The sequence below is a fragment of the Arvicanthis niloticus genome, chromosome 21, assembly GCF_011762505.2.
Source record: "Arvicanthis niloticus isolate mArvNil1 chromosome 21, mArvNil1.pat.X, whole genome shotgun sequence".
Classification (NCBI taxonomy): Eukaryota; Metazoa; Chordata; class Mammalia; order Rodentia; family Muridae; genus Arvicanthis; species Arvicanthis niloticus.
Window position 1 is genome coordinate 11,340,359 of NC_047678.1, and position 72,089 is coordinate 11,412,447.

General features: G+C 39.1%; 1 long non-coding RNA gene across 2 annotated transcripts; it reads left to right on the plus strand.

Moving 5' to 3' along the window:
- Window positions 1–12,500: 12,500 nt before the first annotated feature.
- On the plus strand, window positions 12,501–56,372 carry LOC143435359 (uncharacterized). Of its 2 annotated transcripts, XR_013105596.1 has the most exons (4): window positions 12,501–12,621; window positions 54,418–54,499; window positions 55,878–56,032; window positions 56,166–56,372. It is a non-coding gene; the product is annotated as an uncharacterized LOC143435359 (long non-coding RNA). The 2 variants fall into 2 exon arrangements; XR_013105595.1 differs by having other exon boundaries at window positions 55,878–56,372.
- Window positions 56,373–72,089: the final 15,717 nt, after the last annotated feature.

The following is a 72,089-nucleotide window of genomic DNA, read 5'->3' on the forward strand; positions in this document are numbered from 1 at the left end:
TAGTTAACGTGGAGAGTTCTAGGTCATCTGTGGCTATATAATGGTACCCAAACTCAACACAATAGCAACAGATAAATAAATAGATAGATGGTGGTACTTCAGAATCTCCGGTCAGGCAAAAGGGGTCAAGGTCATGAGAGGTTATAGGAGAGGGGCTGGGATTCTTCTATGTCTTGAGCAGATGATTTATGTCCTGAGCCCCAGTTTACCTGCTTTATAATGAGAACTAATGAACAGTGATAGTAAATACACGCCTGTTATAAAAACAATGGAAATCTTATGTGTTGCTATTTCACATTCTCAGCATTTGATAGGAGCCCAAAACTCTGTAGTGCCAGCTCATTACAAAGCTGCAAGTCTAAGAGAAGCCTGGGCTACATAGTGAAACTCCCATCTCTAAAAAAAAAAAAAAAAAAAAACAAAACAAAACAAAACAAAACAAAACCAGACAAATAAAACTAATCAGAGGACTTCAATTTTCCCAGCAGTAAGGTGAAGGGAGGAATGTCAAAGCCAACTTGAGATGAGAGGCAACTCCCAGGGCCCCAGCCCTACAATCTACCAGATGGATCAGCCTACCTACCTGGGCCCCTTGGCAACTACCTGGCCTCCAAGAAGCTGTAGAACAGGTTTCTTCAAGGTCTGATCCTTGGGCCTGATTTTCCTAATGGGCTCTAAATGGATCCTAACTACGCATCCTTTCTTTAGGTGTGAGGAGCAGGCAGCTCTGTAGAAGCTCACTGTTTCCTTCTTACATGTGACCTAGGGAAGCTGGGGTCTCTATAGAGACACTCATTTGTGTGCATTGACAGAGGCATTGGGGAATCTCTCTCTGAGGGAGGGTTCCCTTCCTCTAGGTTGTCAGGAACCCTAAGACCCAGAGCATATAGAAGATAGTTTCATGGGTCAAATGGGGGCTGGCTGTTGTAGTGTGTAATTTTGGCTACACAGCTTTGAGCTCCTGGCAAGTCACAGGGATGCAGGTGCCCAGGAGCTATCTCAGATCTGCAGATAAAACACACACACACACACACACACACACACACACACACACATTCATTTTTAACCTGTCTTATTGGCTTAGTGGCTGGAATCTTCTAAGCCTTCTGTGGCTAGCACGTCCTTATCTTTACTCCTAGCTCAACACCTCTAAATCTGCCCTCAGCTTAGTTGCCTGGTTACCTTCTGTGAGCCCATTGGTCTTGCTGCCCAAGACACTTCTGCCCTTCTGTGGGCTGCTTTCTTTTTCAGCCTACACTTTGGAAGGTCTCCCCTATGGCTCTAAGTCTGTTGTATCTCTCTCGCTGAAATATCTCAAATGGCAGCTCATAACCATCTGTAAATCTAGTGACAGGGGATCTGATGCTCGCTTCTGGCCTCCTTGTGAACCAGGTATGCACATGGTGCTGGTGCACAGACATGCATGCAAACACTCATACATAGAAATTTACACCAAATGTAAATAAATATTTAAAAGTATGTGGGAGCTACATTTTTGCAGAGCTGGCTCAGTCCTGGGAGCATGAAGACCTGAACTTGAACTTAGAGAATACATGCAAAAATCAGGTATGATGACACACATAGATGTAATTTCAGCTTTGACGGAGATGGTGTTGGCAGAGACTTGCAGAAGCCCGCAGGTTAATGGCAGAGTCGAAACAATGACCTTCAAGTTCAGTGAGAGACTCTGTCTTGGAAAAAAAAAAAAGGGACAATAATAAAGAAAAAAGACACCTGTGGACCTGTGGCCTCTACAGGCACAAAGAAGGGCGAGCAAACTGTTACAAACATATGTTTGTTCACACATGCACCCACACACAAGGGTGGTTCTTTTAATTATTTTAAATTTTTTGAAGGGGCTATTTTTATGATTTTGCTTGTGGAATGACTTGACTTTGAGGTATTCATAGAATTTGCAATTTACAAGGATTTTCTTCCTCCACATTTGAGAATTTCTTTGAGGCAAGACACTCCGGTTTTCAAACCATTTCACGTGTGAGCAAGCTCTTACGACTAACGAATGAAGCTTATGCAACCGTTCTGTCTTGATGTTGACTTGCTCTTGACGTTGATTTACTCTTGCGATTCCACAGTTCTCTCTTTTTGGATTTTAGAGACAGGGCTCTTTTTGGTTAGTTTCCCAAGGTTTCAGACCTTTATAGAGGTTCTCAAAAAAGCGATGTAAATTATAACAGCAGAGCTCAAGAAATTTTGAAGGAGAAGGATATCAGTAAGCGGCCTAGAGACTGGTGTGATTTTGGTGAAGAATGTGACCGCATTCTGTCCTCGTCCAAAATACCTGCCTGAGGCTAAATTGAAGATTCAGTTTGGATTCAGGACACTGGCAGCAGAGGTTTCAAGACAGCCGTGTATTGACTCTGTTGTTGGCCCTTAGTTACTCCTATACAGATGTACAATGAAAAGGAACACGTGGAGCAAGGAATACTACAAAATGTACAGTCGGAGGAGAAATCAGGAAGCACGATGGAGAGAAGTCCTTTGCTCAAGGAGGTGAACATTTAAAGAAAAGCCTAATGCTAAATGGAATAAAGGGAGTGGTGACCTCAGGGCAAGGCTCTGCCAGGCTAAGCTTCCAATCTGTGGAAAGGAATCAAAGAAAAATGGAAGCGGTGACAGCAACTATCAACAACAGAAAGCTGGTGAATATTTATTTGAATGAGGGGGCCAAGTTCCAGCCCCAGTTTGGCAATAGATTTTTTTTTTTCTAATATAAACAGATCCTGGGCTATTTGGCATCCTAGGGTTTTGAAGTTAATGTTAGCCATTAGTATACCAGTGGCCTCAAGACTGGTTCCTGCTGTTACTAACCCTAAGCTTATTATGAAGGGCATAAGGATGGAAATGTTACATTTCTCCCCTGAACATAGAGTCTGGAAGAGCCTGTGTCCATGCATACAAGTTTTTTCTCCCTATTGGATCATCATTGGATCATCATAAATAGACATCCAGGGGAACAAGGATGCCAAGAAACAGAATTTCAGCGTTTGATACAACTGCTAAATAGACAAGCAAGGGTACTTACTACCTGTCAGCGCTTGCAAACCAATCAGTTCCTTCCAAGAAGTGATGGAAGAAATGTCCACCTGACCAAGTGGTGGTTGGGAGCTGTGAGACAATTATGGCAAGTTTGCATTTGCTCTTAAAGAGGAAATCTAGCTGGGTAGTGGTGGCACATGCCTTTAATCCCAGCACTTCGGAGGCAGAGGCAGGCAGATTTCTGAGTTCGAGGCCAGCCTGGTCTACAGAGTGAGTTCCAGGACAGCCAGGGCTACACAAAGAAACCCTGTCTCGGAAAAAAAAAAAAAAAAAAAAAAAAAAGGAAATCTAGCCAAATCTAGAAACAGGAAAGAACATAGTCAGACAAAATAAAATTATGAGTCTACCACTCACATTAGTCTTTAGTGGATCTTTTCAGGTCTTGGTGATGGTCCATTTTCTACAGCTAGCTTGTTTTCCCATGAAGTGCTTGACTTGGGAGTAATGTATCTAGGTGTGAATACAGTTCACCTTGATAGCAGTCTGGGTAATCAGGATGACAAGGTGTGGTCCCTTTTGGGGAGGGGTCCAAGTTTCCTTTAGACCTACTATTTCAGCCTTTTGTCAAGGATAAGTTGTGATATACTTTGTTCTGTAGCTGCTTCTGAGCTGATATTAGGGACTACAAAGGCTGGATGCTAACAAAAGGCCAAGGGTTCAGGCAGTGGGGGCACTCATCAGAAGCATCTTGTTTGCTGGCCCAGCTGAAGAGATAGGGAACAATCATTGGCTGGTCTGGTTTACATCAGCTTTCAGCAAGTCCATGGCTTGCAGCTGTCTGGAGCGCTTTGTCATTTGCAGCTGATTCATGGATGGTGTGTACAAGGCAAGTGGAAATCTCTTGGAGCAAATATAGACTAGGGACAGACGTTAAAACTCAAGAACTTAAAGGAAAATGTTACATTTAGATCTTCTCCCTCTGGAATAAGCAGTAGGTGAGGAAGCTTTTGCTGTTGATGGACAGAAGTATTTATGAAAAGTGAATTCAAGCCACAACTTCCTGAAGCTTACATGAATTTAAAGTTTACAAAAAGAGACAGAAGTTCTAGATACATTAGCATTACCACTGTTTGTAATCTGTACGGAAATCCACACTGTAGAAAAGCAGTAGACCCATACCTTTGAGTCATAGTAAAAGCTTTGGCTCCCAAAATGATTAACACATTTTCATTTATATATGATATTTTTAGAACGATGAGAATCACTTTTTAGTCTATGTTTTGGAAAAAAACAAAGAAAATGTAAAAAGCAAAGGGAATTAATAGCATATCAGAACTTGTTGAGAACTGCACCGCCCCACACTTTGGGACTACTATGTTGCTGTCCACACTGCCCCACACTTTGGGGCTAAGTGCTCTGGTCAAGAGAGAGAGTGGGGATGGAGGGGCAAGAGACTCGAAGAATGGAGACAAGACAGGGTGTGTGGTCAAGTCTCCTTTACTGTCTCCACCATACTATATTCACACCTCCTACTGACCACCACCACCTATACAAGGAAATCCTGGGTATTTATAAGCACAAGCGGGAGAACACAGGTGAAAACATTTTACCACATGCACCATGCAGCTGGGGTCACTAAACAGCAAAACAAGCTAAGTGGAATAAACAAGATGTTTATCAGAGTGTGCTTCAGCTGTTGTAGGCTGTTGAAAAACAAGTCTCTATCAGGGTATATGGTTCCAGATGGCTGCAAAGTTGATAGTTGCTTTCTAGCCGCTTTCTGATTAAAGTTGGCTCCCAACAAGAACTCTATTCATTAACATGATAAAACTCTTAACCTTTGGAATCTTAATATCATATATTGTCTTTAAGTTTTATTTTTATTTTTCTCAGACCCTTATAACTTGCATAAACCTCAAACCTTTCTCCTTTTCCTATTCAGTCATTTACTATGAGATACCATGATACTATGATACTATGAGATACCAGAGCATAGAAAAGGAAGTTCTTTAAAATAAAGGAATAGTAAAAAGTTACATTGAAGCCTGTTTTGTGAGTTTGTCTTTTGTACCAGGAGACCTAATAGCTGTATAAAAAGAAAGGCCTGATTTTCATGCATGAGAATGCATTGACAAGCCAGCTGATGCTAAACTGATAAAGCTATAGTATATACATAATTTTTGTTTTCCTGATGTAATCATTGTCTCTGATGCTTACAACCCCTGTCTGCTAACCTAGGCCTAATCCTTCTATCCTCCATATAATTTAATCCAGGCCTAGAATGTTTCAGCTTCTGAGACTTACTGCTGAATAAACTCACCTTTTGTAGTGCTTTCTGAAATCTGGTTGGCTGGTCAACACAGCTTTTCTGGCTTAAACTCCTCTCCAAGCTGACTGATTCAATCTGACTTCTCTTGGCCTCTCTGACTGAATTGCTCTGCTTGGCCTCATACTAACTTTGGCAATATATTCTACCTTTCTGGCTCCTCATTCTCTGGCTCATTCTGTTTTCACCTGTGTCTAGTTTGTTCTTTCTTTAACTTATTTCTGTAAAATGCTTCCAGTAAAACTGCCCCATCTCTCCATGTTGCTCTCTTTTAAGTGGCCTCTCTTTTCTCTCTGCTCTTGAGAGGGCTAGGCATATCCTATTCTGCCAAATCCTTCTCTGATTTGTCATTTTGTCTGCCATTCAATTAGATATTACTTTCAAACATGAATGCTTCCTTCTACAAACTACATTTACTGTCGTTGTTTTGGATTAAAGTACCTTAGTACCTTTGTGTACCAAGGTCACATCTGTATTCCAGCCAGAGGGATTAAAAGTGTGTGCTAAGGCTGAGCCACACCACAAACAGAAACAGGTATTTCCAGTAAACAACACAGTCTGGGTTCACACTGTGATCAAATATCCTGTAACATTTCCCCCTTTTAGCCATCAACACTATCAAACATCTGAGAAGGATAAATTTGAGCAGGAAGTATAAACCAAATAGCTTTTATCAATAAAACAAAAAAAGATTTACCAGCTACCTGGACAATTACCACAGGATCCTCTTCAGCAATCTCCATGGGGGTAGAGTGACTTCAGTCCCCAGGAGTCACACATGACCCATGGCCCTGCAGTATCCCACCAAGACTGTGGAGAAGCAGAACACTGAAGAATTGACTGCTTCTCATTTTCTCACCAAAATAGGCCAATGTTTCAAGTTCCTTACCCAGAGGAAATTCTCTCAGATCTTTTGTGACTGGCTGCCAAAGGCTGATGCTGCCCTATGTAGTAGTAATCAGAGAGTTAATGCTGTCATGTGTACGGAGAGACATTCCATGGGCTCTAGCCAAATTTCTTAGGTCATTGTCTTACCATATCACAAGATAGAAATATCTCAGTTTTGATTGCTTATCTCTGTGGCCCCAACTCCTTAGCTTCTCATCTCTTTACATATATTTAAATTTTCCTTTATCCCTTTTCATCCTAGCTTACACTGTCTCTTGAGCCTCTGTTAGTCTTTATCTAGAATAGTATAGTTCTCTGCCATCTTAGACTGTCTCAAATCCTGGTAAGATCTTATCTCATAGCATCAAACCTCTGTTTTTTTTAAGGTCATATTTTTTTCCTTTTTTATTGAATATTTTATTTATTTACATTTCAGTTGTCATCCTCTTTTCCCATTTCCCCTCCCTAGAACCCCCTATCCCATCTCCCCTCTTCTTTTTTGCTTTTATACTGTTTTAATCACATGCATGTATTAAGGTCAGTTATAGGTTGAGGAACTAGTAATACAATAGATGCAAATAGTCAAGAAACAAGCAAGACAATAAACACAAATAGTCAAAGAACAAGCAAGGCATTAAACACAATTCCATGAACACTCCCATGATCACTGTTTTTAAGGGCTTATCAGGATGACCAAAGTATCTGACAGGTAACTGTCCTAGCCCAAAGTCATTTTCATGTCTGAAGCCCACTTCCTTGTTCTAGCCTAAAATTTAGATTCCTGTCTGAATTTACTTCTTTGTTCCAGCCTAATGTCAGATTCCTGCCTGAAGCCCACTTCCTTGTCCTTGGCCAATGTCATATTTCTGTCAAGCAGCCCATTTCCTTGTCCTTGGCCCATGTCAGATTCTTGCTAAGCAGCCTCAAAGGTTCTCCACCTCTCCCCATTTTTTTATTTCATTAACAAGACTGAGCCTGTCTTAGGTTGTTCTGACAAGAATGCCTTCCTTACCCATCATGGAATATGCATTATCCAAAGCAATGCACTTCTGTCTCAGGTTGGTAAGGCTCTGTGCAGAATCTTACTCATCCTTGGCTTGCTAGCCTGTTAGTTTAATCACTCTGTCCATTTTCAGGTTCAAGCCATGTACTTTAGCTGCCAATATGCTGATGTTGTTAATGACAAGCTTTAACACAATGGGCAGGAATAAAAGTATTCCCAGGACAAAAAGGGCTAATATGATCATGCTATATATGCCATTTTTGAAGCTTGACCAAAAAAGGTCATATTTTTAATCAGAAAATCCAACTAGGGATATTAGCATCAAAACCTGGCCACAGGCAAATAGCCCTTTACCAGGAGGTGTTTTGAGCAGATTATCTTTGGGATAGCTTCCTTTCTGGAGCTTTTCTACATGGTTCTGCTTCTGGCAGTGTTTTCTGTCTTGAATGTTTTAATTGGATTTCTCGGGCCTAGTTCTCTGGGTCCTGAGCTGGTGTTTTCTATTAGTTCAGGTATCTGTTTGGCTGTAGCCCTGTATTTCAAGTGAAACGAGAATGGGCAAAATTACTAGAAGATTCTTTGCATATTATCAAACCACTGACAATTACAGGTTCAATGAATTTTGAGAAAATCAAGGACAAACATTTTCGTTAAATCCATGACATTCTGAAATACAGCTGACATTCAGAAGACCTGTTACTTAGTCATTTCTAAAAAAGAGCAAGGAATTATTGAACATGGGAAATGAAATCTCATGTGTGTTGCCTTTATTGAGGAATTAAAAACTATTATATTTTTAATGATCATAGCCTTTAGTGTTATTTCTCAATTAATATTCTTAAACCTTGTTTTTTTTTTTAAATTATTTTGTCTTCATCTGTTAGTCTTATTATCAGGACATGAATCACCATACAATAATTCATCCCAGTCCAAAATATCTAGGAGTGACACTGCTACTTAAAAGTATCTATTTCTTTAAAACATGAATTGAGTCCAAGTAACACATACAAAGCTCTATAGGAACTAAGACCACCTATGTGTAGACTTTCAACTATCAATTCTCTTACTATAAGTTTTAAGTTAACTTTTATTATAGATTTTACAGATCTTAAACCATACCCAGTAAACTTACAAACCCTGAGGTACAGGAAGTTTACACTGTTGTGGCCCGAGCTGCCCCATGTTTGGGGGCCACAATGTCTCGGATCACTCTGTCAATATTGGAACCCACACTGCCAAAGCCTTGTGGGCTAAGTTGTTAGAGCCTGCACTGCCCCAAGCTGCTCCAGTCTGTGGGTTGGGGTTCAGCAAGAGAGAGAGTGAGGACTCTAGAAATGGAGACCAGACAGAGTGTGATTCAATCCCGTTTATTCTTCATTCTCTCTTCTTCTCTCCAAGTCCCAAGTTTTGAGTTTCTAGTCCCTAGTTCCTAGTCCCTAGTGCCTCCAAGTTCCAAGTTCTTTCTTCCAAGTGCTAAGTGCCTATTGTCTACTAACTAGTTCTTCCTCCAAGTGCCAAGTGCCTAATACCTAATAATCCTTCTTTCAAGTTCTCTAGTTCAAGTGTCTTCTTCCTCAATGCCTAATTCCTACTCCAAGTTGTACTCCAAGTTGTACTCTCTAACCTAATTCCTAGTTCCAAGTTGTACTTCCAAGTGCCTAATAATCTGTTGCTTTCTTCTGTCTGCCTCTCGCCTTTTATATGTTTCACTTCTAAGCCACGCCTTTAAGTCATGCCCTTAGGCCTTGTCTCTAAATCTGATCTCTAAATCATGCCCTTAAGTCACACACCTTTAAGTCTCACACACCCAAGGGAAAATCCTGGGTATCTAAAACAAGATGCTATCAGAGTGTGCTCAGCTGTTGCAGGCTGATGTAATGAAGTCTCTTGTCAGGGTATATGGCTCAAGATTGGCTGCAAGGATGCTAGCTGCCTTCTGTCAGCTCCCCACAGGTCCCCCTTTTAAAATTTTTTTCAAAAGGGAAGGCTGGGAAAACTTACGGAAACTGTGACTGTCTTAGGTTGGAACAAATGTCCCCAGCCTCCCTTTCCCGTCTTTGGATACTCAACAGCCATTGGTTGAGCTCCTGTCTTAGGATGGTGAGGCCTCCCTTTTTAGGGGCAAGGGTCTTGAAGTGTTCTCTTACCCGTCTTTGACTACCCAGCTTAGCATGTAAGTTAGGGGATATACCTCATTAGTCTTGATGACAGAGGTTTTACAATCCCCTACTTCCAGCCTGTAATAACGGACCTGAATGGGTTTCATTTGAATAGCGTCTATCTGTTGTCATACAAAAGTCAGCAGTTTGTTGAACAGCATGGACCTGAGAGACAAGAGACTTAAGAATGCCTGAATAGTTAGTATAACAGCAACACTCTTTTAAAAGGGCAACACATAGCTCTCTCTGTCTGAGGAGTAAAAAGTATAAGTCTCTTCTATTTGCTTACAAATGTGTTATAGCAGAATCTAAATCTATAGAAATACAGAACTGATCATAGCTTTGATCTTAACAAAACAAGTAAGGAAATCCCTGTTCCTGCTCTAGTCAATCTCAAACCCAAAACCAACTATAGTAACTGTGGTAGTGGACTTTCTCCTGAGTCTAAACAATGTTCCCTTCTGAATCATAAGTTGGGGAACCAAGAGTCCAATAGAGCCACCCTGGAGGTATGGGTGGTGATGTCTCCTTCCACATTGGGGACTTCCCAAGTCAGGTTTGCTGGTTCATCTGTTCCAGTTTGATGTTTCCTGCAAAAAAATATGCTTCTCAGGGCGTTTCTCCTCCCTGGATTTGTTATTGTTGTCTATTTGTTTAATCAGTCTCTCTGGCAGCCAGCGTGCAGCATCTGCAGTTTGGGAATATATGCAGACAGAACCTCTTCCCCAGATAAGCACTGGATCTGGCCCATTCCAGGTTCCAGTTAATGGGTTTTTCCAGAGGACTGTTGCAAAAATTCTTTTTGGTATCAGGATGCCAGAATCTATCTGCAGCGGATTTTCCTTCACAATCTAAAGTTAAAAAATTTAAAATAAAGAGCATGTGATGAAGGATATTTCTGGGGGATCCCTTGGTAGCGTACCATTCCCCCTTTTTAAGTTTTTCCAATTGACATTTAATGGTTTGATGTGCCCTTTCTACCATACCTTGGCCCTGTGGACTATATGTAATACCCGTTTTATGTAGTATTCCCAAATTTTCACAGAATTGACAGAAACTGGAGTTTGTATAACCTGGGCCATTGTCAGTCTTTATCTGTTTAGGCACACCCAATACAGCAATTGCAGCAAGCATATGAGTGATCACATGCTTGCTTGTTTCTCCAGATTGTAATGTTGCATAAATGAAATCACTGTATGTATCTACACATACATGTATATATTTTTGATTGCCAAACTTATTATAATGAGTAACATCCATTTGCCAGAGACTGTTTGGTATCAGTCCCTTTGGATTTACGCCCAAATGAGGAACTGGTAAAAGTTTAACACATGATTGACATTGTTTAACAATTTGTCTAGCTTGTTCTCTGGTAATTTTAAACATAATTTTTAAAGTTTTAGAATTAAGGTGATGGAACTCATGAGCCTTTATGGCTTGATCCAAGTTAGATAATCCCTTTTTCAATTTTTCCTAATCCTTTCCCTGGGGGAAAATCCAGAGTTTATCATTTGAGTCGTGATTACTTCATTAGGGCTGCACATAATCAATCCCAAATGGGATAACAGATCTCTGCCCCATAGATTAATAGGAAGGCCTTGGATGACATAGGGTTGTATATTTCCTGTATTTCCTTCTTTATCTTTCCACATCAACACCTTGGAGCTTTGTTGTGGATTTTGACTTTGGCCAATACCCCTTAGATTGGTTAAGGTTGGGGTCAGAGGCCAGGTGACAGGCCAATCGCTTTGTTTTAGGATAGTCACATCAGCTCCTGTGTCAACTAAGCCTTGGAATGCCTTTCCATCTAGCCATAGTGTCATCATAGGTTTTTGTTTAATTATAGGTTGTACCCACTATTCATCAGAGGAACCAAAGCCTTGATCTCCTCTTTTTGGATTCTTATATTTGTGATTAGTAGGGTACAATGGAAGTAACAATAGTTGAGCTATCCTCTTTCCTGTAGGAATGGTGACTATATTCTGAATTGCCTGTGCCATTACCTTAATCTCACCTTCATAATCATTGTCTATTACTCTAGGAAAAATTTGTAGTCCCTGCATAGTAGTACTGCTTCTTCCCACTATCAGACCAAACACATTTCGATAGAGTCTTACAAATCTTGGGATAAGGTTCATACTTGATCTCATAGCAAAGGTTCATAGCAAAAGCTTTAGAGAATTAAATGAAACCAAAAGAGTACAAAATGACCAGCAATAATTCTAATTAGGAATGGTCTTTTCTCTCTGCCTCTCTGTGTCTGTCTCTGTCTCTCTTCTCTCTGTCACATAGTCAGGTGGCCTAACCAACACAGAACAGAGATTTTGGAGAAAACTTTTAAATAGGCATGTTAGGGTCTAGAGGAGAGACAGTCATAACCCAACCCCAGGACCAGTTTTTTATTCAAGTAGAACAGCATAAAACAACATTTTAATATTATCCATACCTAACAGAATCCCGAATTCCTGTAAAACTGACCAGAGTAAACTGAGAACAAATAAAGCTTACAGATAAGATTTTTTTGAGCCCTCACTATCCACAGAGGAAAAGGGCAAGCAGCATCCCTGTTTTTGGTCCCTCCCACTTGAGAATTAATGATGTGTCTAGCTTTTCCATGAGTCCTACAAATGTAGACAAAGAAAAGGACCCTTACCTATACTTCTAGAGGTTTTCTGATGCTTCTTTTCTCACAATTGAGATATTGAGAACCTGCCAATGGCTCCCTTCAAATGCTGGATCTCTATGATTTCTCTGCTCCCAGTACTCCAGGAGCAAGGGTCTTGAGGTCAACCAGAAAAAGAAGGTGGATCTGGATGAGCACCCAAATGTTATCTGTTGGGGTTTAGTTAGTTAGGATTTTTTTTTTTCTATGAAGAGACACCATGACCATGACAATTCTTATAAAGGAAAATATTTAATTGGGGCTGTCTTACAGTTCAGAAGTTTAGTACATTATTGTTATGGTGGGTGTGGTGGTTTGAATAGTTTTGGCCGTCATAAACTCGGGTGTTCGAATGCTTGGCCCACAGGCAGTGCCACTATTAGGAGGAATATCCTTGTTGGAGGAAGTGTGTCATTGTGGGGGCAGGCTTTGAGGTTTCCTTTGCTCAAGCTGCCCCCAGTGTTAGCCAGTCCCCTTCTGCTGCCTTCAGTTCAAAATGTAGAACTCTCTGCTTCTCCAGCACCAAGTTTGCCTGCATTCTGCCATACTTCCTGCAAAGATCATAGTGGATTGAACCTCTGAAACTGTAAGTCAGCCCTAATTAAATGTTCTCTTTTATATGCGTGGCAAGATTTTCCCTGTCCAATCTATTTAAATATTAGTGCAGCAGAAGGCCTGTGATTGTACAGGGAAAAGGGAGGAGGAGTTAAGAGTTTCAAAGAGAGGGATGCAGGGAGAGAGGGAGGAGAATCAAGTTGAAAGACAAACAGGATGAATCAGGAACAGCATGGGTTTAAGTAGCCACAGGTAGTTATGAATATCTTACAGGGTTAGAATAATTGGGGAAACTTGACTAAATTGTGTGGGCATCTTGTGTATTGAGAATTTATTGATATATAAATCTGACTGATTAACTATAAGCTTAAGAGTTTTGATTTTACCAGGTTACTGGGTATTGTGATATCTAACTGTAAGGTTGGTGGTAATTGCATGGGGTTAGGCCTAGCACCACCATGGAGGCAGCAGAGTTGGTCTTGGGGCTAGGCTTAGGGCTGTAGAGGCAACGAACATGCCAACATCTGGTGGGGTAGGGCTGGCCAGGCCAGAGGGCCTGTGATTTGGGAACATCTGGCTGGGGCCATGTGGCCTGCCAGTGCTAGGCATAGTGCGGGAACAAGCCGATCATTTTTTAACTTTTCCTGTGAGTTGCCTTGGTCATGGTGTCTCTTCATAGCAATGAAACCCTAACTAAGACAGTGGGTAACATGTCAGCGTGACAGCAGACATGGTACTGGTGAAGGAGCTGAGAGTTCTATAACTGAATCAGCATGCAGCAAGAAAGGAATTGGTTTAAGCTTCGGAGACCTCAAAGTCCATCCCTGTGGTGACATACTTCCTCCAATAAAGCTATACCTCCTCCAAAAGGCCACACCTCTTAATAGTATCACTCCTTATGAACCAAGCATTCAAACCCATGAGTCTATGGGGGCCATTCCTATTTAAATTACCAAAGGTTTTCCCAAGATTTGTCAGTCTATTGATAAATTTTAACAAAGAAGAGGCTTTTATTCATAAGCTGATGTGAATCCCTGGGACTTGGGATTCCAGAATGCAGCACACAGGCACCTTGTCATGAGCTTTTAAAGGCAGAGAATACTGTTATATTCTGCCTACATGCAAGTAGAAAGGTTACCTTGTGCAAAGCAAGCTTTTGTTTACAGAAGCAGAAGCAGCAGTTTTGTTAAAGTTGCACAAGAACCAGGCAATTACAATATTAACTCTTAACAGCCCTAAACATTTGGAAGTTCATTTTTGCTTTATAGTTTTCCTAAGGAAAGTAATTTTAAACAGAAAGTTAGCCATCACGGATATTTTAAGACAACACAAATTAAGGCCATTGTTGAGAATCAAGTCAACACTACAGAAAGTCCTTAGTAGAATACATTACAGAGAGGAAGATGAATACATGATAGGGCATATTTTATCAAAGCTACAGATAAACAAACCACATTTGGAAAATAAAGAACCATGTTCAGCACAGCAACTTAGCAAAATCTTAAAATTAATATGAGACAAGAAAAAGGAATACTAATAATCTATTAGAACATTACCTAAAGAATTTGTAGAAAATAACCAATCCTCTCCTATAATAACTTTAAACATAAATAGTGTCAACTCACCCACTACAATGATACAAAGTAATAGACTCTTGAAAAATAAAAACCAACTCTATGCTGTTTCCAAGAAACACATTTAGCCTCCAAAGATAACCCGAAAGTTAATGTCTAAAAATTGAGAGCAAGCTACCAGGCAAATGGAAAATGAACAGAATCAGGGATAGCTATCCTTATATCAACAAACTAAACATTATGTTGAAACTAAGTAGAAGAGATAAAAATGGAAATTATGCATTCATAAAAAATAAATTCATTAAGAAGATTTAATGGTTGTAAACCTTTATGCATCAAAATTCAATTTCATAAAACTAACACCAAAAGACAGAAAACCACATAGGTCTTGACACATAACAATGGGAAAATTTAAAACTCCACTCTCATATTTAAATAGGCTTCCTAAACTAAAACCAAATAATAAAAATTCTTCAGAGATAAAATATAGTATGGATGAACTAGACTTGAGAGATGTACACAGAAAATTCCACCAAAGAAGTACAAGACCTCCATAATCAAAACTTCAACATAATGAAAAGGAAGATTACAGAGGATATGAGATAGAAAGACACCATACATTCCTGGATTGTCAGAATTAATATTGTGAGATGGCTATAGTACCCAAAACAATCTACAGAGTTAATGAGGTACCCATCAGATTCCAGTGTCATATTTCATAGGCTTAGAATGTGACAGTACAAAATTTTACATGGAACCACAAGAGATCAGGAATAGCTAAGACAATTCTATGGAGTAAGAACACTGCTTAGGTATTACTACACATGACCTCAAATTATACTATAGAGCTATAGTGACAAAGCCTGCTTGGTACTGGCATAAAAATAGACAGGAAGTTCCATGGAATATAATAGGGACCTAGAAATAAAATGACAAAGCTTTGGCTACTTAAGTTTTAACAAAGAAGGGCAAAAACATATTGGAAAAAAGGCTACATAACAAATGTTTATCAAAAACGTTTTCTACATAAAAAAATATGAAATTAGATTTATATATTTCACTTTGTACAAAAATATATTCAAAATCAAAGACTTCAGACCTAAAACAAACTTCTAAAAGGAAAGACAGAGGCTACCCTTCAAGACAATGAAAGCTTGTAAAAAGAATTAACCCCAAGTATCAATATATGAGACTACATGGAAAAAAAAAATCCTGTTCATCAAAGAAAGCAATCAGCAGAACAGACAGCTCAGAGCACAGGAGACTATAAACTCTTTACTCAGAGTGCTCATATCCAGAATTAAAAAAAAAATGTCAAAAATTAAACACAAAGAAAATAAAACTCTTAGTCAACAAATGGGCAACTGAATTTCAATAGTATCTATAAGGAAAACAACTCATATAAAGAATCAGTGATCACGTTAAGAGATTAAGGATAATCTAACAATACCATAAAGACTGCATGTAATCTGACTTTTGAACTGAGGTATGTGGACTTTAGAGCATTTTGCTTATTTGGCCTCATTTATAACCATCCCCATCTTGTGTGCATCAGTATAGAATGTTGGTTGCATAGTATAGAACTCTGAAATTGGTGTTCTCTTTAGGATATATGGAAGAACCCAATTAGTTCATTTTATAAACTGTATACGTTTGCCTTTTTGGATATTTGTTATTAATTTTGCCCAAGTAATTACTATGAGCTCTTTGCCAGTTTTCATTGATCACCCACAGTGACATAATATCAGCATATGTAAGATGTACTACAATTTCAGCCAGATCTGTTCCTGACAGTTGACATAATCTTATTCTACCTTTTATAATTAACTCAGAAATCTTTTCTATATGTGTCTTCAATATTTTACTTTATGAGCTAAGAAAATCCATCCCATAATATTATCTTCTCTTTGCATAATGAGCCCAGTAGAAGAATGAATTGAAGGCAAAATGACCAAATTATAAGCACATTTAGGATCAATTTGATCCACATATGCATCTTGTAGTCTTTGTTCTACAAGAATTAACTCTTTTTCTGCTTCAGCTGTTAGACATCTTAGACTGTTCAAATTTGAATCTCCATGCAATGTTTGAAACAAATTACTTAACTCTTTGTGCTAATCTAATTGTAGACCTCAGCCTGTTAATATCTCTGATTAATTTTTGAAAATCATTAAGTGTTTGCAAAAGATCTGTACCTTTTGTGCTTGAATTTTTTGTTGATTGGTTTTTATAACCCAAATAACTAAGTGAATCTCCTCTTTGCATTTTTTTTCTGAAGCAATCTGTAACCCCTAGATTGGCAGAATTCTTTGTGTTACTTTAAACATATTCTTTAAAACATCATTGTCAGAATCAGCCAACAGAATGTCATCCATATAATGATAAATGATAGATTGAAGGAATTGCTTATGAATTATTTCTAATGGTTGTTGCATAGAATACTGACTATTTAACATTCCCTGTGGAAAGCATCTTCCAGTGGTATCTCTTTAGTGGATAATTATTATTTAAAGCAGGTACTGGGAAAACAAACTTTTCCCTATCCTGCTTATGCAATGGTATTGTGAAAAGCAATCTTTCAAGTCAATTATTATTATAATCTTGGTTATAATCTTGGCAACAAAGATGGTAAAGGAAGTCCAGGCTGTAAAGGACCCATTGGTTGAATTACCTTATTAACTGCTCTTAAATGTGTCATCATCCTTTATTTTCTTGATTTCTTTTTTACAACAAACATGGGCTGGTAGACACTTCTGTATGTTGAGCCTCTAGTTGCTTCTGTACCAGTTGTTCAAGTCTGAAATTTTTCTTTTGTAATGGACCACTGCTCTTGCCATACAGGTCGGTTTGATAACCATTTCTGGGGCAAGGCTGTTGGTATGTCAGCAATGGCTCCTTTTATAAATTTGGAAATTTGTTCTCTGTGATGCCCTGATTTTGGATCATGGGCACAGCTTGTGATTTTTCTCGATCACCCATATCAATACCTTCCCCCAGGAGTATTTACCATATCATACTTCATTGCCTTATTTGTTGTCCTCAGAATTGCAAGAATATTAATTTGTGTACCACATTGTTGTAAAATATCTTTTTCCCATCATAAGTTTATGGATATTTCAACCACATAAGGTTTCAATTTCCCTGTTTGCCCTTCTGGTCCCACACAGGTAATACATCTGACACTTTGTCTTATTCCTGATAATTTACCAATTTCTATAAACTGTGTGTCAATCTTCTGAAGTGGCCAATCTGGATCCATGACTTTTAGGAAAGTATACTAACATCAGCTCCTGTATCAACCAAACTTTCTATATCAATACCATTCATTTGCACCATTTTTGCTTCCTAAGCACTTCACCTCTCTTTGCAAACTCTCCAAGGGGCTTAGCCAATTCTGCAATCTTCTCTAACATAAGAGAATTGTCAGCTTCCCCTCTATCCCCCAAATTTCCCAAAGAGTATACATGAAAACCATGAAACAAAGAAAACAAACAAACAAACAAAGATAAACCTCCAGGAACAAGGTAGGAGACTATCCAGTGGCTGTAGCTCGTATTTTGCCAATCTCCTTAAAGAACATTGCTCATAACCTGACCTTTCTTCTACCACATGATGCCTATGCTACATTAGGCACTACTTTTTTGGAAAAACATAGATGAAAGTACATATTATTCATGACTTTTGAAAAATCAAATGTATATTGTACTTAAACTACACTTCTTCAACTATTTCCCCATCTCTACTTTCTCTTATTAGTTCCCTTCCCTCCCTTTGACAGTTTCACTTATAATTTTATTATATATATATATATATGTGTGTGTGTGTGTGTGTGTGTGTGTGTGTGTGTGTGTGTGTGTGTGTACATGTATTTTTTTTATCTATCTGTGGGGCAAGTGGAACTGTGTCACCAGACAGAAAAACTGATAAGGTCAAGCAGATTAAGGAACCCCAGCAATTCTCATAATTGGGAATGATAGGCATTTGAATCTGCTCCTATCCAGTTCCTGTCCTGAAGCACTTGAGCATTACACCTCACTAAGAGGACCATGGAAACTGGTCCCATAGCATAGAACCCAGAGTTCTCCATGCTAATGAGGTATCAACATGGGTCCCGAGGTTTTAGCAAATAAGCGTCCCTTCCTGGAAATTCCCTCCTGCAAAAGATATTTAGCTTCTGGCCCACTCTGAGTAAGTTGTATGTGTCCATTTTTCCACCATGAATCATAAGTTTGGACAGGCAAGGACTGTCTCCTTCCTCTTTCAGGCAGGGAAAGGGGAGGTTCAGGGGTAGGGGAATGTGTTTTCAACTCCTGGAAGTTCCCTGGTGTCCAGGAGTTTGAGAACTAGCCTTGGCCCCAGACTGCACTGTTTCTCACCCAGACTGGGGCTCCTCAACTTAGGCTGTGTTTCACTTCCCGTGAGAGGGTGTACCATAAGCCTGGTGCCCCGAATGTGGCAAGGAAGGAACGTAGCAAAGCACCCGTGCATTTTGCCTCCCCAAGTGGCATCCCTGCACCCCAGTGGCAAGACGGAATGTGGACCCACATCTGTGAATCTCAGATTTGTAGATGAAAGAAATGTGATTTTTGACTTTCTAAATCTGACATAATTTACTTAAATGATAATCTTCAGTTGGTTCAATTTACTTAAATGATAACGTTCAGTTGCATCTGTTTTCCTACACACAAAATAATTTCATTCTGTGACTGAATAAAATTCCATTTGTATATTTACACTACATTTTTATTAGCCATTGGTCTATTAATGAATGCCAATGTTGTTTCCATAATTTGCCTATTGTGACTAGGACCACAGTGAATAATGTTATGCAAATATCTCTGAGACATGTTGACTTAAGGTCCTTTGGGTAAATCGCTAGGTATGGTGTGGTCCTGTGCCCTGCCTCTCCTCTGGCTGTGTCCAGGCTGCCAATACACTGGTAGGGAGGATAGAGCAAAGTCTGGGATGGAGGTCTACAGGCCAAGCCTCCCTTCAGGCATCAGAGCACCACTGTATGCCAAGCCAGAAGGGGATTGTGGGGCCTGGGATGAGCAGGATCCCAGTCTTTCTGGGAGAAAGTGCTGAATGCCAGATGGGCTAGAGAAAAGAGGCCTTCCCCAGAAATCTTAGTGGTATGGCTCATTTAGGCGAAGGCCTTCCCTGTAAAGCAACTCTCTGAGCCTATCTTAGCTTGTTCATGTTCCTTTATTGGGGTAGATATGAATGCATACACTTTACTTGGGGTGAATCAGAGATTATATAATTTTGGGGAAGGGCATGAGAATCTCCAGGAATGAAAAGTCATTGGCTGAAGGCTAAGCTATTGAGATGTCTCAATGTAAAGAGGTGTTCTAGGTGCTGTGCTTTGTGACTGACTGCCTATGGTCATCTTAGCTGAGGGTCGTGGTTACATGATCCAGAGCAGGCATGTGCGCAGGGAGGGAGCAGCTCCACTCTTGTCTCAAGTCTCTGAGATTCCTGGGGTTTGAGCATGCTCTACCTCACCAGTCCCATGCCCATCTGGTGGCATGGTCCATGTGCCTTACAGTGTGGTGTAGCTTAAAATGCTTTATTCATGTTTTTCTCTAGCAGTTTTGGACTTACATGAAGACCTTTGATCCATCCGTGTTGAATTTATTTTTGTAGAGGGTGAGAGGCCAGGGATCTAGTTTCATTCTGTACAGAGATTTCCTAGAGTCATCAGTTGAAGAGGGCCTTGTCTCCAATGCTTATTTTTGGCTTATTTATTTAAAAATAGAAACCAGGAAGAACATAAGGATGCCTCCTCTCTCTGTACCTATTCAATATAGTACTGGAAGTTTTAGCCAGAACAGTAAGAAGCTGAAAGGGAATCAAGGAGATACAAATAGGAAAGGAAAATGTTCAAGCATCCTTATTTGCACATGTTATGTTTTCATACATAAAAGACTCAAAAGCTTCTATCAGAAAACTTCTGCAGCTGATAAATCTTTCAGCAAAGTAGCAGGGTGCAAAATTAATACACAAAATCAGTAACTTTCCTACATGCAAATGAAAAACATACTGAAAAAGAAATCAGGGAAATGATGCATTTCATAGTTGTCTATAAAAATATCTTGATATAACTCCAAGCAAGTGAAAGTCATGTGTAATGAAAACTTTAAGACACCAGAAGATGGAAATTTCTCATATACTTATGAATTGGTAGGATTAATATTGCAAAAGTAGTCATTCTACTAAAAATGATCTATAGATTTAATGCATTCCCAATCAAAATTCCTATACAATTCTCAGAAGTTGAAAAAAAAAACCCTTAAAATTATATGAAAATATGAAAGACCCAGAATAGCTAAAACAATCCCAAATAATAAAAGAAGTGCTGGAAATATCACCATTGCAGATTTCAACTTGATTTATAGAGATGTAGTAATAAAACCAGCATGGGGTTAGCATAAAAGCAGACACAACAGTCAGTGGAATAATTGGCACATAACCTCACATACCTACAGACACCTGATATTTGACCCAAAGAAGCCAAAATACACACTGAAGAAAAGACAGCATCTTCAACAAACATTTCTGTCAAACTGGATACCTGCATGTAAAAGAATGAAAGTAGATATATATCTATTATCTTACATACAACTCTAAACAGATAAAGCATATTAACGGAAGTCTAGATCCCAAACTATACAAAAGAGCTTAAGCTTATTGATACAGAAAAGGATGTTCTAAACAAGAATCATAGTTAGGGTTAGGGTTATGATCGGGGTCGGGGTCGGGGTCGGGGTTGGGGTCGGGGTTGGTGTCGGGGTCGGGGTCCGGGTTGGGGTCAAGGTTAGGGTTAGTAGCACAGAAATTATGACCAGCAATTATTAATGGGACTCCATGTAGTTAAGAAACTTCTGCATAAACAAGGACATCACCATTTGAGAAAAGTGGTAGCAGGCTAGAGAGATGGCTCAGCCGTTAAAGGCTAGGCTCACAACTAAAAATATAAGAGAAAAGTGGTAGCATACAGAATAGAAAAATATCTACTAATTATGCATTTGATGGAGGGTTAGTATCTTGGATACATAAAAACTAAAAAAAAAAAAAAAAAAAACCCTCTGAACTTCAAGAAAACAAATAAGCCAATTAAAAACTTGAGTCACCGTGCTAAATAGTTTCCCAAAGATGAACCGCAAATGGCTTAGAAACATTTAAAATGTTAAAGATCTTAAGATATCAGTGAAGTGAAAACTAAAACTCCTTTGGGATTTTATTTTACACCAGTCAGCATGGCCAAGATCAATAAAACAAATGACAGTACATGCTGGTAAGGGCATGGTGATATGCAGACATTTATTCATTGCTGGTTGGAGTGCAAACTGGTACAGCTACCACAGAAATCAATGTGGATGTCCCTGAGAAACTTAAAAGTTGATCTACCACAAAGTCTAGCAAAACTGTTCTTGAGCAAACACCCCAAGGATCTACATCTTATCACAGAGATCCTTGCTCATCCCAGTTCATTGCTGCTCCATTCACAATAGCCAGAAGCTGGAAACAGCCTACATGTTCATTAACTCTTGAGCCATTGATAATGAAAATGAACCCTATTGCACACAGTGGGATATTATTCAACTTATAAAAAATAAAATTAGGAAATTTACAGGCAAATGGATGGAACTAGAAACAAGTGTCCTTAGAAAGGCAACCCAGATATCAAAAGAAAAATATTGAAAGGTTTTTTTTTTTTTTAATATGTGGGTATTAGTTTTTAGACTGTAGATAGGTGTGTTTCAATCAGAATAACCACAGAGGTTAGGTAGCTAGTAAAGGACCAGGATGCAGGAGGGAATCTTTCAAAGAAGAAGAAATAGAGAATAGTGTTATGTAAGACAAATAGGAAACTAGAATAGCAAGAAATTAAACAGAAAGGAAATAAAACTGCTAGTCAGTAAATGTACAAATGAATTGTATAGACACTTAAAAAAAAAACAACTTCCCAAATAGCCAGTAACTATTTTTAAAAAGTCCTCAATATCCCTAGCCACCAGAGAAATGCAAGTGAACTACTGTATATTATTCTCTCACCTCAGTCTGAGTATCTATCTGCCTGCTTTTCACTATATAGTTCAAATACTGTGTGCATATACAATCATAAGACAGTTGTGTTCTCTTGTACCAAGTCCATGGAGAAAAATGTTAGGAATTTCACAGTGGATAACACTTGCTCTCCCCTTATCTCCAATGCACAACCCATCTCTTCTGGCTCAGGCTGACAGGGATCTGTGTGAAAGCTTGAACAAACAGCATATGAAGTAAACATGCTAATAAAACTGAATTCAAAGACTATATGCCTTTCTTTATTGTTGTTGTGTTTTTGATTATTTCAAACACAAAGTAATGCTTGCATAGAGAAATGCATCAAATAATCCAAAGGTAATTAATTCTAATCTACTTCTCTCAAAATTGTACCCCTCATATGCAGTTAACACTACTGAAAATCTTTCCATAATTAAAAAAGAACTCATACAAATCTTATCAATATCTTTTCATTTATCATTTCCTTTTGCTAACTGGAAACAGGATTATAATTGAGAATGTAATGTGGCACTGGCTTGAATTTATTATGAGCCCCCCCATTGCCAGTCTTGGCTCTGACTTTTCTTCAAGTAACTACGCACTAGTCCATTGTACAGATATTATGGTTCTTCAGACAATTCTCCTACAAAGGGTTCAACAGCCTTTGTTACTATTGCTCAAAATAATGCATGTGACATGTAAGTAAAACTGTGACAGGCATCTGTTTTCATTGGTCATTTACTTTGTCCAGACAAGTGATGTTGTTATGTCAATGATATGTATGTTTCTTTTGGAATTTCTGATGATAAATCAGTTCATAAAATGATTTTGTAAAGCCATATTCCACCAGTAACACTAATACTAAAGTAATCGTCTTTTTCTTTAAAAAATTTATTTATTTTTTACTTATTCACTTCACATCTTGCTCACTGACCCCTTCCTGGTCATCCCCTCCCTCAATCCTTCACCCATCCCCTACCCTCTTCTCTGAGCGGGTGGGGACTGGTATCTTTCTATTTATCATCTATTATTGATCCATCTTCTAACCAATACTATCTATATATTCGTGTCTGTATATAAATATATATAATCTGTCTTTTAAATTATAAAATCTTATTAAGAATGGCAGTCAGATTCTTTAACAAACTTTTATAGCATTTCATTTGTTTTCATACATCCTAATTCTTGCCTTCATAAAAGTTTTGCTCAAGTTTTCATTTGTTTATATAAACAAATAAAACATATAATTATATAAACATTTGTTTGTTCATTTGTTTGTTTTTTGCTTCCATTTTCAAGATCTGAATGTTCCATTTGGTGTTGGATGCATGCATTCATTAGATTTCATTGTAAGTGTCGATACATAAAAGTATACTGTTTTTCTAAAAAAACAAGAATGCTTCACATTTAAGTTTAAGGAAAATTAAAAAAAGAGATAGAAACACTAGAAGGATCATACGTGTCCACAGCCTGATGTAAGAATTGTTGCTTTTGGCCTGGGTAGAATAGCTCATTAGTTAACTGACACGAGGTGAAGATATGAAAAAAAAAGTGTGGATAAAAAACAGGAGAAAATCTTACTTATTGGTCTAAGTTTTGGAAGTCAACAGGGATACACATGTCACCCTCAGAAATCCCCAGTTACATTACAATAATAAGTAAAAGATCTTATGTAAAGGTGTTCATTAGTGAAAGTAACTAAAAAACTTGTTTCAAATTCCCTGTGTAAGAAGTGACCAATGTTCAGTGTTCATTCCGTGTGCCTGCCTATAATGGTATTTGATTAGCTATTAACTACTAAGTCATACTAGGTTTAGTTTGTAAATAATAAAACCCAAAGCAAATTAAGCTATTTTTAAAAATTAAGACAATCAACTTAGTTATCTTATATCTTCTAGTGAAAGCCAATTTTTACAGTGATTTTGATATAACTTACAGTAATAGAATGACTATGTTATTGTTTTTGAAACTATAATGTCTTTGTTCCCAATCATAGAAATCTCAGTACCATAAGGTTTTGAGAAATATAACTAAAGCTTTTAATCTTTAACTGTAACTAGGTTAAAAAATCTGTTTTGTATTTTTATTGTTTTAGCATCATTTATGATAGAACCAATTTATTGGGTTAGGTACTATCACCAACAGTTCTTAGATCCTTTCAAAAATCATTGCTCCAGCATAGATATTTCTTATTATTTGAGACTTGTTTAAAAATTTCTCTTCTAGAGACTCTAAGGCCTAACACTGTGTCTAAAGCTATGGTGTGTTTACAGACAGGAACCTAACATGGTTGTCCTCTGAGCGGCCCAACAAGAAGCTGACTGAGACAAAAGCAGATACTTACACCCAACCATTATACTGAAGTCAGGGGTCCCTGTGGTTGAATTAGGGAAAGGTTGGAAGAAGTTGAGGAGGAAGATGACCCCATAGAAGACCAGCAGTCTCAACTAACCTGATCTGTCAGACACTGAGCCACCAACCAGGCAGCATACACTAGCTGGTCTGAGGCTTGTGACACATATACAGCAAAAAACTGCCTGGTCTGGCTTCGGTGGAGGAAGATGAGCCCACTCCTCCAGAGACTTGAGGCCTCAGGGAGTGGCTCCATTGTGGGGAAGAGCATCCTCTTGGAGACAGGATGGAGGAGGAATTGGATGAGAAACTGTGGAACAGTGGAACAGGAGGGGGGCACTGGATTGTAAAAAAGTAATAATAAAAAATGAAAAAAATTTCCTTTTTTTATAAACCAATTGACCATATGATCCTCATACTTTCCAGTTCTTACTCTAGAAAATAATTCACATAAGTTACAGTTTTCAATAGTTTTGCTTATCTATGACTCACCAATTGGATTTTCAGTCTTTTCAAGCTGTAACTTTTCTGAAAAAAAAAAAGTCGTGGAGGGGGTGGGGTGGCGGGGTGCTGCTTGAGTAGACTCTAACTGCAAACTTCCAAAGAGAACAGGTGATCTTACACTCAGGATCTAGAGAAGTTGCGTATGAACTGAAAGCTAGAAGTCAAACACTGAGAAACATTTCACTGGCGAATATCAGTTTTAAATGTAGCACTTAAATGCTTTTGTAGTCTGTTAATTGAGATATGATGTCCATGTCCTGTGCCTCTTTGAAATTTGAGCATTGATATTGCTTGCTCAGGAGTGCATACTACGAATTATTATTGAGCCAAGTTCTAGAAATTAAGAAGGAACATCTGTACCTCTGGTTTTGTGGGTTTGAAAATTCACCTTTGTAGCTTGAGCTACAATCTAAGAAATCTACACCTGCCTTTTGTGAAGAAGTAACCACAAAGGTTGGTGTTCCCTATAGCATTGGTGAACCTAGGCTAAGTACTGAGTGATGGCTAACATAGTCTCACACGCTGTACCTATCTATGATAAAGGAACCTTTGAGCTGAGGCCAGCCTCCCACCCTCCAGTCCTTCCAACTGATGACCTGGGTTCGGGAAAAAATATACTCCACTGTGATCTGTTCTCACATGTCTGAAATCTGCCTGAATTCAGTAAATCTAATGAGATGGTTAAACATGTAGGAAGATCCTGATCTCCATGTAATTCAGGAGAGCCTCAGAGAGAGAGGATGGTTGGAATCCACACTGGACCACTTTGATCCTTTGCTGAGAACAGCTTTGGGCTATAATGCATGTCTTTATTTTAGAACAGATGCCTTAAATAAAGGAATATATTTTTAAGTATAAGCATTTAAAGGAATATATTGTGATTAACTCCAATGGATCTTCTTCCTGTCTTTTCAGTCTTCTCTAGGCTTGGTAGTTTGATCTATAAAATGGTAATAAATTGACAGGAAGGAAAGGTGTACCACTATTTTTAACTTGCATACAAAGATATGAGAGAAAAAAGCTAATACTTTCAAAAGTCGTGACAGTTGAGAATTGTACTTAATTGAAGAACGCTGAGAAGACCAAATAATTTCAATGGAAGTTATATGGGCCCATAGGAGAGACTAGATATAATAATAGTTTGTCATAGTCTGTTGGCCACTTACACTGTCTGCTCTGGAATTAGAATCTGTCTTCCCTGTTGAAGAAATTCCTTCAGAAAGAGTTTATGACAACTGAGTTGGGTTTCTAGCATGTATCTTTAGATTTTGTACTGACTTGACACAGTCGCCTCGGGCGGTGGTGACGCACGCCTTTAATCCCAGCACTTGGGAGGCAGAGGCAGGCGGATTTTTGAGTTCGAGGCCAGCCTGGTCTACAGAGTGAGTTCCAGGACAGCCAGGACTACACAGAGAAACCCTGTCTCGAAAAACCAAAAAAAAAAAAAAAAAAAAAAAAAAAAGATGAGACACAGTCGCATACCTATCTCACCTCTCTCTCTCTCTCTCTCTCTCTCTCTCTCTCTCTCTCTCACCTTTATTTTTCTGATTTTCTTTCAATGATGTGCTCACTATGGTTTCTTTGCTTTCAGTCATAGTGGTTACTGGTTTTACCCATTTTTGCACAATTGCAAAAGGAACATGAGCAACAACAATTTTGAAATGCATTACAATGCCAAGGTTTATACGCTCTCATTAAGCATTAATTGGTAGTTGATGGGTATTGCTATTTTTATCACCATTAGTACATAGCAGTGTAATTAGTAATGCAAAGTACAGGAACTGCATTGATAGCGTTACTAATTGTAAGTCTGGAGATAGAAACACAACATGACTGGTTAATTTCTAGGCAATATCTCATGATAATTAGCTAAAAGAATTTGTGTGGAGCTAGAAAAGTAAACATTTTAAACTTTTCCTACAGTTTTCCTGTGTGTGTATGTATGTTTTGTAACACCATTCTTTAATGTATAAATTATATCATCTGATATTAACATTTTTTCTTTTACGTCTCATAAAAGTGTACGGTGAATAATGGTTCATTTATCTTTCAGGGAAACTGCAAAGTTACTTTAAAATAAATTTTGTCATTCTATTTCCAAATTTCTGAAAGAAAAGATCTGAACTTTTGTACTGCTTTTATTATATTGTAATTGGTTCTCAATGTTTTATATGCAACCTCTCGGGCATCTTTTAGAAGCCTACTGTCATTTTAAATTTATTTGCAATGATCTGGCTAGTTTTGAAAAATATCTGTTTGATTAAAGTATCATCATAATAAATAAAGGATAAAATGTTCTCAAACTAATAATATGGGCACTCTGTATATGCTATTCTTGTTTGTTGAGGTAATTGCTTTTGCAGGTGTATTATATGACTGTTAACAGTCTATAGCAAAAAATAAAAGCATAGAAGAATTGTTCTATTGTTTCATGGATCTACTAAACGACAGACTTTAAATTCTAACTTGCTGACGATACTCAAACTGTAGCACTTCACCTATGTTTTTACATTTGCTTTTGAGTTTTTAATGAACTAGATTACATTTGAAAAATATTAATTTTTCTCTCTTGACTTGGGTTTACTTACTTTTTCACACCTGATAGTCACCACATGTGTTTTCTTCCCTTGTCTATAAGGAAGCATCAAGATTGGTGATTTTACCATGGAGAAACCTGGAAAGCATATATATATATATATATATATATATATATATATATATATATATATATATATTTGGTTTTTTGAGACAGGGTTTCTCTGTGTAGCCCTGGCTGTCCTGGAACTCACTCTGTAGACCAGGCTGGCCTCGAACTCAGAAATCTGCCTGCCTCTGCCTCCCAAGTGCTGGGATTAAAGGTGTGCGCCACGGAAAGCCAATATATTTTATGACTTAACAATTTGGCCAATTCAGTAAAATGAGTTGAACTTGTTTAGAACGTCAATACACACTTCATGGTTCTTGTATGCTGGTGCAACAGTTAAGAAGAAGAAGGACGGCAAGCTGACAATCCTGTCTGAGTGTATTTTCCTGATTTGCATGCAGATCTTGTGAGTACCAGCTTTCTCATTCTCCCTTGAGCTTTCTTAACAAGATACACGTTAACCTGTCAAAACGTGCTCTGCTATTATTTAGTTGTACTTAGTTAATGATTACATCATGTTTATGGGCAGGTGATGCCTTAGCTGATGGAAGTCTTCTATTATCTTTAAAAGTTACATGTATAAATAATAAGAGACAAAAGCACATGATTATTCTTGATAATATTCACCTGCTAATGTATGGTATGCTTAAGAAAGTGGCATGAGCAAGCTGTTGCATTGTGGGTAACATTAGCTTTGATGGACAGTTTAATTCTAAGATGATAGCATCTGACTTAATCTAGCACTGTTTCTCAAAAAACAGAATATGAGGGCGACTCTTGTTTAATCAAACAAGAAAAGAGAATCAATTATTTTATCCTTTTTCGATGGTTAATATTAGCAGAAAAAGTGCTACCGGTTTCTGTATTTTTATTAAGTATTCACTTTTAATGTGAGAGTTAATAATTAGCGACACCTAATTATCATTGATCCAAGAAACACTGGACCATAAAATGATACAATATTTAGAATTTTGGCAGCCATGAGCAGATACATGTGGGGCTGCAGAATTCTGCCCAGGCTGAGGCCCACATCCTGTTCTCTCAGACCTTTCAGTTACCTGCCACCAGGTGTCCCTATAAGGCAAGAGTAGCTTACAGTTAGGCCAGATGAGTATGAAAATTAGAATCTGAACCACTCATTGTATTTCCAAACATTAACAGGGTTAAATCCACCATGCACTGGAAAACGTTTCCTGAGGTTGATAAAATGCAGTGTACTAGAATATCGTATTTAGTTTACTTCCGAAAATGAAATAGAACATTCTTTTTCAACTTAAGTTTTCTGTACTCACCAGCAATAAGCCCTTTAAAATAAAGCTATTAGGTGGGTGTGCATTATCAGTTTTCTCTCTCATTTTTTTTAGCTTCTTAAGACTTTCACATAATGCATTTTGACTATATTAGCTCCCTCCCCCAGCTCCTGTCAGATCCAACCTCATTTGTCTACACGTCCAATTTTGTGTCCTCTTTTTTTTTTTATCCCATTTTCTTTTATTTATTCACCTTTTACAGTATTAGAAATTAAACTCCAGGACTTTATTATGCTAAGCCAGCCTTCTGCCACTGAGACAAATCCTACCTACACCCCTCTTAAAAATCACGAAGTACAGTTTGTACTGTTCATAAATTCTTGGATGCGTGACCCTTAGCGGAGCCCCACTTAAGGGCTGCCCATTTAAAGAAAAAAGTACTTTCCATCTTCCAGAAGCTATCAACAGCTAATAGCCATTTAGCTAGAGGTGGGACTTTGTGTCCTTCCCCTCCATGCTGGAGTTATGTCTGGACTGAGCCTGCACAGTTCTTGTGCATACTGTCTCAGTCACTATGAATTCATAATGAAATTAATTTATTTATTTTTCGCTTGGCTTACAAGCATTTCTGATATCCTGCATTTACTTCTGGTATGCTGCTCACCTATCATTTCCTTTTTGTCTTTCTTTTCTTCCCTCCCCTCCCCTCCCTCCCTCCCTCCTTCCCTCCCTCCCTCCCTCCTTTCCTCCCTACCTCCCTTCCTTCCATGTCTCTGGAAGGATTATACCTATCATTTCCTTTTTGTCTTTCTCCCCTCCCCTCCCCTCCCCTCCCCTCCCCTCCCCTCCCCTCCCCTCCCCTCCCCTCCCCTCCCCTCCTCTCCCTCCTCCCCACCCTTCTCCCTCCCTCCCTTCTCCCTCCCTCCCTTCCTCCCTTCCTCCCTTCCTTCCTTCCTTCCTTCCTTCCTTCCTTCCTTCCTTCCTTCCTTCCTTCCTTCCTTCCTTCCTTCCATGTCCCTGGAAGGATTACAGGTGAAGATACAAAGATTCCTAAATAGTGAGGTTCCAGCCTGTTCCAGGCTTCGCACTTTTGTAGCAAGAAACTGGTATGTGTAATCACAGATGGTTTATGTTAAACGGTCCGTCTTTGAAAATAAAGATTGTATTATTCCTTATCAAGGAGCTGTTTAGTATTGTTCATCTCACCTGCTTTAATGAATGCATAAGAACCAAAGTATTCTGCTCTTTAATTTATTTTAAGCAAACGCAAAGTGTTTCTACTTAAAATAATCTGTAGTCTCTTGGTAGGTTAAACGGGGCTTTTTTTTCCTTTTTAATTAAAATGGCAAAGCTTTCCACATTCTTATTTAATTTAATCCCCAGAATAACCTGTTAAGTAGGTAGCTTCCAATTCTGCAAATGAGATGTAGGTACAGTGAGGTAGCTAGTGGAGGATAAAGTCATATAGATAGTGATTAAGGGCCAGGTTTGCATCCTGGGATACTGACATCCAGGGACCAATCTCAGATGCTCATCTCCTGTATCAAGACATATTAGATTAAATATTATAGCAGTGAAATAGAGTTTTTTTTTACACTTGTTGGATCTGTACTATATTCAACTTTACAATGGCAAATTGGTGTGTACCATATACAACATTTAACTTAGATGTAGTATACAATACACTTATCTTTTTAAATTTTAATTGGATATTTTATTTATTTACATTTCAAATGTTACCCCCTTTCTCATTTTACCCTCTGCAAACCTCCTATCCCATCCCCTCCTTACCCTGCTTCTATGACAGTGCTCCCCCACGCACCCACCTACTCCCACCTCCCTACCCTAGCATTCCTCTACACTGGAGCATCTACCCAGGGCCTCTCCTCCCACTGATGCCAGATAAGGCCCTTTTAGCTCCTTCAGTCCTTGCCCTAACTCCTTCATTGGGGTTACAATATACTTTTCAATAACCAATGTTAACCTCAATAAAAAATGTTAAACAAATAATAATGTATGTGTGTGTGTGTATGTGTGATTTTTTTCCCTTCTCTGGGTTTACACTTGAATTGTATTCTGAGAAATTTTCAATGTGTAAAGATTTGATACCTTAGAAAGTATACTTCAAATGTCAGAGCAGGCACATGGTTAGGGGAAACACTGTCTTCTTTTTTTTTAAATTAAAAGTACACTTTCCATTTAAAGTGTCAGAGTTTAGTTAGGGATATATCATAGTGTTATAATAACAAAAATTTCCAATCCCAGCCCTCTATAAAACTATGTAAAGAACTGTCATTCCATTATAAAACAATTATTTTCATTATACTATGTTCTCAGGGAAATACACAGAACACAACTAGATCAAACAAGCCTATGCTAGCAATTCCTGAAAACCTCCTGTCTGTTACTATGAGAAGGCCTCCTGCTTAGAAATACTTAGGGCTGAGAAGGTTCCACTTGTCAGCTCAGTTTATAGCTGATAGATGCAATAATGTATTTGCCACCCTAGAGAAATATTTTGATTAAGGAGTCTTAAACCCAAGTATAAACATCCTCCCAAACCTTAAGTTCCTGTTTAAAGATGGTTGCATATTTTGGGGGGACCTAACAAATTTTCTCTCCAGCTATTGAAAGCTTTCTGGCAAGGCCTTGCTCAATATCCCCAGCTGTGAATCCCTTTTCCAGCCAGCTACGTGATAATACCAGGATGGAGCACCTGTGTTACCAACTGGCAACAGTTCCCTTGCTTTACAAGAGAAAGGAACTCAAACAGAAGAAAATATAAATATTCAGTTTTTCTATCATATGTATTATAGGTATTTTGCATTAATAACTGAGTAAATCAGATGTATCTTGCCACAGAGATGGTTACACTCCCATTGGTTGTTTGAAAATATTATAAAATGAAATAGGAGGCACTATCATAATTTAAAAAGTATGGCCAACTTTTTTAATAGTCAGGATGTAAAGACATGTTGTATTATTAAATGATATGAAAGTCTATACTAGAAGAGGGAAAGTTTCTAGAAAATTCTGCCAGTGGAGGGAGGAGATTTCTTTCAACACTCATGGCTAGAATCATGTTGAGAACCCTGTAATAAAATATACATTAACAAGAAAAAGAAGACAAATGCATTAATGTAAATTTTATATAGCACCAAAGTCCTGAAATTAAATACCCAAAGGGGGAAAGATATAATTTTTTTGTGTGTCTTAAACTTTTTTTTGACACTATAATTACAAGATTTCTCCTTCCCTTTCCTCTTTCTAAACCTCCTTAATACCTCTCCTTGCTCTTTTGAACATATGCCCTCTTTTTTTTTTTCATTAATTTTGTTTAGGTTTTATGAAGAATATTTGAACAAAGGGAGAATATGTGTGTTTCCTTATAGGGTAATAGACAGGGAGCGACTTCGAAGGACATCACTGGATTGCTGTCAGTATTTCTGAGTGACACAGATATAGTGTCATTATGGTATAGGGTAGGACACTTGTCACATGAAGAGCTTAGCAGAAGAAATGGAAAGAACATTCTCCCTAGTCCTATGGCCTGCTTCAGAGAGGAGGATGGGAGAAAAATGAGAGTGTTTTTCTTTTTATTCCTCATCAATTAATTTATTTGTTCACTTTACATTCTGATCACAGCCCTATCCCTTCTCTCCTCCCAGTACCACACTTACAGCCCCTGCCCCAATTATACCCCACCCTCTTCTCACCCCACCCTGGGACTTCCAGTCCCAACAGGACTAAGCACATCCTTTCCTTTTGAGGCCCAGCCTGGCAGTCCAGTTAGGGGAAGAGATGCAAAGACAGGCAACAGGGTCAGAGACTACCCTGCTCAGATTGTTAGGGGACCCACATGAAGACCAAGCTGAACATTTGCTACCTATGTGTAGGAGGCCTAGGTCCTGCCCCTGCATGAGCTTTAGTTGGTGGTTCAGTATCTGGGCCCCCACAGGCCCAGGTTAATTGATTCTGTAGGTCTTTTTTCTTATGTTTGAGGTTTGCTCAGTTCCTAGGATATCATATTTTAGAGGAAAACATCTTCCTACATTATATCACCAGTATGTTTAAGAATTGTATGCATAAGAAAGTTAATATTTGAATTTGCCAAAAGGGAGTTGATTTAACAAATGATGCCAATAAATTACCATCTGTCTAGAAAGACAAAAATTCTGTGTCTTACACAGTTTTTACACATCTGAGATAAAGAGTCAAGTAACAAAAATGAGCAGAACATTCTTTTTTCTTTTTTTATGTTAATCAAAGGCTTTATAAGTTTGGTAATACTCAAAAACAAGATGCCCATACAATCAGAAGTATAACCCAATACCCAACCTAGATATATCAACTATCTTTGACTGGTGGAGGCGTGCAAACATTCGCCCATGTTCCCCCACCCCTCTCTTGTCACCTAGCTCCTCCTCTCCTTCTCCTCCTCTCCTTATTCCTCCCACCTTAGCTCCTCCTACATATCACCCTTCCTGTTAAAATAAAACTTTTCTCTCAAAATACAATTAGAGCATAACTATACCAATTTGTGTCAGTAAGGTACAAGATAGACCTAATACCCAGACCATCATTTTGTTGACTAACCAGAACCTCTGTCATCTCTCCTAACTAAAAGACTTAGTTCTGAACCTGGCTTTTTTTCTTGGCTTTAGAATGAATGTCAGCTGAAAACCATCCTCTCAAATCTTTTCTTTCAAAGTAAGTAGCCGGGATTGGCTATGAGACTATAAGTCTTCAACCTCGTCAGAAATCCAGAATGACTGAGTTAACTGAAATTATGGGAAGCACAAAGCATAGCTTCTAAAACTTAGCCAATTTATAGAGATTGCTGAACACTTAGACAATCCCTATACTACAAAACGTTAGAGCATCTGATTTTCAGCTTTCTGGCCCAGGATCTGACAGACCTAGTGATGCAGAATTATTAAGGGCTGATTACTCTGTCTTGGCAGATATAATCAGTTGACTATTCCACAAGTGTGTACTTTTCTGGACAGTAATTTGTCTGTAGATGAAAAGAGGCAATTCTTGCCTAGTGGCTGTCTCACCACAACTGGAGTAACTACAAAGATGCTCAATTTCTTCTTAGAATCCAAGACAGGAAGCTGTCAGGAGCAGACAGGTCTCTAATCAAAATGAACATTAAGACAGAAATGTTTGTAATGTCAATTCTGTGGACTTCTGATGTTTTGAAAATCAACTATTCATGTAAGGCGATCTGGACTGTTGTCTGTTAACTCCTCTCAGCTATTCCTAAATAAAATATAGAAAACACCCTAACAATAAACTCAGAGCCATGAATTTGCTATAGTCTCTTAACTGACAGGCTAACCATCTCAAATCAGTTAGAAAAGTTAAAAAAGGACTGGGTCTATGCCTTGTATTCCTAAATGTGTTATATAGGCACAATGCCAATGAGAGTAACAATATTAATTTTACTTTTATATTAATAAGAAGCTCATACCAATGAAAACCTTAAATTTGAAATCAAAGTAAATTTTGTACCATTTAAGAAATTATAACTTCATCTTAATAACAATTATACTTATTTCTACCAATAGGTTGTAGCTATGCAATAAATCCTAGCTAATCCTCCCTGTTCCAACAAAACCACTAATTTCCCCTAGAAAGACAGCCCAGTATTAACCACCTCAGTCCTCAAGCCCAGGGAATAGGGGTGCTGACTCTTCATTAACTTCTTCAAGCTGATTATGGGTGTTGAGATATTAGAAGAGGGGTTGGGGGAAGAGTAACTTGATAAGCCTCTGACAATATGTCTTCAATGCATCCAGCTGGAATTCCAGGACATCAGAGGTTCGAGCAGGTCTGCTCAGCTTGCTTGATGAATGGATATACCGAGGCTGTGTATTCTGCAATATACAATTCTCAAAACAAATTTTAGTATCAAGATAATTTTTTGTTTGAATTCTGGAATGTAGTCTTCTGGCGGCCTGCCTCTGTCATGTCTAATCCATATACTTCTGGGAGTTTCTATGAGGGTGTGCTCCCACCATTCTCCCATTCCTTCCTCCTTGCTCTTGAAATTCCCAACACTAGGGAATCCAAACTTTCAGGCACTAAGGCCCTCCACTTCCACTGATGCCTGGCAAGACCACCCTCAACTACTTATACAGGTAGAGCCATGAGTCACTCCCTTTGTGTTCTCAAGCTGGAGATTTTCGAATGGCTACTCCAGCTTGTTTCTTAGGACCATTTGATTGAAAAATTGTTTTCCAGACTTTTACTCTAAGGTAAAGTCTGTCACTGAGGTGAGTTTCCTGTATGCAGCAAAATGCTGGGTTCTGTTTACGTATCCAGTCAATTAACCTATGTTTTTAAAATGGGGAATTGAGTCCATTGATGTTAAGAGATATTAAGGAACAGTGATTGTTGCTTCCTGTTATTTTTGTTATTAGAGGTGGATTATCTTTGTGTGGCTATCTCCTTTTAGATTTGTTGGAAGAGGATTACTTTCTTGCTCTTTCTAGGGTATAATTTCCCTCCTTGTATTGGAGCTTTCCCGCTATTATCCTTTGTAATGTTGGGTTTGTGGAAAGATAGTGTGTAAATTTGGTTTTGTCGTGGAATGACACGACAAATTTTGTTTCTCCATCTATGATAATTGAGAGTTTTGCTGGGTATAGTAGCCTGAGCTGGCATTTGTGTTCTCTTAAGGTCTGTATGACATCTATCCAGCATCTTCTAGCTTTTATAGTATCTGGTGAGAAGTCGGGTGTAATTCTGATAGGTCTGCCTTTATATGTTACTTAGCCTTTTTCCCTTACTGCATTTAATATTCTTTCTTTGTTATGTGCACTTGGTGTTTTGATTATTATGTGACGGGAGGTATTTCTTTTCTGGTCTAGTCTATTTGGCGTTCTATGGGCTTCTTGTGTGTGTATGGGCATCTCATTCTTTAGATTAGGGAAGTTTTCTTCTATAATTTTGTTGAAGATATTTATTGGCCCTTTAAGTTGAAAATCTTCATTCTCATCTATACCTATTATCCTTAGGTTTGGTCTTCTCATTGTGTCCTGGATTTCCTGAATACTTTGTGTTAAGAACTTTTTGCATTTTGCGTTTACTTTGACAGTTGTGCCAATATTTTCTATGGTATCTTTTACACCTAAGATTCTCTCTTCTATCTCTTGTATTCTGTTGGTGATGCTTGTGTCTATGTCTCCTGATTTCTTTCCTAGCTTTTCTATCTCCAGGGTAGTCTTCCCTTGTGATTTCTTTATTGTTTCTTTTTCTTTCTTTCTTTCTTTCTTTCTTTCTTTCTTTCTTTCTTTCTTTCTTTCTTTCTTTCTTTTCTTCTTCTTCTTCTTCTTCTTCTTCTTCTTCTTCTTCTTCTTCTTCTTCTTCTTCTTCTTCTTCTTCTTCTTCTTCTTCTTCTTCTTCTTCTTCTTCTTCTTTTTGGTTTTTCAAGACAGGGTTTCTCTGTATAGCCCTGGCTGTCCTGGAACTCACTCTGTAGACCAGGCTGGCCTCGAACTCAGAAATCTGCCTGCCTCTGCCTCCCAAGTGCTGGGATTAAAGGCGTGTACCACCACTGCCCGGCTTTCTTTATTGTTTCTACTTCCATTTTTATGTCCTGGATGATTTTGTTTAATTCCTTCACTTGTTTGGTTGTGTTCTCTTGGAATTCTTTAAGGGATTTTTGTGCTTCCTCTTTAAGGGCTGCTACCTGTTTACCTGTGTTCTTCTCAAATTCTTTGAGAGTGTTATTTATGTCCTTCTTAAAGTCCTCTATCATCATCATTAGAAGTGATTTTAAATCTGAATCTTGCTTTCTTAGTGATATGGGGAATTCAGGACTTTCTTGTGTGGGAGACCTAGTTCTAATGATGCCAAGTACCCTGGGTTGCTGATGCTTATGTTCTTGTGCTTGCCTTTTGCCATCTGGATCTCCTTAGTGCTACCTTCCCTGTCTCTGAGTGGAGCCTGTCTTTCCTATTATTTTGGTTGTATCAGAACTGTGTGGGGTGGGTGTTACTACTAGGGTTAGAGCTGGTGCCCAAGATCTGCTCAGTGCTCAGGCACAGACAGGAAGGAATCAGTGCTCCAGGCCAGGAGTAACTTCCTGGGTCCTAGTGGGTCACAGTTGCTCTTTGTTTGGGGCCGGCATTGCTTTTTCCTTACCTAAGATACTACCCGAGTTACAGCTCCGGAGAAGCCTGCTTCCTCTGGGTTCTGTGAGATTGTGGGCAGAGCTGCTGCCTGGGATCTGCTCAGTGCTCAGGCCCAGACCAGAAGGATGAGCACAACATTCTTAAAACTATCTTGTTACAAATATGCAGAGTGTGGAAAAAATGTTGTTGTTTTTCAAGGCAGAGTTTCTTTGTGTAACAACCCTGGCTATCCTTGACCTTACTATGTACACCAGGCTAGCTTTGAACTCACAGAGATCCACCTTTCTTTGCTGGGATTAAAAGTGTGTGTTACCATGCCCAGTTAAAAGAAACCTTTTAATCAAGACAGATGATACAGAAGTGTGTATAAGATAAATCTATTTTATTAAAATAAACTTTCCACCAGGTATCTTTGCCAAGAAGTAAATCAATAATTTTGTTAGAAAAGATAAAAGTTGAACAAATTAATTCCATCCATAATAATATAGATATGGATATAACATACTTATAAGAAAAACAATTTGATAGTGAATGAACAATAGCTAAGTCAATGTGACCCCAAAGCTTGTTACTTTGCCTAGACTCCCTATTATCAAGGGCATATGCACTAAAGTAGCAATAACATAGAAATTTACTGCCACCAACATGGTAATGATTAAAAGAGCTGTTGATGCCAGGAGTACAGAGAGGAGAGCATCTTAGTGACCTATAGTTGATGACATGAATAGTTTCATACTTCTTGGATAACAATATGAAATACATCTTAAACTTAATGCCATGTATATTTCCAGTGATTTCAAATGGTCTCTCTCAGAGAAATAGACATTTCCTGCAAAGAAATAAAAACATTAGCAAGGAAAACTATGTCTTCTACATGGGTAATTATTACTGCACAAGAAAATGTTGTGCAATAACATTAAACACTAACAGTTAAACTGATATAGTAAATAGTATTTTAATTATCTTGGAGGTTTTTGCCCCGATAACATTGTGTAAGAAAAGTAGTATGAAGAAATGCCAGCACCATATGATGCACTATTTGTACAAGAAGGACATACCATCCTATGTTGGTCAATGAATTATGGCAGACATATTTATGGTTCTTTAAGTTACATCTAATAATAAGAACAAGGAAAATATAGACAATACCTACTAAATTATTAACAAGAAAGATTGTTCACTGGGGAGAAAATAAAAAAGGAGCTTGCAAAGAACTTTGGGTCTCAAAAACCAATAATATACTCCGAAAGGTAGGAATGGTAGATTGCAAGTTCAAGGTCAGCCTGGGCTATATAGGAAGACTGGGGAAGAGACAATGAAGTGAAGTATTTTCATGTATTAATTCATCTTCACTAGAAGAAAGAAAACTAAGAATTCAGTCTATTTTTTCTGCTTATTTATTTTATCTTCATATGATAGTAAACTTCATATATTGCTGGTGGGGAATATGTTCTATTTTTCCATATTTCCTGTCTTATACTACTCTTTAAGACATTTTTTCCTTTTGTTGTTGTGTGAGACAAGATCTTAAGTATCAAGCTGATTTTCAAAATTTGTAATAGGAGAGATCCTTGAACACTAAGCCTCCTAAAGACATATTCTAGAACATAGGAAACCTAGGCTCAGAATTCAGATGTACAGGGGACCAAATCCTATTTCAGTTATTAGTTGAACAACTTTGGATGCAGTGTTCAATACTTCTTCCCTTTAGCGTATTCATCTACAGAATAGAGGGAAACAAAATTGCTTTGGAGGGACTGTGCTGGAGGCCTATTTTATAATGTGTGCAGGCACTTTGCTTGGCACAAAGTGGGACAGACACATTGCTTCCACACACAGAATACCCAGCAGAAGTTAGAGAGTAAGAATCATGTGGTGCTGAATCTAATGGATGTTTTTGATGTGGAATGCACAGTGATGATTATGGACAATTAGTTGCTTTCATTCTCTGTAATGCCAAGGGGAAATAAATCATCCTGGAGTTGTCTGCATGGGATTCAGGTTTGCACAGTGGGATCTTGTCTCGCCTTGGCTGACTTGCCCAGCCTGCTCAGAATTGTTTTTGTGTATTATATGAACAAATCTAAAAGCCCACTTTTAGATACAGTAAGTTGTCTTCTATAAAGAATGAATTTATCAAGTCTTATGGTTTTCATTTCACGGAAAGTGGATGTAATCTTTATTTTTAGATCATTCAGCTAAGATTTCAAGTGGGCTTTCCTTAATAGAATTTTCCTCTTTTGTATTGGTCTCACTTCTAAGAAAATAGGTTTACTTATATACTAAATTCACACAGCCAAACTGGAGATCTGGCTGTGTAAGATATAGGATAGTGTTGGATTTAGTGGGTATTTTTATATAGAAAGCTTAATGCAACATAATTATACACAACACACTTTTGAAAGAAAACATTCACATCAACTTAAACTATAAAAGGTAAAATTTGAGGACATTAAAAGTGTTATTCTGAAGTTAAACTTTTCTGAATCCTAGAAGTCTGGTAGTATCTTTATGTATGTAGCTCGTTGGATTTTTAACTTATTCTAATATGTCTATTTTTTAGCCATAATTAATTGGCTTAACATCTTTCTTGGTGCCCAGTTTTCCAGAGCCCTGGATCACACATATACTTATTTCTGTCCTGAGAAGTTTTTCATTTCTTCTAAACCTCTTCCAGGCTTGATTTTCAAAAACTGTGCTAAAACTTAACCTTCAGAATCCAAATTCATGATTGTTAGATTTTTTTTCACTTTTATGCGTTTCTTTATAGTATTTTTTTTTTTTTTTTTGCTTTACAAAATGGGTAACTTCTTGTCGATTTAAAAAATACAGCAACAATTTTATAAATGTAAATTATCACCCATTTAAAACATCATTTTCATTAGATTACTTGCTTATAAAATGAGCAGAAAAACATGAATGTAATAAAATAGAGGGGTAGCCTGTGACTTTGGGCTAGGAGAGGGAAGTAGGCTCAGATATTTTGGTTTTTCGAGACAGGGTTTCTCTGTGTAGCCTTGGCTGTCCTGGAACTCACTCTGTAGACCAGGCTGGCCTCGAACTCAGAAATCCTCCTGCCTCTGCCTCCCAGGTGCTGGGATTAAAGGCGTGCACCACCACCGCCCGGCTCAGATATTTTGGTCATCCTGATAAGCCCTTAGAAACAGTGATCGTGGAAGTGATCATAGAATTTTGTTTATTGCCTTGCTTGGTCTTTGACTATTTGTGTTTATTGTCTTGCTTGTTCCTGGACTATTTGCATCTATTGTATTGTTAGTTTCTCAACCTACAACTGACCTTAATATTTGCATGTAATTTAAAATGGTATAAAAGGAAAAAAGGAGGAGGAGGGTGGGATAGGGGTTTTCTAGAGACAGGAAATGGGGAAAGGGGACAGCATCTGAAATGTAAATAAATAAAATATCTAATAATAAAAAAAGATTCCTGCCTGAAATTACTTCTTTGTTCTAGCCCAATGTCAGATTCCTGCCTGAAGCCCACCTTCTTGTCCTTGGCCAATGTCATATTCCTGTCAAGCAGCCCATTTCCTTGTCCTTGGACAATGTCAGATTCTTGCCAAGCAGCCCAAAAAGCTCTCCACCTCTCCCAGTTTTTTATTTTATAAACACAACTGAGCCTGTCTTAGGTCATTCTGCCAAGAATGCCTTCCTTACCCATCATGAAATATGCATTATCAAAAGCAATGCACTTCTGTCTTAGGTTGGTAAGGCTCTGTGCAGAATCTTCCCCTGTCCTTGGCTTGCCAGACTGTTAATTTAATAACTCTGTTTGGGGGTTCATTTTCAGATTCAAGCCATGTACTTTGGCTCAAGAACACAGACTTAGGTTTCCCCAAAATTCCATGTTCCTTTCAGTGTGGAAGCAGTTTCATGAAGTTTTATTATTTTACAGAGGAAAGAGAGTCACAAATCAAGGCAAATTTAAAACTTGCTTGTGAGTACATTGGAGGAGTAGGTACAGCAAGAGGTGGGAAACTTTTCCATAGGCCTCAGGTGCTAAAATCTAATACCATTAGATTATATTCTTAAAGCTGGCCACCAAGGTCTATTCCCTTATTTGGCCATTTTCTCCTTGTGAGGCTATCAAGGTCCAGCTATTAAAGTGTTGAAGTCCAGTAATCAAAAGCCCACATTTGGTTCACCGAAATTATCATGCCCAATTAAAATTAAACTTCTCATTCTAACATGGGATTCTCCCCTTTACCTTTATAAACCACCATTTGCCTATGGGCCTCGTCTGTCTCCTCTCTATCCAGGGGCAGTAGTCTTTTGTCCCACTAGGACAAATACTATTTCCCCTCTCCCTTGTTATCTTCCATCTCTCCCTTGTCCTTTATCTCTTGTCTTTGTGTTTTATCTCCTGCCCTGTGTCTCTCTGGGACAAATAAATCTCCTTTGTTCAGAGAACTTGGTGCTTGGGGTCCTGAGCTAACACCTATCTTTTACACACAGTCCCTGTTGTTGAATTATGGCCAGGCTCTCAATGTCTTTGAGATCTCTCTACTGTTATGGTTGCTGTTTCTCTATTCTACAACAATGCTGCAATCCAAATCAAAGCCCAGGCTTGTTTTTCTGCTTCATCAAGCAGAGGTAATGCGAAGCTGATGCTGCTGAAGTGAAAGAGGAAAATGTCCCTGGATTTCAATGAACCCAGCAGCTGCTGGCAACTTCAGTCTTTACTCCATATCTGGGATCAGTTCACTACAAGTGGCAGACTCCTCCAAACGTGTCTTTATCACTTATTGGTGGCCATTTAGTTATCAGTCTTAGGGGACGGTAGTCACAACCTGTGTCCCAAATTTGTTCTAGATTACCCTCTATAAACCTCTAAAAAGAGTCCAGTTAAAAATAGAAAGCAGAAAAAAAAAGAGTTATTCAGTGTGGCTAAATAGGGAAGAAGGATGAGGAGACCCAAGACTCCTCAAGTCTGTCTGGGATTCTGAAGTGAGATCAAAGTTAAAATGGAGATCCAAGGATATGCATGTCTAAACAGTCCAGTCAAGGTGTGGCCCCATCCTTCACTGACTCATCCTTACCTGGCCTTTAGTCTCCTCTTATAAGGAAGTCTGACTGGTTACAACTCTCTTTCCAGGAGATGAGTTCCCCCTCTGGCTGGTGACTTTTCCTTCTCCCAGCATCAGATTCCTGGGGAAATTCCCATTTCTTTTGGGGTCCATTGTTTCTGTAGCCCGATAGATTGAGAAACAAGAATGACTCTTTTGAATCTAAAGTTTAAAATCTAACTCTACAGTTTATACAGTTTCATTTCTCTCCAGATGGTTTTCTGGACAAATGGCAGGACTGTGTGGCTTGATTTGACCAATGAAATGTAGATAGGCTACCTATTCTTTTTAGATTGCAGCTATTAAGAACCTAACATTATGCAGGCTGTTATAGTAAAATGTCACAGCATTTGGAACTCACAGTTGTGATATTTGATCAATCCAAGATCAAGCAATGGGCAGATTTGGATACACCTTGCTACATGCTTATCTCACAGGAGATGTGAGACTCATCTTTGCAGGAGAGAAAGTGGAAGAGCAAAGGAGGATAATGGATTCATCTACTCAAGCTTTAGAGACAATCTCTTTATGAGAAAGGAGTTCACTTCCATCCCCAAAGCTTCTGATTCACAGTGGTGTTTATGGTAGTTTGAATGAGAATGGCCCCCATAGGTTCATATGTATGGATGCTTCAATTCTAGTTTGTAAAACTGTTTGGGAAGGATCAAGGTGTAGCATTGTTGGAGGGGGTATGTCACTAGAGGGTGGGCTTTAAGATTTCAAAAGCCCATGTCATTCCCAGTTATCTCTTTCCATCTGTCTCATAATTATGGATTAGATTTATGTTCTTAGCTCCTTCTCCAGCACTATGTCTGCCTGCTTCCATGATCCCTGCTATGATGCTTATGGACTCACCCTCTGAAACTGTAAGCAAGCCCTTAATTAAATGCTTTCTTTTATAAGTTGCCTTGGTCATGTGTTTCTTTACAGCAATAGGATAGTAACTAAGGCAGTGTTATACTGAGGATTAGATTTCAACATGAGTTTAGGAGGAAACAGCTTCATACTACTGCAGTTCATGTTGGCATATCATTTTCCTGCCTGTCTTCCATGAGGACATTTCAGAGGGAGATATTTTCAATGGTTAAGTTGCATCTCTGGATGGGGACACTAAACTGGGATGGACCTGTGGCAGTAACTAAATATAAATATCTCCCTTGTGTTAAAGCACTAAGGTTATTTCTTGAGCTCTTATCATAATTCTCTATCTGTTGTGATGCAGGTTCTTCATTAGCAATAAGAATAATAGTAAATTAAGTTGATAATTCACAATACTTTATTTTGTTCTGTTTCAATTCTTTGAGGCTATTTTTTTCTTCCAAAATGGGCTCTATTTCTATTTGATCTGATCTTTCTGTATCTCTCTATAGTTCATTTAGAGCCCTTGCTTTCTCAATCCCTTCTCCCTCCCTCTATCTCTCTTCCTTACCTTTTATTTTTGTTCTTTATTGTGTTTTTGAAGACTAGTCTCAATCTGTCTCAGCCTCCCTAGAGTCAATATTACAGAGTTACTTTAGATCCTAGAATTCCCGATAGATTTTCTCTTCCCATTTAAATTATTTGTTTCCATTGGGGTAAGCTTAATTTTTAATCAAGTTTTTTGACTACTCTGAGGGCCAAAAATTAATTTTGAAGTAATGTGAACTTTTAGAGTGAAGTGAACTTAAATTAATTATTTATACTACTTAATGCCTACATTCAAGTGTCTGTCTCAGTGTATGATGGTTCCTGTCCCTGCACCTCAGAAAGCAGTATTATCATAGTCTATAACAGGGTTTCAAAGTTATCTTAGTCTCATATAACTTTTCACAAGGAAATGATGTGCTCATTCTCCTATCTCAAAGTATCAGGGAATAATTGCTACATAAATGCTAATGTTAGCTAATGACATATAATTAGTGGCATACATGTGATATATTTTAATATTTACAGTTTTAATACTGCACATTTAATCTGATTGGAGCTTTTTGGAGTGTGCTAAAGCACCTAAGCCTCTATCATAAATTTATATATTATATGTACAATTATATTTCTTTCGAACAGCAAGTTTATTTTCTTTAGGACTTTTGTCTAATCTTAGCCAGCCAACAGTTCTGTGTTCATATTTGTAGATATTAATATTTTAATGTTTTCTATGTGCAAGCAAAATCTTAGGTAATTTTACAGCATTTGAGTTAAAGCTTTCCAGTTTTATTTTCTCTTAACTAAAATGGAAAGGAAACTTTATGAACATGCTATATTAATCAAATGCACAATTTATGAAATAACTTGAAGACTATTATTGAATAATATCCTTACACTAAGTAATATTATTTGATAGAGCTTAGGTTTCATTTATATGCATACTTTAATGGGAAGAGAGACAGAGAGAAAATACACACAACTTCTTTTTTCTGCTCAACTTTGATACTTGAAGTATTTGTACTGTATCTTTAGGATTATTAATTTTAATTAAAATGAAGTTTAGTGTGTTTTCTTAGATATTGCTGTTGTCTCCTTTGTAAACTTTTGTTAAGTTATTAAACCTGATTTACTTTAGAGCTCTCAATATATTCATTTAACATCTATTGAGCACCTAATAAATGTTAGTCATAGTGCAAGTCATTAAGGGTATTTTGATGAATAAAATACAGACTTTGGCTTCAAACTCTTCACAAGTTAATGAGATCATTGGTGGTTAAAGTAATTTTACCCTTTTCTCTAACTATCTCATGATTCTGGAGTTTAGAAATTTTATCACCTTCACCTACTTGGACAACTGGGCTAAAACAGAAATGTAGTGAACAGAAAGTTCACAGTTGAAAGTTTGTATTCTGGCTTAGTTCCCCACAATCTGCAAACTTTTATAAAATAATTAAATTCTGAGTAATTTTTACTCTTAAGGAAGATTTGTTATTTATCTCATAGGCTGTATATAGGATTCAGCTTTAAAACCTACACTCTTAATTACTTTTCTAGTGATGTACTAAGGCATTCTGAGCATCATGACTAAGATAACGTATAAACCAAGGTTTTTAATTTGGTACTCACAGTTCCAGAGGGTTAGAGTCCATGACCATCATGGCAGGGAGCATGGCAGCAGGTAGGCACAGGAGTAGTACCTGAGAGCTAACTCCATCTAACAAACATGAGGTAAAGAGAGCTAACTGGGAACTATGTCCTCAAAAATGTCCCGATGGGTACACCTCCTTCAAGAAGTACATACTTAATTCTTTCCAAACAGTTTTACCAACTGGGGACCAAGCCTACAGAGGGCATTTTCATTTCAAACCAAGTTTTAAGTAATTTTCAGGTAATTTATATGTTGCAATCTATAGAAGAAAAATCACATTAGGTCACTTTTGCTGGCTGAATTATCACCATTTTTGTGATCATTGAGCTAATTACAAATGTGTCATACTCTTCTTTAGACTATGTAATGGGCTAGATTAAATGGTATGATCAGTGTTTCTCAACCTTAGCAGCACATTATAATCACGTGACTAACATTAAACTCCAGTGAATAGGTTTTATTTCAGACTAATTACAACCAGATCTCAAGGGGATGGACTCAGTCACCAGTACTTTATAAAGCTCCCCAGGTGATTCCAATTAATTTGAGAATAAAGGTTTTGATTCATTATCTCATTATAACTTTATAGAAAGTACACAAATTGAGGCGCCTATCTCTGTTTTGTACAGAGGAAATTTTCACTCAGCAAATTGGGAGACTTTCTCTGCATCAAATACCTAAGCAAGGGGCTTAGGATTCAAATCCAGGTCCTTCTTTTGTCAGAGTTTCTGGTCTTCCTATGCTCTTTAATGTGTTGCCAGATCTCTTTGCAGTGTTGTAAATGGGAAGGCTAGGATGGCAAGATTATGGTGGGCTGAACCTCAGGTTTGTAGGAGTCTTTTCCTGAAGCTGAGACTGAACCCAAGGCATTGTGACTATTAAGTACACTGTATTACTCAGCTACATCCCAAGCTTTGGGAGTTTTCTTTCTCAATATGGTATATTTTCTGTACAGAGAGATTAATCTGTTATACTAACTGAAGTGTTAGGAACTTCATGAAATTAAAATTCCCAGTCTTGTAACAAGGAGGATCTTCCTTATTGACTGTGACTAAATGGATGATGATCTTATTTGTCACAAAAGTGTGGGCACTAGCAAGAGGAATGGAATGGATGTTTAATAACTGCTTTTTAAAGGAATGTAAAACTGCAGGACTTTGTTTATAATTTTTGGAAGCATATTTTTTTCCATTTCTTTTTCCTTTTTAAAAAATTATGTACATTGATGTTTTGCTTGCATGTATGTCTATGTGAAGGTGTCAGATCCCCTGGAACTGGAGTTTCAGAGAGTTGTGAGATACCATGCTGTGCTGGGAATTGAACCTGGGTCCCTTGGAAGAGCAGCCAGTGCTCTTAGCTTCTAAACATTTCTACAGCCTCATTTCTCTATTTCTTTATCTCCAAAGCCTACCTATTATTTTGTGTCTTGCTGAATACTATAAATACAAATAGCCTAAAGTCAAACTTTTAAAAACATTATGTGAAACTTTAATATTTTTAGCCATAAACTTCTAATAACTACACTTAACCTGGTGACATTATTGTGCTTACAGATGTATTTAAACATATTTCCATTTCTAGATATTGCTCTCTGAATTACTTAGTTCATTTAATGTTAGTTATTTCAATTTATTTTAGATCCTTTAAGTGTTGTTCTTTCTATTTTTCCTCTACAGTTTTGGAAGCTGTACTAGAGATCTTACTTATAAGAAGCATAAACAAACTCTAATAGGAGCAGAAGTTGCATTAACGAAAAAATCAAGTTGAGATGCTTTTATGAGCGTCACACACTAAGATATGGAAGGAAGCAAGACAAAAGAAGCCTGGGGTTCTAAAATTCTAGATTTGGAAACTGGAGTCTAAGCTAAGACTATCAGCTGTCCTACAGTTCAGCGTCATTCCTGCTCGGGCACTACTGTTAGCTGAAGTGTCAGACATTGTTCATCCTAATCAACCAGACTTGCCCATTCGTCCTCAATAGGTCAGTTACACAAACAAAATTGCAAGAGCAGACAGAAGCAATATATTCAATGTGACCACATTTATTAAGAGGAGTAAAGAAATCCAGTGATCTCCAAGTCTGTTTCGGAGGTCCTGAAGCTATTGAGGATAAATAGATATGTGTACCTAGGGAGTTTTAGTCCAGCTGTACTCTCTCAATCATTATTTTCTCAGCTTCAGTCTCTTTTGAATGGTACTTTGGCAAGTTATTAAAATTGTCTGATGCTCCAGGTGTGGTGGTGCGTGCCTTTAATTCCAGGACTTGGGAGGCAGAGGCTGGTATATCTCTGTGAGTTCAAGGCCAGGCTGGTCTACAAAACAAGTTCAGAACAGCCAGGTCTATTACAAAGAGGAAACCCTGTGTCAAAAAACTAACCTTCCCCTCCCCCCTCAAATTTGTGTGAAACACCGTTCTTTAGACAAAGTTTCCCTCTGGATGGCACCAGAGTCCTGTTCTTTACCCATTTTGATATAGGATTCCTAGGGAAATTCCAATGTCTTGGGGTCTGTTGTTTCCATGGTCTGAGAGCTGGTGAGAGGAGCACCAGCATCTTTCAGTTACATTTATTCCCGATGGGACAGTTATAACTCCATCATTTTGTTGCTACAGCTTACACCTTCACAGTCAATAAACTCAATTCTCATTGCTTCTACTTATGTGACTGTCACTGCTGTCTTGGGAAGCTGACATCACTCCATTGTGCAGATAGCTATATCTTCAAAAAGACTTGGATGGGGTCATATATTTTGCAGGCCTAAGTCTTGTTCCTCTGTACTAGCTGCTGGAGGCCCAGGAAGGAAGGGATGTGGCTATTATAGCTTCTATGGTATTGGTGACAACAGGGGACAGACCCTTTCAAGGTAGCAAACCAACAAGAAGACACTTTATCCTTGAGAAAAGTCAGAGATGCTCCTGGCCCTGTCAGTGATTTTTGTCTTTGCCAAAGGCCAGAGATTTGAGAAATAGTTCAGCCAAAATGTCTTTAGCTCTACTATGGCCTGAGGCAGGAATGTTACAAGGGAAGTCTAGTTTCTCTTCCCCTGTATGAGTATCCCTGCCTGGAATCTCTATATAAGGACATGACCAGAACTGAGAGAAAGCACCTGGGTGTCTCATGGATTACTGGGTGATCACCACATTCTCCTCCCAAGGCCACATGAGAGTTTCTGCTTCAAGTTTTATACTAAACCCCTGGTCCCAGAAGATGGGGCCATTTTCTGAGACTCACTACTGCTGTGGAAGGGGTCTGCTCTCATTCTATTTCTTAAAGTCTCAATTATAAACTCATAATAAATAAATTCCTCAGTATTCTCCTCTCCTGCCATGTCACCAAAGCCAACTGAATTTCTTTTTAAAATGCATGCCCTTCATTGTCCTTGAATTTCACCCTTCATTTATGAGCTAAGAACCTGGAGGCTACTGACAGCATACGTTTTGTGTGACCATGAGCACCTAGCACCCCAGATTTAACCCAATTAAAGTCCTTCTGAAGAGAGAAAAATATCCTCTGTTATATTGTAAATATCTCATTTTTCTTTATTGGCATAAAGGGAGGTCTGCCTGTCTCAAACACATGTAGTGAAGAATCAGTTAAAGGGGAACATTAATAAACTAGTGGGTTGTCAAGAACAATAGCAAAGAAGACAGCAAGAGAAAGAATGAATGATACACGCACACACATACCCCACAGAGGGTGAGAGGGAAGAAGAGAAAGAAGTAAGTAGGTTGGGGGTGTGGGGGAAGAAGGGAAGAGTGAGCAAGCAAGAGAAATACAAATATTATGTTTTTAGTAGTTTTCTTTTAAAGCAAAAATTTAAATAAAATATAAAAATGATATTTTAAAAGATGTGGTCAAACTTAGCACATATCTGTATATGCCTTTATAACTGAATACTTCTCCCCATGATAAGATACATTTTTCTACTTTCTTTATTGGCTTAGCCATCTCCCTTGCCCACACAGTTACCATGCTTTAAGTTTCTTGAGCTTTTCCTGAAAATATCTTGTTGTATTACTAGTTATTATGTCATCACTAAAACTTATTTCTAATTCTTAATGCTTATTTCTATGATTCACAGCTACTGAGCAGGAATATAGTTCAGTCTGGTTAAAGACAAAGGCCACATAAATAAAATGTCTTATTTTTTTAAATTCTTCACTATTGTTGGCTGTATGGGTTCGATTGAGTTTTTGAACTTTCTGCATTTTGATTTCCACATCTAAAATATGAATAATCATTTGTCGATCTTAGGATGGTATACACAATGAGTTAACTCTTACTTTGTGGCTTATGCCTATATTTGTCAAATATTTGAATGAATCAAATTATTTTAAGTGATTAGAACATTGAAAGTTGTAGATACTCACATTTTCTACAATGATAAGTTTTTATACAGGTATTGATTTCCTTGAATAGCCTTCTTTATATAGTTTCCTTCTTTATCCTCTAAGGTTTAGTTTATTTTTAGTTTGTCTTCTTTAGATTTTTTTTTATTTCCTGAAATTCTCAGGCTTGTGAAGCATCTGAGCATGCACATGTTCATCTTGTAGATTTTAAATGCTGACTTTAAGGAGAAGGAGAAGGAGGAGAGAGGGGCAGAGATGTAGGAGGATGGAGAACCACACATGTACAGGGCGCAGTCCTGGGTAACAATTTATATTTAACTTAGTTGTGGGAAGCCGACAGAAGGCAGCTATCACCCTTGCAGCCATCTTGAGCCTTATACCCTGAGAAGAGACTTGATTACAGTAGCCTACAACAGCTGAACACACTCTGATAACATCTTATTTTAGATACCCAGGATTTTCCCTTGGCTGTGTGAGACTTAAAGGTGTGTGACTTAAGGGCGTGACTTAGAGATCAGATTTAGAGACAAGACCTAAGGGCATTACTTAATGGCGTGACTTAAGGGTGAGACTTAGAAGTGAGACATATAAAATGTGAGAGGCAGACAGAAGAGTTCAGTACAACTTGGAATAGGAATTAGGCATTAGGCATTGAGGAATAAGACACTTGGACTAGAGAACTCGGAAGAAGATTAGGTATTAGGCACTTGGCACTTGGAGGAAGAACTTGGAATTAGACATTAGGCACTTAGCAATTGGAGAAAGAAGCTTGGAACTTGGAGGCACTAGGGACTAGGAACTAGGGACTAGGAACTCAAGACTTGGGAGTTGGACTAGGAAGAGAGACTGAAGAATAAACGGGATTGAATCACACTCTGTCTGGTCTCCATTCCTAGAGTCCTTCCTCACTCTCTCTCTTGCTGAACCCTGACTGTGAACTGGAGCAGCTTGGGGCAGTGCAAGCTCTTACATTTTAGCCCCCAAGGCTTTTGGCAATGCGGGTTGCAACATTGATAGAGCGGTCTGAGACAGTTAGTTAATTGGTTAACACCTCTAATTACATGAGCATCTTGTTAACTGAGAATTACCAAACATATAAAGCCTTTGATTAACCTTTGAGCATTAGAATCTCATTCCTACTGGACCTGAGTGGTTCTCCATCCTCCGACATCTCTGCCCCTCTCTCCTCCTCCTCCTTCTCCTCTCCTTACTCTTTCCACCTTAGCTCCTCCCAAGTTGTGGGGGAAAATATACTGGTACATAGGAATATAGCACTTTAGCTTCGGAGTTAATCTTCCATCATCACATTTAAAAATATGACACCAATGCTTTCTATTATTTAATGTAGATTAAGAAGTGGCATTAGGAGCTACATTCATATCCCGTAACATGACTTCTGAAACATGAGCTGAAGAAGGATGGCACCAATGGACATGCCAAAGCCGACTGGAAGAGCCATGCGGCTTTGACGTTACACCAAGAAATATAAGCAAGTTGCAGCAGAAGAGGTGATCCTCTAGAGGGAAGAACATGACAATAGATTGTCCGTTGCCAAATAGTCCCCTTCTTAAAGTATGCCTACAAGTAACATTACATGGAGTGACGAGGTTACATCTAGGAACATGTATGTATATCCATTGCACTTGTGCATATATAGTGACAATAAGAAAAAAAAAAAGAGGCCATGACTTTGAAGTAGAGTGGGGAAGAGGAGATAGGAGGGTTGGGACAGAGTAAAGGCAAGGAAGAAATGTTGTCACTGTATCAGAATCTCAAAAATAAAATTAAATGAGAAGAACAAACTATGATGTTTCTTCCCTGACAAGTGATTTTTTTTTCTTTCCTTTCTCCTTGATGTTCTGAGATTTCACTGTAATGCATTTCAGTGCCAATATTTTCTGATTCTTGGTACTTGGAGGGAGTTTTAGTTGAAGAATTGATGTTTCGAATGGGTGAGAGTTTAAAACTCTAATGAGATTTTGTTTGCACTGTTCTTGTTTCTCACCTTGGAGCAACAGATATGATAAAGGCGTACAGAGTGGAGAAAAATGGAGTTACAGTCGTAAAATTTGTTTTCGCCACTGCTGATTTCAAAAAATGGTACTCGAGAGTAAATCAATGCGTTTTCAGCAGCTCAGGCTTTATGTTGAGATCATTGATCCATTTGGAGTTCGTTTTTGTAGTGTGACAGATATAGGTCTGAATAGAGAGTTCTCAACAGAAAAAAATCACTAAGAAATATCTTTAAACATGTCTAACACTCTTAGCCACCAGAAAAATGAAATTGAAAACTATGTTGAGATTTCATCTCACTCAGAATTGCTAAGATCAAGACAACTGACAACAAATCCTTGCAAAGGATTTGAGAAAAGGTGACCCTCTAATTCATTGTTGGTGGGACTGCAAACTGGTGCTGTCACTCTCTGGAAATCAGTGTGGAGAATTCTCAAAAAGCTAAAAGTAAATCTCCTGTATGGCTCAGCTATCCCACTCCTTTGCAAATGCTCAAAGGACTTGACATACTTCTTCTGAGCATCTTGTTCAGTCATTGCCATTATTGTCACAATAGTTAGGAAATGGACACATCCTATGTGATCTTCCACTGATAGTGGGTGAGGTCACACACAAGCACTGTGGAATCCATCGTGAACTTTGCAAGTACATGGACACAACTGGAAAAATATTCTATTGAATGAGGTAACCCAGACCCGGAAAGGGCCCTGCACACTCTGCAGGAGAGACACCTTAGCCTTAGCCACTGCACCACCGCCGGTTCCTTATGTTTTGTTTAAAAAAAATGTTTTAGTTTTCTGCTGTCTGCTTTTCAGTCTTTTGGCATCTCAGGAAGTTGTCTTAACATAGTCATGGTTCGCTTAAGTATTTATCTGTGTTGAAGTCTCTTAAATGACTACTTTGTAAACAAATCATCGCAAATTAATTTTAGTACATTTAACGCTCTATGTATGTACAACTAGATACATGTCTATCTGCATACTTAAACTACATATTATAAAAGACTTACGAAGTTAAAAGCATATAACATTTGTTGATGCAAAAACAAAACAAAACAAAAAACTTAATTTTCATCTTAAATGGAATGAGAGGTAGTTTTATTCTGGAGCCATTTTGGGCGACTGTTAGCAATCAGGCATTCCACTGGGACCTAGGCTTACCGAATTCCACATGACTGTCCTCTGAGACCTAGGCTTACCTCATCAACCTCGGTTGCCAGTTATGTCAGGTGTGCCAGGTATGGAGCTCAAAAGGCCCCAGCCAGCCCGGATCAAAGGATCAAGTTTCTCTCTCTCTCTCTCTCTCTCTCTCTCTCTCTCTCTCTCTCTCTCTCTCTCTCTCTCTCTCTCTCCCTCCCCCTCCCCTCTCTCTTCCCTCCCTCCCCCTCTCTCTTCCCTCCCTCCCTCCCTCCCTCCCCCTTTCTCTTCCCTCCCTCCCTCCCTCCTCCCTCTCTTTCCTTCCTCCCTCCCTCCTTCCCTTCCTCCCTCCCTCCCCACCCTCTCTTGTTCCCTGTCTTATTTATCCTGTCTCTCTGTCTGTCTGTCTCTGTTTCTCCTGTCTCCACTCCAAGATGGCCTTTAGCTCTCCCTACTTCTCCACTAAACCTCTTACACCAGACCTTTTGCATGACATACTTTCTTAGTGGCATACCTTGGCCTGGGCCAGCCAAAGGTACCACCCCTCCTCCACCCTCAGCAGCTTTATCCTAATAGTGACCATAGGCTGGGAATGCAGATTTAAGTTACCCCGAATTCTGTGTTTCAATGTGGAATCAGTTTCATAGTTTCACAGAACACAGAAAGCTAAATATGTATGTGTTTAGTTTGACAAAGTAACCATTTTCCTATTGCATATATTGAATATACATAGACATTATGTCTAAATTTGTGAGAAATTAAAAATTTTAGTTGTCATTACTATAGGCTTAATATATCAAACAAATGAGTCTACATTTTGCTTTAGCATTTGTTTCTACATAGACTTATGCAACGATGCTGATAGTTGCCTCTCTTTTATGTTTACTGAGCCTTGCTTAAACTCTTCAAGCCTTCTAAAGATTAATATTGGAAGGTATCAGCCAGTGCATATGTCCAGAAATGGTAGTTTTGGCTCACTGAAGCTGGACTATAGACAGATTGCTAAAAGCCCACAGCAAACATTCCCCAGGAACCTGTAAAATGGCGTTTCTGCCTGCCAGGAAGAGAAAGAGGGCTCTTCGCTGACATATACCTTTTGTTGCAAGTCAAACCCATGATCTCCATGAAACCCTTGCTGAGGTTCCCTTTGTCCCTGTTCACACGTACTTGTACTTGCTCCAACACCAGTCACCCTCCCTCCCCCCAGCCCTTGTCACCTCCTCCATTCCTCCTTGACTTTTCTAGCTCCTAGGCTGTTCCAGATCCATGTTTTCTTTAGGACAGCAAGGATTTCTGCCCCACGTCCCTGGATTCTCTATTATTCTCTTTCTTGCTATCCCTTGCTAGTCTCTCTCTCACTGTTCTACCTCTGGCCATGTCCAGTCTGTTTCTTTTTCTCTCAGCTCTGGACTCTTCCAGTTGCTTCTCAATGTTCTCTCTCTTACCCACAATAAAAGCTTTCTCCCTAATGGAGCACCATCTCAGTGGTTTCTTTACTGCCCTCTTGCATACAGTATGTATTAGGTAATTGTAGATCTGCACCCAATTACTTAATTTTCAAATTAGTTTTACATTTGCTGGGTATGTTTTTATAAAGCTTTATAGACAACTGTTGTCTGTTGCTTGATAGTTGGGTTTTGTAAACCCTTGTGACTAACTCTCATTTAACATTCTACAGAGGTACAGCTTCTGACAAAAGAACTCGAGCAGCAATCTTGAGATGCTAGGACATTATCCAGTACAAGCAGACAGGACTTCAGGTATGCCTCACCTAGGAGCCATTTCTTCCACAGCTCAATTTAAATGGACCCTAAAGAGTTTATAAACCTCAACATGAGATTAAGTCAGAGCAATAGGATGAATCTTTATGGCATCATGACACAATGAAAAACAAGCTATCATGTGGTTAACTAGCAATGCTATAAGAGAATATTATTCAGAGACAATAAAGAGAGTTGTCAAGAATAAAAAAGTTATGCTGGACATGGCAGTGCTTGTCTGTTCCTATCAAATGGGAAGTTGAAGTAGCAGGGTCATATATTTGAGACCTGCCTAGGCTTCATGACAAGATTTTGTGTTAAGCCAAACAAGGTGGAGTTTACTTGGGCCAGCCTTTCTAAAAGTAGCTAAAATTGAGAGGTTATGAAAAATGATTCTATAGAAACAAAAATTTCAACTTGACTACTAGATTCCTGGAAAAATGGATCCCTCCAAAATAGATATTTCCCTAGTATTCTCATGCTGAAAGGGGGGGGGGGGGGGGAAAGCACCAGACAGAGGGAAACTAATTTTTTTAGAAAAATTTCATACAGGTGTAACAACTTGTCAGACAATTTTACAGTCTGAAACTGAAGCCCAGATGATAAAATGTCAGTGCTGGGTGTGACCATACCTTGACTGAGTCTGCTTAGATGTGTGTGGTGGTTTGAATAAGTTTGGCTTCTATAAACGCATGTGTGTGAATGCTTGGCCAATAGGGAGTGGCACTATTAGGAGGTTTGGCTTTGTTGGAGTAGGTGTGACCTTGTTGGAGTAGGTGTGGTTTTGGTGGAGGAAGTGTGTCACTGTGGGGTTTGCTTTGAGGTCTCTTATGGTTAAGCTGTGCCTGGTGTGGAAATTCAGTCTCTGTAACTTTAATTTTTTCAAAGCTGACTTTTAATGATGCTTAACTTAATGATACTTAATGCTTTAACCTCCCTTCTTGCCCATCACTCACCACAGAGAGTGAAAAAGAAAGAATATGGGGGAAGTAAACTTGTTTAGAAATGGTTCTTTGGAGCAAATCCCATCTGCACTGTCAAAAAATTAGCAGTTCAGTTTAGTAGTGGCAGTTCTATACACTCGCAAATGCTTCACGGATGTACCAGCAGTTCAGTTCATTAGTGTCAGGATCGCAATAAAAGTGGCACAACCTAGCAGAAACAGCCAGGCCTCAGCTGGATTGACACTAGTGAGCAGGCGGGACCAGGGCCAATAGGAACTCGAGGAGTTCATGGCTGTGCCTCTCAGCAAAGTGAAGATTAGCAAAGACCCGAGACCAACAACTGTTGCAGCTAGCTCTACAAGCAAGCCCAAATTCCCATCACTGTCCAGTTGAGTGCTATTATACTCCCTCCAAACATCATGTGTCCTCCACAGGTCTTCCCTCTGCACAGTCCGTCTTTCTCAGCTGGCATCAGTCTGTGAATCAGCCTGATACCTTGGAAGCAGCAAGAAACTGCAGCATACCACCAGAAGGTTTTTGGTGTGTTTCTCTGTATGGAGTCTTGACAACTGGAGCTCAACTACGAAATGTAAGGCAGACCAATATATGTGCGTCATTAGCAAAGAATCCTTCATCCCGTGTCCTTTCACGTGCTTGCTTTAGCCGAACACCCTTTTACCTGTGTCTGCTTCAGCAAAACCTTCCTTCATGCATTTGCCCAGGCAAAACTCCATCCAACACAAGTTCCCAAAGAACTTTAAGTTTCCATTTCAAGTCTCCTCCTGGCTGCCTTCAGATCAAGATGAAGAGCTCTCAGCTTCTCCAGCATCATGTCTACCTGGATGCTGCCCTGCTTCCCACCATAATGATAATGGATTGAGCCTCTGGAGCTATAAGGCAAGCCCAAATAAATGTCTGTCTTTATAAGAGTTGCCTTGGTCATGGTGTTCCTTCACAGTAATAAAACCCTAACTAATAAAATGTGCATGTCCTTGAACCTTTGGATAAAGTTTAATCTTATTATTTTAGGACCCTAGAAGATACACTAGGGAGAGTCAGTGAGTATCTCTTTCCTCTTCCCAGTGTGTCCACATTGAATAAATCTTGTTTTTATTCTTTCTATTATTAAAAACAATATTAAGGAAAAGGATGCACGGATAAATCATTGTGGATGTAATGTTTTATGCATGGGAATTTAACATATATGCCTAGAGAATTATTAAACATCTGTTCAGGAAATATGTACTGCTTAGGTTGTACATTATGTAGGGAAAATATTGTTGAATTTCTAGTTGGCATTGCATATAAAGTGTGCTGAAATCTGTGATTAAAGGCTGACATCGGATAGAATATCATAACATAAATGAGCAAATGAATGCAATGTATTATAGAAGAATAGCTTGGGATTGAGAAATACCTTACTTAAAAACATGAAGCCCAAAGTACTGAAGTGAAAAATTGATATCTTTATAACATAAAATTAAAAGTTTTAATTAAGAGTTTTAGTTTGGCCAAGTATACCAAAGAACAAAGACACAGATTCGGAAAACAGAAAACTAACAACAAGCAGCAATCAGTAAATAAGTCTAACATAAGTTGATAAAACCTATTTATTAAACATCATAACTTTGTATTGAATTATATAAAACAAGAAATGTCAAATTGATGTAACTAGTTGAAAAACAGTTTGATATTACTGTTTGATTATAAAGTTGGACATCATTAAAATCACGACTCTTTGATTCTGTGCCTTATGTAAATAACCAAGAGAAATCTAGGACTTGTGTAGATGTTTAACCAGAGGCATTTAAATTATCCATAGTAGTGCTACCCACTGGGAAAAAAATGAAAAACACAGTGTAAGTGTCGAGTGTTCAGATAGTCACATCAATTAGACTGACATATGGTCAAAATGAAGGAATTCCAGTTGTATGAGTCTTAGCAACATAATAAAATATTAGGTAAGAAAATGAATTCCTACATAGTATCTTTATAAAAATAAAAAATTAGTCTTTATTTTAAATAACTATACTAAATGTATGTAAAAGTAAACATAACAAAACATTTGCAATCCTACTAGACATAAAAATGTTAGTGGACATTGGTGAGTAAGATTCTGGGTGATTCAGTCAAAGATAGTTTATATATCTAGGTTGGGTATTGGGTTACACTTCTGATTGAGCATTACCAAACTTATAAAGCCTTTGATTAACATTTTAAAAAATGTATAAAAACAAAAAGGAGGAGGGGGAATGGGATAGGGCTTTCTAGGGAGGGGAAATGGGGAAAGAGGATGGCATTTGAAATGTAAATAAAATATAAAATAAATAAAGAAAAAGAAAAAAAAGATTCTGGGTGATTGCTCTCTGGATGAAGTGAACGGTAGTGGGTACTATTGTAGAGTGAAAAATTATAAAGGCCATTTTATGAAATATGTGTAGATTTTTTGCCTTACAGAACTGAAAATAAGATTTCAGGCCTTCACATTCCAGGTGAAGGACACTTGCTGGATTACATTCCTCAAGCCTAGCCCAAGGCAGGAAGACATTCCTGATTACAGATAAAGATGCTACCACCTAGGTGGGGCCCTAGCCCTATAGCCGGAAAAAGTAAAGATAGCAATCTGAAATGGCCGGATAGGGCACAATGGCATGGTAAAAACCACATTTTTGAGAAGAATGCAGGGCGATTTCCACATGACACTAATCATTTAGAGTGAATACCTCTGAATTGTTCCACTGTTTTCATGTTTTGTATCTTTAACAACCCCATCCCACTCCCCTGGTTTGTGGTTTTTCCCTTTAAAACCCTCCAAGGACTGGCCGAGGGGGTCGGACCTTGACTCCAGCGCGAGTACCTGGTCAGACCGCTGGCTGCCAGCTCTTTCCCTAATAAACCTCTGCTGATTGCATCCAGGTATGGTTTCTTGTGATCTTTGGGTGGTCGCGATTCCGGAGGCTTGAGGAAGGGTCTCCCGAGTATGGGGGTCTTCACTATAAAATTTTGGTGGAGATCATTATTTATGTGTAGGGTTAAATGGGGTTCTGAGTTGGCTCTGCCACAAGGCTCTGGCTGCTCAGGGAGGTGGGAGTTTTGACTGTGCTTACCCCATGCTGGTACCTGGGGTGTCCTGCTATGGGAAGCTGCAGGATACTGCTCCAGGGGTGGGGGTGGGTGAGAGTGCAGTTTGAGGTCCCAGGGACAGCCAGAGCTGGCTCAGGGGTCCCTGGGCCTGCAGGGATACCAGGGCCATCTTGTTCGCAGGCTCTTGGACAACCAGGAGCTGCTAGGAGCAAGAAGAGCTGAGAACTGGGGGCCCTGTGGGCTGGATCTAGCTCTGGGCCAAAGGGGGAAGTGGGGTGGGGGCAGCTTCAGCTGAGTCTGGGGGTGGGAGGGTGAGTTCTTGGCTTGTTCGTTGGTGGCTGGCTTGGCTTGGTGGAGGCTGTGGCTGGGAGTGCTGAGAGGCCTTCTGCAGGAGATTAGACAGCTGGCTCTTTAGGTAAAGACTTTCTCCATTGTTCCCCATGGTGGATCCAGATGAAAAGAGACAGTTCATGGTTTTGAGACATTTATTGTCATGGCGGAGAGTAGACGAGTAAAACTTTACCCCAGTTTCTCAGGGCAAGCCTGAGGTTAAATACCTTTTGCAGGGAGGAGTGTGTGGGAAGGAAAGTTTAATTGGCTACGCCCTTCAGACTTTTAGGTACCTCATTAAAATGGAGGTCTGTCTTGAGGCTTGGTAACCATAGGTCACATCCTCTACCTGTGGAGGGGATTGGGGTGTTGCCCTTATGTGACTGGTAGCCACAAATCTATGGAAGGCTTCGGCCTCATGTCAGGAGCCTGGTGTCTGGGAGGGTGGCAAAAACACCTTCCGTCCCTCAGGGTCACCGGAGTTTCTAGCCTGTGCTCAACCAGGAACCAGGCTGCCTTTCACAGTCCTACATCTATGTAGGTTTTTGTTTGGGTGTTTTGTTTCTCCAGTAATTTATTATGCTATTTATTAATCATTAGCTGTTCAGCAAGCCCTGGGGCTCCATCTGTTTCAACCTCTCCATCGCTAGGAATATAGGCATGAGCTACTGTGCCTGGGTTTTCAACTTAAAACTTTTTTTTTTTTTTTTTGATAGTGTTGTTTAAGACGGTCCTCAAAGTCAAACAACCACCATCTTGTGGGAGGGGGCATTCAGCTGTGCTGGATTGCAAGGACCATCCTAGCTGGCTTGTTGACTGCTTCCATCTTCTCAGAGGAGCCTGAAGTGCGAGGAAACCCTCCCCTTAGCATTCAACCACCTTCTATTACCTGTTGTGTAGAACTTGGCCCCAGCTGTATGCTTCCTCAGGGAGGAACCAGAGTACACAGCCCAGGGAAGACTAGGAAATGCAGACTCCATCGATGTGGCTAGGAGACACTCATTAGTCCTGCTTGGTAAAGACTTTCCAGAGAGGCCTGTTTGGGCAATTACCCATGCTCCAGTAAATAACCCCTCATCTGTGTTCTGTAAGTAAGCCTAATAGACTCATTATTGGTAGAATTGTCAAGTGGTTTGTCATTAGGACCTTATGAGGAGGGGTAGACATTGCTATGTCTCCTTCAGGGAAGGAACTTTAGCAACATGTGGCATAGTTGGCAGGACACGACACAACTGAGGATGAGTTTAGGAGGGTCAATAGAACTGGCCCTTGTGTGAGTGAGGACGAACAACTGAAGCAAAGTTTCATGAGGACAGGGTGTTTGCAGAGATCTGGGCACGATGATCTGTTCCTACAGTGCTTCTCTGGAGGCAGTGGCAGGTAAATGGACATCGAGATATGTAACTAGGATGAGGCCATGTGGGCAGGGGGTTGTCTGTGGAGGAAATCTTAGAATGGTAGCCTTCTAGGTATGGTGTGGCATGCAGTATGTGGTGATGATTTGAGAGTAACCAAAGGTCTGGAACAGGAATTGTAAACTCACACCAGGGGCAGAGGTATCAGCAGGCAGCTGTAGAGGTAACCTAGCCATCGACATAAGCAGCAAGAAATCTACCTTAGGTTAAGGCAGCATCCTGGAGGGAGACTGCAAGTGTAAAGGAGAAGTTGCAGCAATGAAAAGATATGAGGCTGGCATTTTCAGTAGGTAAGTCTCCAACTTAGCTTAGTAGGTAGATTTAGATAAAGGGGAAGGAGAAATAGAGGTGTTTGCTAGAATGCCACTTTTTATGACCAGGGTCCAACCCCTAAACCTGAAACCCATGAAAGGTATCACATAGTGATGAAGAAGGGGCATCCAAAGGCAAACAAAGAAAAGTCTAAACTTTTAGACACAGAAAGGAAAAACCATGAGTCAGCATGCAGATGGGAGTCTTAGCGGTGGGCAAGACAGACCATGGTAGTCCAAAAATATTCAACAACGGGATTGCTTGAATTAGAGAAAAGCTTTAAACAAACAGTGAAACCGATGGATATGGGGGCAGATGGGGTCAGTCAATGCTTCTGAAGAAGAGAAACTGAGTAATAGAACCACACATCCTCCCTTGAGACACAAGTAGCAGAATCTGAGGTGGTACAAGGAGAGTCAGACCCTGAAGAACAGGTATAAAGGAGCCATTAGAAAATGCTTGCTTATACTTTATTGACAAATTAGTATATGTTCTTCACCTAAAAACTACCATAAGATGTGAGTTGTTCTAGGGTTTTTTTCCCTTCTTTTCGACAGATAATGAGTAATGGTAGAATAAGAAACCTACAGAATTTTAGCCTGGTATGGCAGCACACACGTTTAATCTCAGCACTGCCAGAGGCGGATGGCCCTCCATGGTTTTGAGGCCAGCCTGGTCTACATAGTAAGTAATAGGGCCTGCACTTCATAGTGTGATACCCTTTCTCCAAACAACAATAATAAAAGGTCATAGATAATTTGTAACATTATTCTTAGAAGACATATTTCTTTTTTTCCCCATTTTATTGGTTATTTTATTTATTTACATTTCAAATGTTATCCACTTTCCCAGTTTTTCTTCCACAAGCCCCCTATTCCCTCCTCCCTCCCCTTCTCTCTATGAGGGTGCTCCCCCACTCTCTCACCCACTCCTGCCTCAGCTTCCTAGCATTCCCCTACCATCAGTCATTGAGCCTCCACAGGACCAAGGGGCTCCCCTCCAAGTGATGCCAGATAAGGCAATCCTCTGCTACATATACAGTTAAAGCCATGGGTTCCCCCCATATGTACTCTCTGGTTGGTGGTTTAGCCCTGGGAGCTTTGGAGGGTCTGATTGGTTGATATTGTCCTTCCTATGGGGTTGCAAACCCCTTCAGCTTCTACCTTCCTTGTCCTAACTTCTCCATTGGGGTCCCTGCACTCAGTCCTATGTTGGGCTGTGTACATCTGCGTCTGTATTGGTCAGGCTCTGGCAGAGTCTCCCAGGCAACAGACATACCAGGCTCCTATCAATAAGCCCTTCTTGGCATCAGCAGTAGTCTGAGCTTCATGTCTGCAAAATAATCTCTGGGAAATAGAGGGAGAGAGGGATCTGGGAGAGAGAGAGGAGGGGGAGGGAAAAAGGGAGGCAGTTCAGATATAGAAAGAGATGGGAGAGAAGTACAGAGGGTCAGGAATTTGAAAGTAGGTGTGTAGCAGTGGGGGAGGGGAACCTGGGGGTGGCCACTAGAAAGTCTTAGATGCCAGGGATCCAAGAGGTTCCCAGGACCCAATCGAGAGGACATTAGCTGAAATACCCAATAAAGGGGAGATGGAACCTGTAGAAACCATATCCAGTGGATAGACATAGCCCCCAGTTGAGGGATGGTGCCACCCACCCTTCTCAAAAATATTAATCCAGAATTCCTCTTGTCAAAAGGACATGCAGGGACAAAGAGTAGAAGACACAATTCTAGTCTGCTAAGATTCCTTAGAGTGTAGTTATTAGAAAGGGAATAGGATTTTTTAAAATTTAACTTTAAATCTTTTATTTAACTTTTTATTGATTCCTTGTGAATTTCACATCATGTATCCCAATACCTACTCATCTCTCATCTCGTTGTATCTGCTGTCTGCCCTTGCAACTTCCCCTCCAAAGGAGAAAAGTCTCACTGTGGAAGCTGTAGTGTGTGACAGTGTGCCCCACAGTATGTCCTTTTGTCTACACTTCTCCACTTAGAAAATGTTCATTGCAATGAGATATTGGTCTGGTTCCAGGTCTCTGGTTTCCGATACACTATCAATATTGTATTCTCACTGGACTCCTCTTTGACAGACGGTTGTTGCCCTGTGCCATGGAGATACTGTATACTGTAGCTTTGGATCTATAGGACCCTCCCCGTCATGAGCTCAAGCAGTTCATAGATGGGGTAGATGTTGTCGTGGGCCAACTCAAAGCCCTGGATTTGAGTTTATGTGGTAACTGAGCTGGTCAGCCTGCCAGCTCTCCCACTCCCACGCTACCAGGGCAAACTCTCCAGCACTGCCCAGATAGCTCATTCAATGCCACAGGGGCAATGGCAAGGGGCAGAGCTAGCTTTCCCAATCTCATGTCCTCCTTTCTGGCTCACCCATGCCCATTCCAGCAGGGCCAGGTCTATTGTGCTGCCCAGTTGAGGTACATGGTCCATTCTCTGAAGTGCTGCATCCAGGGAGGGTTTGGGTCAGCTCTCCTGCTTGCCTTATGTGGGGAGAGGTAAGGTGAAGGGGGACATCTCTCCCTCATCCATGCCACTGTGGGGCAGACTAGTGGAGGGCTAGTTCTCCCATGCTCATTCCCTCAAGGCTATCTCAGTTGTACCAGGGTCAGTTATACAGTCCTGCCCAGATGAGGTGCAGGGTCCCCTCTCCCAAATGCTGCAGCCAGTGAGGGGCAGGGTCATCTCTCCTACCTGCTGAAGGTTGCTAGGGGGAAGGGCATCTCGAAAGGACTAGGATTTAATTTGAGAGTCAAAAGGCTAAAAATCCGCCCACAGTCTATCAGTTAAGCCGTTGACTTTGACGTAAGCCTTACTTCCTATCTAGAAAATAGAGACAGTGGTACCTTTGTTGTATAATACTGTTAAATATAGAATGCACTTGATACCTGAGTAAAGCATGACTTTAACAACAGATCATCTTTATTACTAAACATAGCAAGAGCAGATCACCAAGTACTTAAATCTCTGTGTTTTCTTTTTTTTTTTGTTATTGGGTGGGCTTAGATTTGGATTTGTACGTGGCTTCTATTTTATACGGAGCCTTTATGAGGATGAATGGTCTGCTGGGGAGAATTCCATTTGTATTGACGTGGCCCCTTTCTGCTTTCTAAAAGATAATAAAAGATAGTTATTCCAAAGAAGCTTAAAATTATATCCTATATTATTTGGAATATAGGATATAATTTTATATAGGATATAGATATTTGGAATAACTGTTTCTAAAAACAGTTTATAACTGTTTTTTTTTTTTAACTGTTCTTCTGGCAAGCAGTATATTTGGTTTCTACAAATTATTGTATAATCAGTAGAAAAAAATAAAGTGGGCAAAATATGCCCCTTAACACCTTAAACATTCATGTTCAGGCTCCTGAATGAGAGAGGCTGCTCTTTTTTATTCAGAATTGAACCCAGCAAAAACAATTCTAGATTAACTCTAGTTTTAAAATCATGCATATGTCTCTATGTGTATCTTCGTTTAGGATTCTAGAGGTGAAACTTCTGATCTGTGGTTACTGTAATGTAACAGTCTTGGAAAATAGGCTGGATACTATTATGGGCCTTTCTGGCCCATGATGTGTTTGTTTCTTTCTGTAGATCTCATTTCTCAAGCCTTAGAATTTCCAATCCCAAACAACCCCTCAGGTATTATTTGTTTTGCACCTAATAACTTCAAATATGTAGGTGTTTTTTTTTCTATTAGAAGCAACAACAAAAACAATTTTTTTCTGACTCTGAATGAGATTTAGTTAAATGCCTGTTTAAGAATTGATGAGCAATTTAGCGGATTTAGGAGAACATTCTGTGTTATTATGTGCAAATACATACCATGCTTGCCTCCCTATGTCATTAACCTGGCAGTCATTTCATGCATGACTCCCCATCTTATTAAACTAGCAGTATGGAATATTTGATTTACTAAACTGATATGAATGACTTAGTGTGTTAATATAGGATATAATTTTAAGCTTCTTTGGAATAACTATCTTTGAAGGAGATTCTCAAAAATGATAACATTATTTTGACAGCTGTGTTCAGTTTCTAAAAGTGTATTTTGGGAAGCTTCTTCTAAGTGGAGGAAATGTGCCTGGATAATGATTCTACTGAGCCATAGACTAATTAAAAATGAAAAAGCACTGTAAAATACAAGATTTTAGAATTCTGTAACAAGAATTCTTACAACATAGGTAAATAGATTAAGTAGAAACATTTCCTTCTGGGCAGGATGTGAGTAACTGTGTGTGGCTGCTTGATAGTCTTCCACCAGCTCCCTAGTTACCATGATGTTCTGAAAAGTCTTTATAGCTGATACCCTCAACACTCTCCCTTCCAGCTTTTGTTGCCATAGCAGCATTCACTGTCCATTGAATTTACAGTGGAAAAATGATGGGGAAGTAGATGCATGTTTTTGAAGTTGGTGCAGTGCCAAATGTAGCAGGAATTATGAATTCAGGATGCTGGAGTCTTCCTTTAGTGTCCACTTCAGCTGGCACATAATGTTGCTCACATAATCACAAACCACTCTGTCATAATTCAGACCAGCTGGATAAAATGAGACAAAAGGAAATTTGGCAGCAATGGAGGGGATGGTAATTTAAGAGGCTTTTTAATTATGTTTTCTGTGTTTTTCAATCAACAATACTTTAAAGCCTATAGTTTTTCTTATAATAGGATTTCTGCATTGTTGTTGGGTTAGCTGTTCAGGTATTAGCATAAAGTTTTCCACCAAAAATTTTAAATACTAAACAAGGGAGCAAATCTAGAAATCCAAAATAGAAAGATAACAGTTACAGTAATCACCACTTCTGTAAGAAATTTTGCATTTAAATTACATAGGTAAATTGCTTTTACTCTTTGAAAGAAGGTGTAGTTTTGGTTTGAATACTGAATGTTTACCAGATATAACTCCAATACTTCCAGAATTGTGATATTATGTTCATTATTTTTTCCCCAATCATGACCGTGTATCAGAGTTTGGAAGGCAGCAGAAGAAAAACAACAACAATAACAACAACAAATCAAACTGTTAATGGAGTCAGAAAACCAAGTGAATAATCCAAGGAATTTGGTGAGCTATGACTTATGAAACCATGAATATGTAGGAGAAACTGACTAGGCCATGAGGAGAGGAGAAATACCACATAGAAATGTTTTGGGCAACCCTGTAGGAAGACCAGCAGTCTTAGTTAATCTTGACCTCCAAGATCTCTCAGACACTGGACCACCAACCAGGCAACATACACCAGCTGATATGAGGCCCCAACACATGTACAGCAGAGGACTGCCAGGTCTGGAGTCAGAGAAGATGCAACTAACTCTCAAGAGACTGGAGGCCCCAGGAAGTTGAGTGGGGTGGGGGTTGGGGGTATGGGGATATCCTTGTAGAGATAGGGGGTGGGGAGAAGGTATGGGATAGGGAACAATTGGAGGGTGGACTGGGAGGGGAATAAAATCTGGAGTGTAAAAAAAAAGATTAAGTAAAAAGAAAGACTATAATAATAATAAAAAAAAAAAAAACCAAGAATACCCAATATCAGTGGGTTGACACAAAATAAATGCATTTCTTAGTAATGCAAAAAAATGAATTCACTACTACTCACAATATAAAATTATTTTATGGTTGTGATATCTACTTGGATTGAAATTTATTAACATTGAATTTTTTTGTGTAAAAATGAAGTTTTTATCTACTAGTGAAAAACAATTTAGTAAAGATGCAAGTTTAAAATAAAAAAAGAGAAAGAGGAGAGCTTTTCATGACATTTTTTTTCTGGAATAAACATATAGTTGAAATAATCTGCTAATAATGAATTAGTTTATGACAAAATGGTTACAAATAGAGAAATTCACAGTAAAAGGATAACTAATGTCTGACTGAACCTTAATGAGGTCTTTTATTTATTTTTTTTTATCTTTTTGAGACAGGGTCTCTCTCCATAGTCCAGGTTGTCCTGGAGCTCACTATGTAGAGCAGGCTGGCCTTGACCTCAGAGATCCTCCAGCCTATGCATCCTGAGTGCTAGAGTAAAGGTATGTGTCACCATGTCTGTTATGATTTTTTTCATTAAAGATATTTATTGAGAATTTCACACAATGTATTTTGATTATATTCTTTCCCCTTTCCCAATTCCTTCCAAATCTGTTCCCACTTCTCACCAACTTCACATTCTTTCTGTCTCTTAAAAAGAGAAGACAAATCATGTAGTTTGATATGTGTTTGCCATCCTACTTTGCTCTGGAGTATGGTTATGTGCCCACCGTCACTTCTTAAAGAAAACTGATTTTTCCTCTCCTAGGAATCATCACTTGCTGATAGCTTGTTGGCTAGGAGTGTTACTTGATGCCACTTCTCCTTCATGCTAGGGTTTTGTCTGAGCTTGTGTAGGTATTATGCATGCTGTCACAGTTCCAGTGAGTTTGTAGCTATGTCTACCTTGTTGGGTCTGTAAAACACATTTCCTTTAAGTATCCACCATCTCTGGCTCTGAGGGGAAGGGTGTGATATATAGACATTTTTCTTGGGGCTAGGCACTCCACAGACTTTTATTCTCTGTAATTTGTCCAGTTCTGGTCTCTGTTAGTTAACACCTACTGCAGAGGAAGGTTCTTTGATGAGGGATGAATGACATACTGATTTATATGTACAGCAATATGTCATTAAGAGTCATTTTATTGCTATGTTCATTTAACAGAGTAATAATAGTAGGCTTTCTTCGAGGGTCTCTGATCTATCCAGTGTTCTCTTCTTGGCCTCATTAACAGAGCTTTATAGCCAATAACAATGGTTGGTTACTCCCACAACATTCATGCCATTATTGCACTAGTGGCAATCAGTAGGAGGCAGGTCATTATTGAAGCTCACAGGGTTCACATCCACCACTACTTTTATCTCTCAGTAGGGTAGATAGTGCCTTCCAGAATTTTAGCTGCTAGATACTAGGAGTAAAACTTCCAGTTGAATACCAGATAGATACCATGTTCTGTAAGCATGTGGTGTTTTTTGGCAATATTGTCTTATAATCAAGTTATGCTGAGTAACCAATCACACTGGCAACAGGCTGTAATGTTTTAGGGGGCTCTATGGGAACACTTTATTCAACAATTCAGCAAGATGTAACCCATTTCTTATATTAGGGGATTTATTTGGTAGCATATGGTGTGTTTATATAGTAACTCAATTTAATACACACACATATATAGATTTGAAATACAAACACACACACACACACACACACAGTAGGTTTTCATATAGGTTTTTCAAAATGTCTTTAGTCTTAGGAATCCCTCCCAAAATTCTCCTCTTTCTCTCCTTTGTCCTCCTATCCGACAACCCATTTAATTCCATTGTTATAATTTCTTCATTATCTTTTAAAACACTATTATATTTCTCATATTTGTTGAGATGTTCTTTATGTTCTAATATGTGGTCAATTTTGGAGATGGTTCTATAAGACTGCTGGAAATATGTGTATTCATTAGTCTTTTGTTGCAATGTTCTTTAGATATCTTAGGCCTATTTGGTTTATTATGTCACTTAACATCACAGTTTCTCTGTTATGTTTTTTTCCCCACATGACCTATATCATCTATCAGTGAGAGCAGGACATTGAAATCATCCACTATCATTGTGTTTTGGGTCAATCTGTGGTTTTAGATTTAACAATGTTCCTCTTAGGAAATTGGATAACCCTATGTTTAGGATTGTTATATTGCTTGATTGGAGTTTTCCTTTAAGGAGCATTAATTGCATCTTTGTCTCTTTCTGGCTGCTTTAATTTTGAAGTCTGTTTTTTTTTTTTCAGATATTAAAATAGTAGCACCTACTTGCGGCTTGCTTCTATTTGCTTAGAACAGTTTTTTTTTTCTGTTCTTTTATCCCGAGGTGATGTCTGTCTTTAATGGTGAGATGTATTCCTTGAATAAAACAGAAAGATGGATCCTGATTTCTAATCCAATCTAATAGTTTGTGTTTTTTTAAATTTGGGACATTGGGACTACTAGTACTTAGAGTCATCATTGAAAGACATGTTTGTGTTATTTTCAAATTATTTTTTCTTAGGTATTTTTGATTATCTCTCCTGAGACTGTTTATTTATACTTGTGATTTCTCAAGTGTGTTTATTCTTCTCTTGAGATTGCTCATTCTAGCATCTCCTGTAGAGACAGATTAGTGACCATAAATTCCTTTAATCTGCTTCTATCATAAAAAGTTTATGTTCTTTTCCTATTTAATGCTCTACATTGTGATCTGCATACTCTTTCTGCCATATTTCTTTTACTGTTTGAGAGTTAGTGGGTTTACACCATCCTTTGTGCAAGCATGCAGAAATCAGAGCAGAGTTCCAGGGGAGGTCTAAGGACAAGGCAGGCAGCAAAGTCTGGCATGGCATCTGTGGTCCTCACAGAGGGCAAAGAATGCCCTCTGCCATCAAGATGTGAGGGGTCAAGATAATTAAAATCTCACTTCTTTTCAAGAGTGCAAACTCCTGTGGCCTCAGCCTTTGGGTAGAGGATGCCCTCTTTGTAGAAAGCAGGACAGTGGAGGCCACAGACATAAGAGAGCTGGCATTTCTTAGCGAGACTCTTCATTGGGGTTTTAAAAATCAGTTTATTGGGTTTTTCCATTTCTGAGTTCTTTTAAGTGAAGTTGGGTTGTTTCAGTTTGGTTCCTTAAACAATTAAAATTCTATTTTTATATTTTGTATTGACTTCTTTATTTTATTCAGGTATTTGGTTTTTTTTAAATTTGGTTGACCATGGTTATAATTATTCTGAATTTTTTGTCTGAGGCTTCTTAGTCATTATTAACAGAGGCTGTTACTGTGAGATTTGCATTTTTTGGAGGAGATGTGATATTTTAGTTTTTTTCTCTTTTTTTGGTATTTTTTCTTGTGTTGAGATATGTGCATCAGAAGATGGTTTATTGGTTGCATCTCTCTCCCTCTCTCTCTCCCTCTTCCTCCCTCTTTCTTTCTTTCTCTTTGTTCTTTTCTTTTTTTGTCAAAATTCTGAGTTCTTTTGATTGCCTGTTATAGACTGGTGCTTTCGGGAGGTTTGTCAAGGAGCTTGGAATAGTTTCCCACTTGCATTGTAGACTGGCTTTGAGTTTCATGGCTATGTTCCATCCTGGCAGCTGGCAGGGCTCTGATAAGGGCTGAGGTGAAGGAATAGCTTGAGTTTACATGGCACATGTGTTAGTTATAGAGTCCCTTGTTGAGTGAGTCCTAAAGGGAGAGTGGAAGGGTGGGAGGAGGTTCTAGTCCCAAGGTGATTGGGTTGGGAATGTGCTTGGTAATAAGGAGGTTATGTCTCTTTCCTTGCTTCTTGGGTATAGTACATCCCCAGATTGGAGGGATCTAGAATATCATGAATTTCAGACAGAAAGAGAGGGAGAGAGAGAGAGAGAGAGAGAGAGAGAGAGAGAGAGAGAGAGAGAGATTAGAGTTCAGGACTACTAGAAAACAACTGCAGGGCAAATGGGAAAATGAGATGTTGGGAGGAGATCCGTAGATCTGTGCTGGGGAGTACAAGTAAGTTATCTGTGTCTACATGTCAAGTGAATGGTCTAAAGGGTCTATGGTGAGGAGGGGCCTGAGATTACTGAGTCCAGGGGAAGGTAAAAGTCCCTGGTAAGCAACCACAGTGCAATCAGAATGGGGATTATTAAAGACCATGTAGGCAGTAAAGTAGCTTATCTGTGTCTCTCTGTTTCCTGGTGAGTCTCACACTTTTCTAGAGAACTGTTCCGCACACCTCCCGAGTCCCCTTCGCCCGCGAAAAAGGACACTGAGGCAGTGATTGGGTAATACTACAGTGAGGCTTTACTCTTGTATAAGCAGAAGCGGAAAAGACGGAAAGACAGGAAGAGGCGCTGCTTAAATACACCCTAGAGTGACGTATTCACTTCTGATTGGCTGTTCACTCATTACCCATAATACGCCCCGGGATGGGCAGTGACTTTTGGCGCGCTTTTTGCCTCTTGCACCTGCGCAGTCAGTTGTTTACTTGTGGGAGGACAGGATGCCCACGCCATCTTGGAATGGTGGATGTATCACCACTAACCGCGGCTTCCTACATCTCCCCCTGTTTAAATTATTAATATGGAACAGCCTTTTGCCTATCAAGCGCAGCACCAATCAAGATTCGAACTCAAGCCCGATCAAGCAAACTCCATCTTGGGGGAATAAGCGATCAAGAGCTTACAGCCCGAAGATTCTCCCTTACCCTACCAGGTGCAATGGAAACAAGTCCTCTGGGTGCAAGGGCTAAGCGGATGTAAAGAGGAATTGACACCCGTCCCTGTGCAATGGAGTATAGTTCCCAGGAGTACAAGGGCTGTCAACCTACTATTCAGGTACCACAGCTATTTAGGCAAGGGCTGGCTGGACTTAGACCTCTCATCGACCCAGTGCAATGGGCTGAACCCTTGGGGTGCATCGACTGAGAGTCTCAGTCATCGGCTACTTTCTCAGCCTAGCTAGCCAAATTTCAGGGGGAGATCCTTGTTCCAAGGCTGCGAGTGCTTGGGCGATAGCGGCCTTGTCACGTTTTTGTTGGGCTCTGAGCTTACAGACCAACCATCATGAACACTAATCCACAACATAGGGCTGCACCAAACAGGCCTATCCCCACCCTTTAAGAAAGAAGGAAAAGGCAGAGGTAAGCCAAGAAGTAAAATCGCCAGGGGTAACAGGGTCCATCCGCACTCCATCAAGGCTCAAGATCCGGATCTGCAATTGCTGCTGCACCTGGTCCAACTCCCCAGTCCAATTCCCTTTTAAATAAGCAGAAAGATTATGGCTTTGAATAAATGTATCATTCACAAATCTCAGAGGTATAATACCTAGATGTGGGGTTGCTGACATGCAGCTCATTTGAACCACATCTGTGAGCTGCTCCACATGGGCTTGGAGCCAATCAACTCTGATTGACCAACAGGATGTCTGATGCCAATTTTGCATCCACTTTCTGTGGAATAGCCAAAGCCTTAGAGGTCTTTTCTGAAATATGATTAACAACAGCAGCTGCTGTAACCTTATTAACCATGCCTGTGCCGGCTGTCACAGCTGCAGAGATGGCAATAGCAGCGACAATGGCTGCAGTAATGCCAAAGTCTCTTTTATGTCTCAATAATGATGTAGTAGGGAAAGTTTCAGGAGCAGCTTCTACTGGGATGGGCACAAAGGTAGGCACATGCACAACCCAGGCTAGGTCTAGTGATCCATTCCAGCATTGTGCTAAAAAGCATGTAACATTCTTACAATCCAAGATATCAGAATTATTCTGAAAGTTGGATAACATAAAGAAAAATGGGGGGTCTACACACACTGACACCGGTTGTGCAGATGTATTCTTAAACACCTTATTAATTTTAATGTTATCCAAGTGGCTATAAAAGGCAGATACACCCTTTTTTGACATTCTAAACAGTGGCTACAACACATAATTTAATTGTGTTGAAGCAGGGTAAACTCAAGAAAATACACATA